The following is a 72,089-nucleotide window of genomic DNA, read 5'->3' as shown; positions in this document are numbered from 1 at the left end:
TCTTCTAGAAGTATCGGTTTTCTGAAAGAATTGTCATGTTATCAGCCACAAAGAGAAAGTGTAAAGAAAAGCACCAAAATTGTCACATTTGGCAATGATAGCTTGCAAACAAAAAGAAATTGCAAATATATAGAACCTTTGAAACTAATCAAAATATGGCTATTTCCTCTTACTAGTGGTGGGAATCGGGTGCTTCCACCTCGCCCGGCATCGCCAAAGCGGCACCGGTAAGCCAAATATATGGCTATTTTGTACTGATGGATAAAAATACCAACAATTTTCTATATGTGAAAGGATGCATTACAGCTTATTGAGCTTCGCAATCATCAAAAAATAATTGATCGCAATAGGTTTCAATTAGTGTTTTTGAACGCAATTCAGTAATTCCAATTGCCTATTGAACGCCAAAAAGTGCATAAGTTAATTAGAATAAGTTTTTTGATTGAATACAGGGCATATATCTTCAGTTTACTTAGGGTATTAGAAGAGACAATTTTGGGCCCGGAAACCTTTTACAACTTTGATCTCAATTTCGGTAACTTTGAGGAAGACGTATCAAGGTATGGCGTCCATTGCCTTTTTGGCTGTCAAAGAGTACAAACGGATGACTCATTATAACTATTTTAACTGTGTTCAACGGTTGCTTTTAGTATCTTTCTTGCATTTCTTATGTATTTGATGACAATATTGTTATAGCTAATATGTAAACATTTACAAGGCAAGTTTTATATATCCTCCTCTTCCCCCCCCCCAGTGGTACCATTGGGGGGGGGGTTGTGTCCCCATACTGTATTCTCAAAGATAGTTCTCTTGGGGGTATTTTCATTATAAAATGCCTTTTTGGAATATTAAAAACTATAAATATTCCCCTCTTAGATGTTTTAAACTATGTCCCCTCCCTTTTTTGCAAATCGATGTCATTGATCCCACACACCCTACTAATTGCATTTATAATAAGATTTGGTGATTCAAATTTCTTCAGATACTTTAGCCTAGTATGTTTATTTCAGAAACGAAGCTTAAGGTGGGCTCTCCTCATTTTTTATTTTGTTATTTAGCAGCGCATAGATTACAAAAATTAGTCCGTGTTATTTTTGGCAGATGGTGATGAATCTTTTATTTAGTGTTTTGTTCTCTTTTTTTCAAGCCTTATAAGCAGATTAGATTTTGTATTAAATAAGTTTCTTAATAATTTCTGTTTTCGTTTAGAGTTTGATTTGGGTCAAGTACAGTGGTGTCATGGAGGGTGTGGCAGATTGAAAATGGGAAGGGGTTGTAACTCCCCATATCCATTCGTTGGAAAGAGTCCTTGACCCCCCCCCGGGTTTTTTCCGTGAATTGGCACTTCTGGGAGTATCATAACCAAACATGAATTTAGGTCATGAAATGTTACCCGACTGCAATGATTGCTTTACTTTATCCGTTAAGTTTGTATACCACTTCCGAAAATTTAAAGTTGAAAAGAATCAGACATGCCTATTCAAAATCGGTGCCCTGGTAAGGAAGAAGTGGTGAATTTATGAACTTCTAAAAACCTATCTGTGTGTGTGTGTATTTGTGCGTGCATCTGTGGTTGAGTGTTTATGTGACAAACACAGTGTTTGTCAAAAATACACACACACACACACACTAAAAACCTTATATGCCCCCTGGATATAATTTAAAACCCCTGCCCTGAGGGCTGTGGGGGGATTGTCATCCTCAAAGACCTAATTTCCCCAACTTTAAACTACGTTGAACAAAATGACTATCTCAAAATTTTTATTGGATGCGTTTGGGGGAATGATGGGCGTGGGGGTGGGCTAGTTCCCCTTCAATCACTTTCGACTATTAAAAAGGGTACTAGCCCTTCGAATTTCCAACCAAATGAGCTTTTTTTGAAGTTTCTATGAAAACGCCTTCTATAAAAAACCTTATATACCCCCAGGGCATAACTTAAAACCCTTGGCCTGAGGGTTATGGGTAGTGTCCTCCCCAAAAACATATTTTCTATCTGGAAATCAACTACACTGAACAAAATGGTTATCTCAAAATTTTGATTGGATTTGTTTTGGGGAATGATAGACTTGGGGGGGGGGCGGGGGCTAGTTACCTTCCAATCACTTTCGACTATTGAAAAGGGCACTAGAACTCTCAATTTCCAATCGAATGAGCCCGTTTTGAAGTTTCTACGACGACCCCTTCCATTTGAAGTGCCCTGCTCTAAAGAGAAAAAAAAATAGTAAATTGTGCCAACATCATTCTATTATACCCTCAGGGCATAACTTAAAACCCTTGCCCCGAGGGTTGTGAGGGTGTGTCCTCCTCAAAAATATTTTTTCTGTCTGGAAATTAACTACGCTGAAAAAATTGGCTATCTCAAATTTTGATTGGATGTGTTTGGGGGGGGGCTAGATGCCCTCCAATCACTTTCGACTATTAAAAAGGGCACTAGCCACTCCAATTTCCAATCGAATGAGCCCTTTTCGAAGTTTCTACTACAACTCCTTCGATACGAAGTGCCTGGGCATGGAGAAAAAAAAACACAGTGTGCCCACGTCGTTCTTTACTTAGGCAGAGCTAGCGCGCTGCCTATGATATATTGGCTTGAAAATCAAGAAAAATGGCTGAAGCCACGATATTCTGCATATATGGCATCTTTTTGTTCTTCTTCTCTTTCTCCTCGGATAGCTTGGGACAGGAACATTGCAGAGAGCTGTCTAATGGCTCATTTTAAAGGAAGTTGATGTGATTAAAAACCTTTTGTAATTAGAAAAATTAATTTTAAAATAGAATCAATTTTTTTTTACGAAAAACTGTATTTTGTTCAACACAGTAGTAGAAAATTATCTTGGATACGAAGATCAAACTTGGATTTTTAACATGTAAAAGTATACTATAAATATAGTATATAGTATATAAAAATATACTATAAAAAGCATGTAGATATACTTGTATAAAATTTAGTAATTTTTCCTAGGTTTTAACAAAAAATTAGTAAAGAACGATCCTCCTATAGTGAAAAGAATATAAAAACATGGTACTACTTGTGATGTGTGCAGTGAAAAGTAGATGTCTCGATTTACTCTACCGAAATTAATTGTCAAACAGTTCGTGGTAACGAACTGTAAATAAGGAGCAACCCGGCTCAATAGTAAACAGACTCTAAAAAACGGGATTTTGATACTAATAGATACATCAAAAGAATGAAATTTTAATTCTGATTCCAAATGTTTAAGTCTCATCAAGTTTAGTCCTACCCATCAAAAGTTAAGGGCCTGAGAAAATTTGGCTTATATTTGAAAAAAGGGGGAAAGACCCCCTTAAAGCTATAGAGCCTTAATAAAAATCACACCATCAGATTCAGCGTATCAGAGAATCCTACTGTAAAGGTTTCAAGCTCTTATCTGCAAAAATGAGGGATTTTGTATTTTTAGCCAGAAGAAAGATCACGGATGCGTGTTTATTTGTTTGTTTTGTTTTTTTCCAGGGGTGGTCATATCGACCCAGTTGTCCTAGAATATCGTGGGAGGGCTCTTTGAAACGAAAATTAAAGTTCTATTGCCCTTTTTAAGTGACCAAAAATGGAGGGCACCTAGGCCCCCTCCCAAGCTTATTTTTTCCCAAAGTCACCCGATCAAAATTTTGAGATATCCATTTTGTTCAGCATGGTCGAAAATATGATAACTATTTCTTTTAGAATGACTTAATCCCCAAAAGTCACCGGGGGGAGGGCTGAAAGTTATGAACTTTACCCAATATTAACATATAAGGCCCGTTTTTCGCACTAAGATTTTACATCTAAAATCTTACATCTTTCTCCAAAGATCTCCGTTCTTTTAACTCCTCTTTGTTCTAAGATCTTACAGCGCACTGATGTTAGCAAAAAGTGTGAAAGATGCCATCTTTCTGCCCTATAGAACATTGATGAGAGAACTTTGATGATATAGTCATCATTGTTGCCAGAGCGCTGATCAGAGCAGAATGATGAAAGACGTTTGCAAAAGAACGCCATAAGATCTAAGATCTTAGTGCTAAGATTTCATTTTTAAGCGTTTTTTGTCAAAAGATGTAAGATCTTAGCACAAAGATGAGTAAAAGAACGACCCTACAGTATTGGTTATTGGGAAGAAGACAGACCTTTTCAGGGGGATTTTTTCTGGTAGTGGGGGGGGGGGGGGGGAGGGGTATGTGGCAGGATCTTTACATGGAAGAAGTTTTCATGTGGGACAGGACATTGCTAAGAAAAGGGTGCCGGATTTCCAAGCATTATTAAAAAAAAAAATATTAGATTAAACAAACAAAAAACAAGTTTTTCAACTGCAAGTAAGGAGCAACATCAAAACTTAAAAGAAACAGGAAGTATTACGTATGTAATTGGATTCGCCCCCTAGTCATTACCTCGCTCTTTAAGCCAAAGATTTTTTAGTACTTTCATAAGAACTATTTATTCCAATTAACGGCCCTTGTGATTAAAGTTTTATTTTTAAAGAATTGGAACAAAATTCTAACTTTAGCGTAAAGAGCGAGGTATTGACTAGGGGGTGAGCTCCCTAATATATGTATTAAAAATAAATAAATATAGAAATTTGTTGCGAAAGTTAATTCGTAAGTTAAATGTTCGTAAATAAAATTAAACAATGTTCGAGGAAGCCATTTGACCAAATAAAAGTAAAATTAATATGTGACTTTGGTGTTGATTATTCATGTACGGTGAGCCAAAATCAAAACTTGCATTTTTTTAAAAACGTTCAAAAATTAAATAAATAAAAAAACAAGTTTGTTTTAGCTGAAAGTAAGGAGCAACGTTAAAACTTAAAATGAACAGAAATTATTCCGTATATGAAAGCGGCTGTCCCCTCCTCAACGGCCTGCTCTTTACGCACAATTTGACTTTCCCACAACTCTATATTTTTAAACAATAAAAAACTTTAGCGTAAAGACCAAGGCGTTGCGGAGGGGACAGCCCCTTTCGTATACGGAATAATTTCTGCTCGTTTTAAGTTTTAACGTTACTCCTTACTTTCAGTAAAACATTCTTGTTTTTTTTATTTAATTAATTATTATGGTCATTCTAATCATGGTTACTTTTGTATAGATTATCCCAATTAAGTAGCTTACGCTGTAAAAGTAACTGTTATCTGCGTTTATTTGTATATTGCATGAACAAATCATATATAAAAAAGATATTCCTAGATAGTTCTTCAGATTAACTTATTACCTCAAAAACATTTCATTGCCTTGCAGCAGCGCAGGGGATAAGAATAAGCTCCCCGATATGAGGTTTGTAGGTTCAAACCCACCTGCCGCAAGAAAAACAAGGCTCATCTCCTATAGTATCGTCCAATCGAACTTCTTAACAAAAGTTAAGCAGACTTAGTATTAGTAAAGAACAAATGGGCTCAAATTACTGTTGGAGCAAACTCTTTAAACTACTACTACTGCTAACAACTCACTGCAGCACCAAGCCGCCTGAGGCCAAAACAGCTGCGCACGCTCCTCCTCCGCCCCAATCTATTCAAAGCCTCCCTTTTTAGACCCCTCACGAAGTTCTCATTTCCTTTAAATCTTTCTTTATGACGTCCTCCCACCCCAGACGGGGACGACCTGCTTTCCGTTTAGCCCTAGATGGTTAGCCGAAAAAAAACAATTTTTGGCAGTCTGTCATCCTTCATCCGCACAACGTGCCCTACACAACGTGCAAACCTTTCTTTCATTATAGCCCTAGAGAGTGGTATCGAACCAAATTTTTCGTATAGCCTATTGTTTGAAATACGGTCAGTCAGCCGGGTACCCAGAAACATCTAGCAAATCTTCATCCGCTTTTCGGAGCGTCCATGCTTCTGAGCCATATTTGACCACTGTCATCACTGCAGCTTCTAATATTCTAATTTTGGTTTGCAGACTTTTCTTCCAAACTTTTTTTAACTTTGAAAAAACACCCTGAGCCTTGGCTATTCTATTTTTAACATCTTCACTGCTCCTACTATCTTTACTAATAATACTACCAAGGTAAGTGAAGCTGCCCACCTGATCAATATTCTCATTACCCAACGTCACCTTTTCATCTTCACTTATTCCTAGCCCTAGTTACTTAGTCTTTTTAACATTAATTTTCAAACCTATTCTAGCACCCTGAACTCGCAAAACCTCTAAGACTTAATTCATTTTGCTCACGCTTTCATTTAGGATGCTTAAATCATCAGCATAATCCAAGTCCAGGAGACTTTTTCTTCCCCATTTGATTCCGTCGTCTGCCATTGCCTTTCCTGTGCTCCTTAAAGCAAAGTCCATCAAAATAATCCATATAAAGGGGGATTGAACACAACCCTGCTTAACTCCTGATTTTGTACAAAACCAGCTGCTAACCTCATTTCCTACCTTAACTGCAGCAGTGTTATTCTCGTACATAGCACTAACCACTTAAATGTATTTGTCTGGTATACCATACAAGGATAAAACCTTTACTAAAGCTCTTCTATCAACAGAATCAAACGCTTGCTCATAATCTATAAAACTGAGGACCAAAGGTGTTTGAAAACTCGGGCGCTTCTCAATTATTAGCCTAAGAGTGAAAATTTGGTCAACACATCCTCTACCTTTTCTAAAATCGCACTGTTCTTCTCTTATAACTTTGTCTACAGCATCTCTCAGTCTAAAAAGTATCATATTACTAAGTAGTTTTCTACCTACAGAGACCAGACTAATGCCTCGATAATTACAACACTCACTGTTATCACCTTTCTTATAAAGTGGCTTAATTAAGGGTTTCCTAAAATCGTTAGGTACTTCCCCTTTTTCAAAAATCAGATTCACAATCTTCAGTAACTTATTTCTAACCTCAGAGCCACTAATTTCTACTAATTTCTTGCAATTTAAATTTTTTGCTTTTTAAATACAAGTTTGACGCTAAAATCAAGGAAATTGATATGTCATTCATCAGATTTGGCTTTTCTTTATCGATAGGTGTGACTATGATGTGGCACAGGCATTAAAATCGGCGCTGATTTGCAAATCAGTTCCAGGGTTACCCAGTGACACTTTAGTGTCACTTTTAACGCTTTTTTTTAAATGGCACTTTATTGGACACCTGACACTATTAGGAAACTTTTTAGCAAAAGTGGGACTTTTTTGCTAAGTAGCACCATTTTACAAAAAAAAAATTCAGACAAAAAACCGGAAGAAAAACTGTCATTGTAGATATGCATCGATATCCTTTTTCTGTCAGTTAAGATTCTTATCTTAACTCCGCACGCGGCAATCATTGGATGCAAGAATCTTTCTGTGCGGTGAAAAATGTAAACGTGTTTTTTCTCTATCTGTGTGTGAGAAATTTTTATAATCTTATCACTGATAAGCGAAGATTACCCAGTGATCTTCGGTACAAAATACTTGGCAATGAAGAGGACAGAGCCAGATATTTAACTGCAATGGGGTGGAGAAGCCGCCAATTGTTTACAGTTGTTTAGTTCAGCTATGTTGTGTTGTCGCAATAATTTGTAAGCTCGTGGACGATAAGTCAGTCAAGCAGTTTGCAATTCTGGAGTGGGTCCAAATTCAAATTTTCATGTTTTATTAGTTGAGGGTTGACTATAATTCAAAGAAGAAAAGAGCAAGAAAAGCTAAGAGTGTATTTTTGCGCCACTATGCTAATAACTGTTGCTATATTAACCAGTCACTGGGCCAGTGACTGCTTAACCTTACGCGTCTTTTCATCGATTTCCGTGACTGGAGCTCTTGAAGCCCGGTGACTAAAAAGTCCCCTCACACAACGACTCAGCAACGCAAAAACATCCACTGAGCTCACTAGTGTCCCACAAGAATATCTAGTGACCTCTGGGGCCAGTGACGCAAAAATGCGCCCTAACATTTCCGTTCATATTTTTTCTTTGGACTCTTGGCAATGGACAAATGAATATTCACGCATAACCATCATACTAAAAACAAAATTCAGACATAAACTTCCATTATCTTCAATCCTATCCAATCACTAGCAAAATCATAACCTAATTTTCCTTTTTTTTTTCTTTCTTAAATTTATGTTAAATCATTACATAAATTGAATTTGGACACACTTCCTCATTTTAGTTATTTCATTCCCTCTAATTTTTTATTGAAAATATGCTTTCACGCTGATACTCTAAATGCTTGTTCCTTATTATAAAGCTGCTTTCATATTGATACTTAAAATGCTAGTTGACTGTTTCTATGCCCTAGTCCCTGGAGACATCGTAACAGAAAAATTTACTAGGAGTGGCGAGAGTTCTCGTGAAACTTATTCTATTCAGGTTGTGATAAACAGATAAGATGATATAACTGTCTTATTGTTCTTCCACTAGTTTTTGCAAATAAAATATTTGAAAGTGTTAGTATCTGAACTACTAAAGCCCTGTCTTAATTGGTGTATTGGCCTGTCTTAATTGGCAGATAGTGGTAATAAGGATCTGTTATATTTGAGCAATAGCGTGTAAAAGCAGAATTGCGCTAATAAGAGTAATAAGACTAAAATAGAACACGTTTCTATTTTTCTTATTCATCTGTATTGAATAATCAGAGAAATTTAAAAAATGGCACGGAATGGAAAATCATTTTCTTACTGGGAAATGTTCATTGATTTAGTACATTCAAACAGGCATTTGTATGTAAAATCAGAGCCATTATACTGCAATAGAGAGGTTGTGAAGAGAACCTGGTGTCATGTGGGATCAGCAATGGCTCAAGCTAATCATGGCAGTATGACAGGTAAGCCCTCAAAGTTTATTCCATCATCCTAGTCAACCTACATAAATCTATTTTTAAATTTTCTATACCTAGAACTAATCTAAATGTGTATACTTATAGTATGCTCCTGGCTATTTGTTTTGATAAGGCTCACTGAATTTTCCCAAAACAGGATTTGAAATATAGCCTAGGCTATTAGCCTAGTGAAGCAATGCACTAGGATAAATAATTTGTTTTTGAGCAATGATTTCTTTATTAGCTATTCAAACTGATGGATGGTCAAAGAAAAATAATAAGGCTAGGAAACAAAATGTAGATATCCCTCAGTACCATAGGGCTTTTATCTGCTGTAGGCATAAAGTTCTAGTTGAGGGACTTCTAGCCATCTTGGAAAGCAGCTAAGATATGTGAACAAAACATTCAGAAAAGTTTCCAAGGCTTAAAATATACCTGGTAATGCTGTATAAAGCTGCTGTATTGGTAAATATCTACCAAATCATATGATTGACTTACATAGAAAGTGAATATACCACTCACTGCCTTTTTTTATGCTTATTACGAATATAATAAACATTTATTTCGTAAATTAATTACAGCCCCCCCCCTAAATATACCCATTAAGAGTCTGATTTTCCACCCTAGGGGGGGTGGAAGGCTAATTAGGTTCTGATGTTAGTTGGAGGCCCTCTTAAACTTTACCCCACCCCCCCTATGTTATGAAAATATACACGTAAATGTCCTATATAGGAGGGGGCGGGGGGCTGAAATTCATCTAAGATAGAAATTATTATTATATTTGTAATAAGCATAAAAAAAGGCATCAAGTGGTAGATTAAATTTATGCATAAGTCAATAATATGATTTGGTAGATATTTACTGCTGTCTCTACCCTTCCCTTAATTTTAGGGCTATCTAAACTTTGAAAAAAATTTTGTATATCAATTTTAGTTTACAGTCTCATTTTTATTGTCTGTAATGTTTGAAAATGTAATTTCTCTTTTTATTGCAGTTTATTTTAAGCAAGGGCAAATCTCCAGCATTTTTATTTGGGGGGGGGGGCAAGAGAGGTCCATATCCAGATAGTCAAGGGGCATAAAATATATATTTTTTCAACATTAGGGGGGCTGTCTCCCCTGCCCCCCTAAATGATGCACCTGATTTTAAGCCATATTAGGATCTTTTCCTAAATTTAAGAAATGCATAATTTTCAATTCTTTACAACCTTAAAAATCAAGATATAACTTAGATATGAGGTTCAAAACACTATCCTTGTGCCTCAATTGAGCTGTAAGTCTATTTCTAAAGGTTTATCTTTTTTAACACAAAAAGATCTTTAATATATTTCCCATATCAGCTATTTCACACCAACACAACACGAAGCTATTCTGAAATAAATTTGATCGATTCAGCGAGATTTATCCTTGGAAGTTTCCTCTGACTGGTAGAACAGCTTTCAAAATTTAAACTAGAATTTTAGAAGCAAACTCAGGTGACAAGCAAGCCATTGAATTTGCCTTTGAAAGTGCAAACAAGATCTTTACCACTTTGGATTACCCTGCAAGGCTGACAGGCTTATTTTCCTGGGAGTTTTCTCCCAGGAAATTGTTATATTTAATAGAGGTAGTAGAGTAATAGAGGTTTCTTGTGAATTTATATCACTGTTATCATCATCACTGTCTATTAAATGGATTTTGTCCTACTTGTGTTTTATTTACCACCCTCTATAACCCCTGGGCAAATTCACTTTTACCAATTGCATTCATTCCTCCCCCTACAATCTCTCTTCCCTTCTTTTACTTGTACAAAAATATTGTTTTCACACAAGCAAAATTTCTACAGAAAGATATAGAAGACTTTTCCCCTACATAATTGAAACATTAAATGAGTGAATTTTTCCTCTTCAAATCCCCATTCACTTTTTAAACTCATTATGTAAACTTTTCTAGTGATTTTGAATATTCTTTTTAGCTCTTTTTTTCTAAATTCTGTTTTTTTGTAACAAAGACTATATAATATTTTATTATTATTAACCTGTTTAATCTTTGCTAGTTTTTGAAAAAAGGTGACAGGCAAGCCCCTGAATTGGTCTATTGTTGTACTGCAAAGTTTATACATGATCTTGCAACTTTGATTTACCCTACAAGGCTGTTATGACTCAATCTTCCTGGGAATTCTATCCAAGGAATCATTAGCCTGAATAGAGGCAGTCCAAAAAAGATGCCTGTGAATTAACTTCTCAAAAAGTATATAGCCTCTTATATCTCCCTTCTTCAGAGAGCCATTATGGCTACTCTCAAGGAAAGGAGATGAAAGATTTGTTTTTCCAACACTGTCCTGTAAAACCCCTGAGTGAATTAAATTTTACTTAGTGAATTGGCTTGCCATTCTACAATCTCTCCTCCCTGGTTCTACAATCTGTCCTCCCTTATTATACAAAACTTATATTTTCATATCAATACAATTTTCATAGGATACAGAAGACCTATTCCCCTACATAATTAATATGCTAAAAAAGTAAATACCTCTTTTTCCCACACGACAGTCTTTTTACAGCTTGTTGAATAAAGAATTGTACTAATTTTGAATTTTATTTTCAGCCTTTTATTTTTACTAAATTGTGATTCTCTGTTACAAAGACTATATTATCTTTTTATTATTATTAACCTGTTTAATTTTTGCCAGTTTCAATTGATTTACATGTTGACCTTCTCTTGAAAGAAGGTCAACTGGGCTGTTTGAAAGAAGTTTTCCAAGGAAATTGTTTCTCCACTCATTAAAATTATCCTTTGCTAATGCTGTCTATCTCTTACTAAAGCATATCCCAATAATGTGTTATAATTTAAAAAGTAACAGAGAAGGTTTAACACCAATTTCAAAGTGTGGGAACTTAGGGTAAGAAAAGCATTCAGAAACAGATCTTAGCACTTTGATTATGTAAAAACAAAAATCTGATCAAAATCAAGTAAGATTGTAGCAGTAAAAATGTGCCTGTTGATTAACAATAATATTATTAAAGATATAGTAAGTTCCATAGTTTTTGGACCAAAATAAAACCTTTCTTTTTCAGGCAAAGAAGCAAAAAGAGTATGGGAATCCCTAAAATGAAAATTTGGGGAAGAGAGGAGAAGCCTAAAAGGGAAAAGGTGGTGATGGAAGTTGCAGCAAAGAAAATAAGTGGTGCCTCTTCAAACTTATGGAGTTTGTTTCAGACTATATGGCAGAAAGAAACAGAACAGAAAAGAATTTTTACTGCATTACCTAGTTTTCTAGATTTTTGAGACTGACTTCTCTGTTGTTGACAACAGCTATGAAGCTGGAAGTGTTGAAGAAACCATGTATACCAGCTATGATGCTGGAAGTGCTAGTGAAACTGTTAGTACAAGTGCTGATTTTGATGAAGACACAATTGGCAGCACTTTAGAGTCAATTTTGTCAGGTAGAACAAAGAAGCAAAATGAAGAAAATAATCAAAAGAGAAAATACATACCCTATAAAAAAACATCAGCAAGAGTTGAAAAGAGAAAAAAGCCAATTGATGCTAACCATAAAACCCCAATAACAAATTTGAACAGAAATCAAGAGCAAAAAAGAAAGATCAGTGGGGAGACTTCAGCTATTGATGAGCAAAGGCCCGAGATAACATTTAAAGCTATGCCTCATATTGGTGCTGCTTCAGCTGCTATGCAGATCATGGAAAGGGCAGAGAGTCTCTTAAAGGGAAGTGAGGAGAAGAGAGACAGGGCATTTTTCTTGGGCCAATCGGTTACAGCAAAATTGAGACAGTTCAATGAAAAGTCTCAGATCTAAATTGAAAAAAATATAAATGACCTTATTTTTGAAGAAGAAATGAAAGCTTTAGAGCAAGAATGAAATTATTGCAACATTATTTGCAAAATGTGATTCTATTTGACGATTTTAACTGCTTCATGTATTAAATTTGATATCATATTTTTCTATATAGTATTACAATTTCTTTTCCCTACTTCTGACAAAGATAAAAAGCAAATCTGAAGTAGTAACAGTTCAAATGCTTTGCGTTTTATGTTTTAACTAGGATCATGAAAATAGTATAGTAAATTGTTTTCTTTGATCATTTTGCCCTGTTGTAGACTTTACATACCCTACACAGGAGAATTTGGTTAATAGAACTTATTTTTATTTTCATACCGTCATAATCTATGAACTCATAAATAATAAAACAAACACAGCTAAACTAAGGTAAATTTTTAAAGGTTATAATAATCTGTGTTTATTTTTAAAATGAACCTTGTTGAATGTGTTTGTATTGCCAGGAAACACTTCCTGCAGATGAGCTAAAGTTTTTACATAAATAGTCGCAAATCCTTATTGCATTTTCACTAGGGTGATTCAAAGCCAATCCGCTGTTTATATTTGTAAAATTTGCTAAGTTAGATGTATCACTCCTCCAGCTCCCATTAGACACATCTCCAGAATCAACTGAGTCTGAAGTTACATAAGCAGGCATTCCTGTGCTACTATCACACTGTATTAGATAGTTGTGGAGACAGCATGCTGCTTTAATTACTATGGTTACTGTTGAGGGTTTAAGGTTTATGGGCTGGCGAAATACCCTCCACTTTGAGACAAAAATTCCAAAGGTGTTTTCAATAACCCTTCGAGCCCAAGATAATCTATAATTGAAAATGCGTCGCTCTACATTGAGGGTTCTTCCACCATAAGGCCTTGCCAAATATGGCTTAAGGGGAAAGGCTTCATCGCCAACAAATTGAAAAGGGTATTTGAAAGCACTTTCTCTTAGATTTGGTAATGGCTCTGGCTCAGGCAAATCAATCATACCTTCATTTAGGGCAGCTCCTATATGAGAAGATGAATACATTCCAGAGTCACTATCACTGCCATAACCTCCAATCTCAACATAAGTAAATTTATAATTGGCATCACATATGGCAAATAGTACAACAGAGAAATAATTTTTATAATTGTAGTATTCAGACCCACTATTTTTAGGTGCCTGTATCCTGACATGCTTCCCATCCATAGCTCCAACACAATTAGGGAAGTTCTATTTCTCGTAAAATTCATTGCTTATAGTCCTGAATTCATCCTTAGTTGGAAACTTCAGATGCTCAAGGTTCCAATATTTCTACTAGAGCCTGGCAAGTATCTCTTATGATGGTACTGCAGGTTGATTTTCCAACTCTGAAGGAAGCACTAAGTGTCCCAAAACTGCAACCCTCTGCTAAGTATCTGAAAATAAATGTAAATAATTAACTTTTCTATTCATAATGTAACAAAACTAAGCAGGTCAGGTTATTTCAACCACCTGACAGGAAATAAGAATGCAGCTAAAGATGAGAAGCAAGAAAAAAGTTAGTGTTATATCTCTCCTTATAATTCATTTCAAACTTCTGTTTTTCTTATATTTTCATGGAATTCAGTAATAGTGAACATCACATTTCTTATGAAATAGTTTCAGTGAGATTCGAGTTTTTCTAGTAAGAAATGATTAACTTGAGCTCTATGGGATTGTTTCTTACTTTACACAATTTAATAGACTAATTTGAAGCAGGTTAACATTTTTTCGTAGACCAAAAATGATTTCAAAAGTCTATAACAAACTGTGTCCAAAAGACTTGTAGTTGAGTGGACAACTGAGATTGTTCTAATTATATGGGTTTTGCCAACCAAAAAAGCTGACTAGAATCACAATGGGTCAAGTGGGTCACAAAAGCCCAGCAGAATTACAGCTAAGATTGTTATGTTGACTAAAGACCTTAAAATCAAAGTTAAACATGTGTCAAAGTAGAAAAGACAAACAAATCTGAAATATTTAGGCAGTGTCTTTTAAATATGTCACTTACATAAAGCAATTACTTGCCACATATACAAAAGCACAAGCTAAAGAGTAAATCATTCCTTTGTACCTTTAATGCATTGTCAGCACAAATCCCCTGCTGACATTAAATTGAAAACGTATAATCCATTTTCTACCCAATCTTTATTCGTCCATGCACAGATTCTCAATTATTACTTTTTTTTTTGGATTATATAGTTCCAGAATTGCTGAGAACAATTCAAGCATAGAAAGGTGCAAACCTAAAGTTTCCTTATTTTCATGTAAGGTGGTACAGCAACCCTCAAAACAAAGTGAACTACAGACAATATTTATATTTTCTGACTTTTGCTCAAATTTTGATTTGATCAAAAGTATCTATATTTTTGATATTGCTGATTTTCTTTATAAGTAGGAATATAATATAGGCATTTTCTACCATCCAAGTACAGCAGCCTATTTCTAATGGGAAGCAACTGTGCATTAGTGCTTCTAGAGTCAAACTCTAGGGCTAGAACCCCGTTATAGTTTTACTTTTATGCTGAACATAAAAAAAACCTATGGGAGTGAAGGCTTGCCTTAGTTGAGGTTATGCTATTTTTCCTGTGGCACCTTTGTCAGAATTTCATATTTGAGGGATAAAATTTAGGCTAAATCACAATTGAAAGTACGGAGAGTCAGTGATGTAAAAGTAGGTAATACAAGAGCTACAAGTCTGTATTATAATATGGATGGATTTAGCTTTATAAACTTGAGAAAATCACTAAATATTGGAAGTATTTACCTCAAAACCAATGCCAGCCTTTTCCCAGGAGAAATTGGTCTTGAAATTTGAATTCTTTTTTTTTCATAAGGGAATGATCAGCAATTTTGGCAAACAGCTCCTCAAATTTCTCCTTTTACATTTAAGCTCACTAATTATAAGGTTCATGGTCTGCATGAACCTCAGCAAACCAGTTGAAATACTGACTATGGTTTGACCTTTGGTTGTACCCAAAGACTAATTTTCTTTTGCGGGTTCGGGGACGCTCTTCAGTTTGCGTCCTTTGGCCCTCCTCGTGCAAAAGCAATAACGCAGCTGCAGAAGTAAGAGCTGCAAAAGTCAAAGAAACTTCTGCTAGCCCACATTTTTTATTTTTGAATTTCTCGCTGTTACACTCTTAATCGTCTTACACTGTAATTAAGACAAGGCGAAATCTACCCTCCATAATCTGTGAATAAGCTTCCTAAGCCATAAAATCCTTAACACCCTTGTTACATCAATTAAGACTGGGCTTAATAGTTGTGTTTATCATAGGGTTATCAATAGCGACGATCTATGTTCCTGGCATTCTCTTCAGCATTTTCGGAGAAAAGAAAAGCTTCAAGCACCTAAATGTACTGTAATAATCCAAATAGTCCATTTTATGGAAAAACTGGATGAAAAACTTTCAATATAGACAAGCAATGCTGTCCTTTTTTTTGTTTTCTCAAAAGAAAATAACTAAATGTTTTTCCTCCTTTCTTTTTCTGTTCCTTTTTCACGCTATGAACAAAGACCGCTCAGAAAATAAGAGAAGAAAGTATTCTGTGGGACGAGTTCCTATTTTATACAGTAAGCACCATTTGTGTTTTATCGAGTTTTTAGGAGGGGCCTGGAAAGTTGACAATAGTCAAAGTGCGCAAAGCCGGAAATCAGAACTGACTAAGTAAAATCAAATTTTTTTTTATAGTTGATAAATGGCAATTGATCCGAAATTTCATGTTGGAGAATTTAAAGATGCAGGAAACCACGCGGGGCTGATACCAAGCGGATTGGCCAATATTTTCAATTTAAAAAGCTTGTCAATATAAGCGCGAGTGACGCGAAGCTTCGCGAGCGGCAAATTTTTGGAAAATGACACTTTTTATACAAAATTAACACTATATCGCCACCCAAAGTGGTACCAAAAAACCCAGCTGACCCTTCGTTCCCACATGCTGCGGATTGCGGAAAAACGAAATGCGATATCCGCATTCTCTTTGCGGAAAAATCGCAGAATATTTTCCGGAAAAACGCATTTTGAATGCGGAAAAATCGCATGCGGAATAAGTCCAAGCTAAACAAGTTATTTTTAGATTCTTTGTAGAATGATTCTATCTCCAACTGCAGCTGCTACTGCCCTTGTTTTGCTTCGCAGAAGAAGAAGAAGGGTAACATATTTCACTATTTTGATTAACTTTCTCCCAAGACTGTCTATGCCCATAAGAAAACAGTCTATCTTGCATAAAGGCCTTTTGAAATCGAGGTCCCTGGGTCCTTCCTCTCCCTTTTTAGAAATTGTTTTGTGGATGACATAGACCGTAGTGCTCAGACGACACTAAAACATGGAACACTAAGTTTTTCTTATATGGATGACAGTGCATCCCCAGTAGTAATTCTCTTTAATTTATAATAATTATTTTGTAATGTATACCAACAAATATTGCAGTTATGGTTTATTAAGCAAAATTACCAAATGGTTTTCAACCATTATTGCATATAGAATTGTATAAAAAAAACAAGCTTTTTCAACTGAAAGTAAGGAGCAATATTAAATCTTAAAACGAACAGAAAGTACTTCGCAAATGAGGCGGGTCGCATATTAAAAAGAAAAACATAGAAAAACAAAATTTTCTGTGTATGGATTATACTGCATCAACAACTAGCAATTCTCTTTATTTTTTAGGATTTCTTAATATTACAGCTAAATGGTAAAAGTATATATACAAAATCATTAAACAAACCAAAAAACAGCCATTATTTTTCACCATAATTCTATTAAGAATTAAATTTAAAAATGAGTTTTTTTTCAACTAAAAGTAGGGAGAAACATCAAATCTTAAAACGAAAAGGATTATTGGGGAGGGCAACCCTCTTCTATTAAGGAAGGGGTTCCAGCCCTCTGATATGCTTCTATTTTTATGCTAAAGTTTGACTTTTTGTTCAAATCACTTAAAAACGACTCCTGAAATACTTCGATCCTTCCTTACAATTCGTTACCATGAATTGTTTGATAAAACAAACAAATATTCGTCAAAAAGCTGGGACAGAATAGTCCCCTTCACAGTAGATACAGTAACTACAATTTTAGACGAGAAAAAACAAAGTAAAAAAAAATTTGTGTCAGGCGATTATTTTTGTCTAAAAAGATGGAATGGGCAGCACCTAAGCCCCAATTAAATGACCAATAAACGTTTGTACTATTTATTTTCAAATATTTAATTCAACCACCCCCCCTTTTTTTTAGCTAAGAGAGTCAAAGCCAGAACGTCAATGGTGGTTGAGACCTGTCCTTCATAAAAGAGAGAATTCTGGGGCATGTGTTATTCTTATTGAGAATCTAAGAAAACAGGATTCTCAGTGGTATTTTGATTATATGCGAATGATGCCAAATCAGTTTCAGTATATATTCCAGCTTGTTAGAGATAAAATATAAAAAAAGGACACAAGATGGAGAAGAAGTATTGGTGGAGAGGAAAGATTAACTCTCACACTTAGATATTTAGCCACTGGAGATAGCAAACGTTCGCTATCTTTTCAGTATTTTATTGGTAGGTCCACTGTATCTAAAATAATAGCTGAAATTGTTAAAGCTATATGAGAAACCTTGCAATCCATTGTGATGAAGGCCCCTACTATTGAAGACTTTGAACAAATTTCAAGAGCTTTTGAAGGAAGGTGGAACTTTCCGAACTGCATGGGTTCCATAGATGGCAAACATATAATAATTAAATGTCCAACAAACTCAGGCTCAGTGTTCTATAACTATAAAAGTTTCTTCAGTATTGTTCTTCTAGCTGTTGCTGATGCAACATACAAGTTCATAGTTGTGGATATCGGTGCAGAAGGAAGTGCTAGTGATTCTGGGTTGTTCTCAAACAGTTCATTTGGAAAAAAACATTCTAGAAAGCACAATAGAATTACCCCCACAAAAAGTCATTGGAACCCATAGTTTATCACCTGTATTTGTTGGGGATCAGGCTTTTCCATTAAGAAATAATTTAATGAGACCTTTCCGAGGAAATTAACACGATTTATCACGCTCTAAGAGAATTTTTAATTACAGATTATTGAGGGCTAGAATGAGCGTTGAGAATGCATTTGGAGTGTTAGCTGCTCGCTGGAGAATATTTTACAGGCAATAGATAGTAGATTAGAGACGGTTAAGATCATAACCATGGCATGTGTATGCCTTCATAACTATCTAGTAGCCGAGAGCTCCGATTACTGTAATTCAAGCCTTACTGGCACTATTCAAGGAAACAGAGAAATTATACCGGGCCAGTGGAGGGTATTCAGAGCCTTCTTTATGGAGCAGCCATTTGAACCAGCAAGTGTCCAATAATCACACGCTCCTGGCTAATGAGACTCGAATAAAATTTCAAGAATATTTCAATTCCCATGATGGACAGCTATTTTGGCAAAGTGACCATTTCTTGGGAAGTTCCAGATAAAAAAATCACAAGAGAAATAACAGTACTTATAACCATATTTTCATCAATTTGTGAAAAATTAAACAGACTTATACTGTTTTTGGTCTTCTCTGAGAATAGTTTTCCAAGTGAATGTTCTACTGACTCTACCTTTCGTCAAACAAGAAAAGAAAATTAAAAACTTGTCTCTTTGTTAAATCATAGTAAAAAACATAAAAAAAAAACAAAATCAGGTCTGCACCATGTCCGTTGTTGCCAAGTCATATAACACCTGTTGAATTTTCAATTTTGCCAGGGAGTTTTTTTCTGTCGAGTTGCTTCAGTTCATTACTGACATACATGTCAAATGCATAATTTGGATTTTGGGTATTCTTTGTTTGCTCCGACATCAGTTTTTCTAACGGATCTTCCAAAACCTCCATTTTTTCTTCTTATAACTCGGTTTCTTTGGTTCCGCATATGCTGAAGAACTTGAACCACTGTAACAAAGATTGCTTGAATTTACTATAGTGAGGTAATTTGTACAGGTCAATGAAAAAAAAACAATCATGATTATCATCATTAAACAACCTCAAGACCAAAACATAATTTGAAGTTAACAGAAAGGTTGGGGTAGATTAAATGTTTTCAATTGTTGAACTTCAAAAAATTAAAAATTATTAAGACTTTAAGGAGAAAATATCACTATATATATATATATATATATATATATATATATATATATATATATATATATATATATATATATTTAACTGTCAATACCCATTCAGTGGGGATTGAAAAAAGAAATCAGAATTATCATCATTAAATAACCGTAAGACCATAACATAATTTGAAGTTAACTGAAAGGTTGGGGTAGATTAAATGTTTTCAATTGTTGAACTTAAACAAATTAAAAATTTAATGTTTAGCATGTTGCATTTGAAGTTGTTGAATTAAGCCTGAAGTACAAAATTAGTACGGCTCTCTATTAGAATGAACCACTCTATAGTGGGGGTAAATGAGTAATGTCAACTATTTAATAACTAAAAGGTAAGCTTTTATAAAAGTACAAAGTTTGGGTGTTGAGACATGTTGGAATCTCAAAATGAATCATAGCTGAAAGAATGACTAACTTCACTGAAGTGAATGAATTAATATATTGAAAAACTCTTAAGCTACACAACATAGACAGAAAAAAATAAATAAAAAGAGAAAATAGACTCAATGAATTCAACCATCAAAGGAAAATAAAAATATGTAATATTTTGCCAGTGAATATGAATTTTAACTTTGAAATCTAATAATGCTTTAGTTCAGGTATTGTAACTCCTAGAGCAGGATTGAATTAGTGCATACTTGCATTAGGAGAATGCTAGCAACTTTTAAAAATTAATTCATTATGGCAAATAGTGAAAGCAAGTTCCAAACTTCATTAAGGGATATATTATCTACTATTATATACTTGTTTAGCATGATGAAAACGGTAAAGATGTTGATTAGCTACCACCAAAAAGAAAACTTATTTACTGTGTATTATCCAATCAATTGGGCTTTCAACCATCAAAGGAAAATAAAATATATAATATTTTGCCAGTGAATATGAATTCTAACTGTGAAATCTAATAATGCTTCAGTTCAGGTTTTGTAACTCCTGGAGCAGGATTGAATCAGTGCATACTTGCATTAGGAGAATGCTAGCAACTTTTCAAAAATTAATTCATTGAGGCAAATACTGAAAGCAAGTTCCAAACACCATTAAGGGATATATTATGCACTATTATATGCTTGTTTAGCATGATGAAAAGGGTAAGGATGTAGATTAGCTACCACCAAAAAGAAAACTTATTTACTGTGTATTATCCAATCAATTGGGCTGTAAGATGCATAGATTCTGTCCAGTAGGAGCAGGATATATTGTAGGCTAAATTGTGGTTCTAATGGCAGGGGTTTCTGCACACTACACAACAGGGATAGCTAGCCTAATCTGCACCTTTAACAAAGAAGAAGCAAAAAAACAAAAAGTGCAAATATTGAATAAATAACTAAAGAAAAAGAAATAAAAACATCTAGGATGTGTGAAAAAAGCTGGCATAAGCCTTTTTCAAAAAAGTATAAAAATGATGTCATTTCACTAGTTGATAGATAATATACCATCCATCCATCCTAGGACAGAATAAGGTAGATAGGCGTGGAATAATGGTAATTCAAATGGTCTCTGAGTTCTAGCCAAGAGTTACTGCACAGATACTGTCTAGTAGGACCAGGATATATTGTAGGCTACATGCTGCTTCCGTTGGCAGGGACTCTGCACCCTCCACTGAAGGGATAGCTAGCCTTATCTCCACCTTTAGCAAAAAAAGAAGCAAACAAATCAAAAATTAAAACTATCAAATAAAAAGTTAAAGCAATGAATATGTCCAAGCTGTGTTTACTGTTTAGCCTACCTGATAGTTCAGTCTCCCTGGAAGCTTGCTCCCACGACTTGACCATCTGAATCTTGTTATGGTGGTCTTTGTGACTTTTATTGAAGAGCAATTCTTGAAATCGAATTGATATTATCAATTTTTCAACAGTTCTATTTTTATAAATATCAATTATTCTTCAGTTGCTAATCCGCATGGATTTTTCCGTAAGTATTGAAAAATTTCAACGCATGCGGATTTGCGTTTTTCCGCAATATCGCAAAAAAATCTTTGCGGAATCTGCAAATCCGCAACGATTTTCCGCAATCCGCAGCATGTGGGAACGAAGGGTGAGTGGTGACTTTAATAGTTCCCGAAATCAGGTACGTGTACAGAGACCTTTAGCAGGATGCCATTTTTAATCCGTCTTTTAAATAGTTTTTATTAAACTCCTTTTTTCTGATAAAAGAAAGATTTTTTTTCTAATGGAAAGTCATATAATATCTGAAATACTGTTTGGCATGCACCCAAAAGGAATTATTTCAGGCTGACCAATTGTAATTAATCTTCTTCTTTTCCTCTCATATATATTTGTACTTTGTACATGGGATATTTTTTAATTCAGCTAACTTCTGAAGGACTTGTTTGTATAAATGGAAGACGCAAATTTACATGAACCTGTTAAAGCCATTGAGGTGACATTTAAATAAACAGTAATTAGTTCTAAGTTAGCCTTGCTGCAAGATTTTCCAGTAAGCTGAGGTTCTAGATGAGTTTTTTTTTTGCTAGGCCTATTTTGGAAAGGGGTAGCATTAGTGGAATGAAGTCATAGCCTAAATTGTAACCTAGAAAGATGCTATCTACTGATATCTGCTTCTTCTCTATTTCAGTAGCCTACTTGTTTAGTGGTTAGCCTCTGACAAAATCATATTTGCATTTTACAGGGGTTTGTGTCAAAATGTGTCACCTTAATTTACCTTAATTTCCAGTTATCAGTTTCTTTTCTCTGGCTTTAGTTCTGAAAATGCAATTCCTATTATCTGAGCAGAATTTTAAGCCATATCAATGTTTTTTGTTTCAAAATTTAGGAAATGCATTTGCATATCTTTAAAACATTATAAATTAGGATTGAGCAATGTTGTGAAGCTGGAAACAATTTTGTTGTACTTGATTTAAGCAGAAGATCTATTTTGCAAGGCTTCACTTTTATAACACAAAGATTTTTAAAGGTCATCAAAGGTCAAGACTTTCTAGATGGGGAAAAGGTGGAGGTAGGTACTTCCAAATACCTGCTTTGGACATACTTTTAGCCTGTAGAGCCTTCCCTGAAAGTTTTTTTTTTCTAACCTAACCTATTTCCAAGAGAGCCAAAAGTAGCACAAGCAGGATTTTACCAAAGTATGTCCCAGGGAGGTATTTTGAAGTACTTATCTCCACTCCTTCACCCTCTAGAGAGTCTTGACATTTGATGACCTTTAAAAATTCGTGTTTTAAAAATAAAACCTTTTAAAATAAATCTTATGCTTAAATGAAGTACAACAAAATCGTTTTCAGCTCCATAACTTTGCCCAATCTCAATTTTTAAGACATTAAATATATGCAAATACATTTCCTAAATTTTGAAAAAAACATTGGTATTACTTGAAATTCTACTCAAATAACTGGAATTGCATTTTCAGAACTAAAGCCCAAGAAAAAGGAACTGATAGCTGAAAATTAAGGAAAAATATTGTTTTGTCAAAATTTCAATAGTCATAGACCTGTCAAGTAGGCAAATTTCTAAGGCTTAGAAATCAGAAAAGAGTTACCACAGAAGCTTGGCAATACCTGCCTAGAGTATTTTTTTTTTGCCCTGGATTCATTACTGAAATATCATTTTTCTAACTTTTTCTACAATTAACCAGGTCTTGATGCCTGCAAAATACTTGATTTCAATTCAAAGTCTTCTTTCTAAAAGTTATTCTAAATTAATCTGTATATAATTCACTCTCAAAGTCATCTAACACCTCCGCCTGCCTACACAATGCTCACCACCCCTTCTTTGTAATAGCTTTGGCGCACTTGTAAATCACAGCATATAATCTTACAGAATATGAAGTAAACCAGTTTAGTTAAATGAATATTCAAAATAAATGTCACAAATATTATTGTGCAATAAAAAGAGAGGTATAATACCGTCTAAATAAAGAGATATGAATAATTAATTCCTACCTCTTCCCCACACACACAAACACTTCTTTCCATATTTATTTGAAACCTCATTGAGAGCTAGAGAACTATGGCATTCAAATGGGATCTTTCAGGCACGTGTAACCCCTCCCCCTGCCAACACAATGACACGCCACTCCTTCACAATGTCACCCATTACTATCAGTACAGCAGACCTGGAAAATATCTTAAAAACCTGAAATCAAATAAAGCATTTGGTCCAGATGGCATACACCCTCAACTTCTAAAAGAGGGACATGTTGAGCTGTCTCTTCCATTTACCTGGCTTTTCCAGAAGTCTCAGTATTCGAAGTGTATACCCATGGATTGGAAAATAGTATATATCACACCAGTACACAAAGGTGGCAAAAGAGATCAGATGTCAACTAGCAGCCCATCAGTATTACCTCTGCTGTTGGAAAAATACTTGAAATTAGCCTACAGTTAACTCTGCAGTCATTCAGCATCTGATTTAAGGTAACCTGTTGTCCCTGTGCCAGCATAGTTTCTGTTCCACTTCAGTTGATACCAAATAATCTTGTTGATGCATATGAATATGTCACTAAAGTTACAAACAAGGGTTTCCCAGTACACATTATTTTTCTGGACTTTACAAAAGCTTTTGATGAGGTGTTCCACAGAAGACTGGGTATAAGACTAAAAGCTATTGTAATTAGCACAAAAACTACTGACTGGTTGATGTCTTGTGTCTGAGCAATAGGAAACAACTAGCAAAGGTGTTTAGGAAAAACAGGAAAACATTTATTTTGAATGCTGTGGAAGTAAGAAGTGGAGTGCCTCAAGGCAAAATCCTGTCCTTGACTCTATTCAATATCTTCATTAATGATGTACCTTCAAACATCAAAACTAAAATAAGCCTTAATCCAGGCAATTCAAAAGTAACTGGCTCAGTCAACTGAAAGTAATTAGTTCTATTGGAGTCCAGATAAGACAAGCCATACAAGCACACTTGGACTTACTTGCTGGTTTGGTGGAGACCTGGGAGCTGGAGTGCAATATCCAGAAATGCAAAGCAATCCACTTTGGTAAAAAAAAGACAACAACACCCATTGGAGTCAATGCATGGAATTAGCCAGCCCATTGTTGGTAGCTAAGCAACACAAGACTTGGGTACATTAGTTGACAAAGAGTTAAAATTTAATTTACATACTGAGACTGCTGCTGCAAAGGCTAGTCAGACTCTTGGTATAGTTGAGAGAACTTTCAGTAGATATTACCCCTCAGATGTTTCCAAGCTTTTTCAAAGGTTTAATTTGACCCAAGCTAGAGTTTGGTACCTGCATTGCCAACCGAATTAATAAATCAGACCAGAAACTCTACAATCACTTCAGGTGTACAACTAAATGCATCAGAGGACTCAATGACATCCCTTACCCCTCACATTTAGAAAAATTAAATTTACCCACACTGGCTTATTGCCACTAAGGCTGCTCAACCATGAAAAACTTATTCCAAACATTTTTCAACTGGATAATTCTTCAAGAACAAGAAGACACAATCAAAAACTTTTCAAGAAGCATGGTTGCATAGCAAATTCTTTTCTAATTGGCAGCAAATTCTAATTGGCACAAGCAAATTCTTTCCTTGTGTTTCAAGAACACAAGGTTGCATAGCAAATTCTTTTCTAATTGGGTGATGAGTCTATGGAACTTGTTAGACCAGGATCTGGTCTCTTCTACCTGATCAATTCAGTCATACCCTTATTTGACAAGGAGTAGTGCAGCAAGCCATTGCAGGTGGTTTGGGATTCATCTGATCAGTTGGCACACCAACCATCTTGATGGACTGGCAACTACTCATCCTACTGATGGCAAGTATGATTTAAGGTAATAATACCTGATGCACAATTATAGATCACTATACACAATTTCATAGCAAATCAAAAATTAAAAAACACATCTTTTTATGCTCTTTCTAAATATGATAGTTATTTTCCTTGAGAATACAATCAACCCCATAATGATCCCATATATAGTCCTAGGATACAAGTTTGTATATTAAAAAAAAGAAAAAAAGCTAAACAACAAAATCCTTACTTTATGACATGCAGCAACATGTTTTTACTAATCACACCATCATGTTTACTATCAATCTTGTCGTTATTTATAGAATTTTTATTAATTAACATTGAATAACCAACAGATCAGATATAGAATTAACAGTTTTGATGTGTCAAGGAACCTGTTCACAAAAAAAAGAAGCAAAAAAAACACAAAACAACAGAAATATTTTAATTAGGGCTACAGTTTATAAAGAACATCAGAAGGGATGGGATGCATTTGCTAGGAAAATTATTATTATATTTAGAAAGAGCATAAAAAATTAGCCAATACATACAAGATTTTATAACAGACATAGAGATAATGTGATAACACTGCTCAATTCCTTCTTTATGCTCTTTACAAATATAATGATCAATTCACTTGTCAGCACCCCCCCCCCACTCTTAATGGTACCACTTATAGCCCTAATAATGTATTTTTTGGTTACACCAATGCTGTCATACATTATAGCTCCTACATTAAACCTGATATCTTTCCAGTCTGTGATTTATCTTGTGTGTGATTGAGCATACAGTTCACCAACATATGATTTGAAACAATCTTAAAAGTATAATATAATAGAAGGTAACCTCATAATGTGATTAATAAAAACATCCTTTAATTGTAAAGCAAGGATTTCATTGTTTTAGTGTTTTTTTTTCAGTTTTTAGATATATGGGACCATCAGGATAGGGGTGCATTTCTGAGTAAATTGATTATCATATTTGGAATGGGCTTAAAAAGGCATCAAGTAGTGTTGTCTCTATATCATTTATAGAACCTTGTATATACAGACAAAAAAGGAACAGTAAATTTGGATATATTTTCATTACTGAGCTATAAATTAGATGAACATGACTTGATTATTCAGAATATAATAATCATTTTCCTTGGGAATTCAATTTCAAGCCTTTTATGGGCCCTTAAAGATGTTAAATTTTCCTGTCATTTTTGGCTATACAAAAGGGTTAAAAACAATAATTCTTACATCATAATATGCAGAATAATTGTATAATTCTTACTTCATAATATGCAGAATAATTGTAGTTAACACATTTTGACTGTAACATTGATATGGCTTAAAATTCTGCTCAGATAATAGGAATTGCATTTTCAGAACTAAAGCCAGAGAAAAGAAACTGATAACTGGAAATTAAGGTAACTTAAGGTGACACATTTTGACACAAACCCCTGTAAAATGCAAATATGATTTTGTCAGAGTCAATTCAATTTATGGGTGTACACTAAATGGGTTTAAACAAGAGTGACACTAATAGCTTAAACTAAATGCTTAAACAGGAAATTAAGGTAAAATGTTGTTTTGTCAAAGTTCCATAGGTGTAGACATGTCATGTAGGCAATTTTCAGGGTCCTCTAGAGAGAGGAGTAGAGGTGGGTACTTCAAAATATCTTCCCAGGACATTTTAGCCTGCAGACCCATCCCTGAAAGTCTCATTTTCCTAACCTAACCCATTTCCAAGATAGTGAAAAGTAGCTAAACTAGAATTTTACTAACAAGCTACTTTTTGCTTTCTTAGAAAGTGGTTAGGTTTGGAAAATGAAACTTTCAGGAAAGGATTAATTGACTAAAATATGTCATGGAAAGGTATTTTGATGTATATACATCCACCCAATCTTTCCCTAGATGGTGCTGACCTTTGGTGACCTTTAAATTTTTTTGTTTACAAAAGTGAAACCTTGCAAAATAGATCTTCTGCTTATGTGAAGTACAAGAAAAGTATTTTCAGCACTACGACTTTGCTCAATCCCAATTTATGAGGTTTCAAAGATAAACAGATACATTTTTTTCATTAAGCAATAGGTTTGTCTCAATAGAAATAAACAATAACCCAGAATTGGACACCTGGGTATTGATTAGCACCATAATATCAAAGAAACTCCTTGGACTGAACACATTACAAAAATAAGCAAGCACACAAAGAGACAAATTCATAAAACACATCTTAGGGGTGCTGATTAAAACTGATCATTGAAAAGAACCCTGTCCAACCTTTCTTAAAACTCCTTTCTGATACAATTTTAATGAGTTCTGTCATGCGGGGGAATAATGTTTAAACTGAAAGAAATCACTAACAGATAAATTATCAACACCTTTAAGGTGAATGTCGCTAAATTCATTGCAATGTTAATTTTCCTATGCTATGAAAAGAGATGTTGTTCTCTGACCCAGCATACCAGCACAATGAAATTTTGCACAAGTGATCTTTGGACAAGGATCTAAAATTTGGCCTTGTTTTTTTTTTATTTAATTCCTAGGAAATAGAAAAAAAAAATCTAATGTGAAACCTGGTAGCTTTTTTTAAAAAAGGTCTGGAGCCTAAGAAATGGAAAATTTGAAGCAATCGAAAGTACTATAAATTCAAAAAAAAAAATTGAAATTAATTGGCCGGATTGAAAATTCTAGATTCTTTTAATTTATTCCTCCACAATCGTTTTTATGTTTTTATATTTTGGACTCTTGCACGGCATGGATAAAAGCGAAAAAGTCAAAATTAACTTCAAACTTTATCTCTTTTTTTATTTACTTTAATCCAAACTTTTCAGCTTTCCAGTTCAATTAATTAATTATATATATATTTATAAATTAAATTTAATTTTTACTCTGTTTCTACTGTATTACATTACCCCACCTTACACCCGCTGAATGGAAACACCTCAGGCTAGACGGGTAATGCTTGCGTTTAACTGTCAACTTGTCTTTAATTGGAGTTTGTCAGCTAAGAGAACTACATAAAAATGACCAGAAGAAAAAAGATGAACAAAGGATGGCTTAATCTAAAACAAATTGGTAAGTACATAAATTATAAAACTATCAACACAGTTTTTTCGTAGTTTGAAAAAGATCTTGAAGGAGGGGGTCCGGGGCTCATGACAGATTTGGAGACTAATTTGACAGAAGCAACGAAATACATTAAAAATCGAAAAAGATTATATCCAAATATCGTATATGGAATAAGAAAAATCGTGTAAAAACTACAATAGACAAAGGCATACGCGTCGTAATTTGCTGGGCGGGGCTCAAAATCTCTCTGGCTCTCTTCTCTCTCTCTCTCTCTTTCTCTCTTTCGCTCTCTCTCTTTCTCTCTCTCTCTCTTTCTCTGTCTCTCTCTCTCTCTCTCTCTCTCTCTCTCTCTCTCTCTCTCTCTCTCTTGCTTTCCCTCTCTCTTCATTCTTTGGTAACAGTTCGTTATTTCATTTGTAAAAAAAAACAACCTTGTCAGTTGATCCAGCCTCAGTCACATCTATTGTTTTTGTTTTTAATTATAAGTTATTCTGAAATTGATCAACATAGTTTTTGATATGTCCATTACTGAATTTATTTAGATTATATCTGAATCTTTTAGATATATTATTTAGATTACGTCTAAAAGAGCACATTGCATGTCGTGTATGTGGAACACTCTAGCCTATATATAATAGAACACTGTATATCACTAATTATATATACAATGATATGGAACAAGAAAAATTGTGTAAAAGCGATAATAGACAAAGGCATACACGTTGTAAGTGGACTGGGGGGGTGGTGGTGGAGGTCTTTAATCTATTTTGCTGGTTAGCAAACTCTGAATTGAATTGCTATCATTACTAAATTAAATTAGATGGATTATGTAGTCTGAAAAAGTAAGAGCATGGGCAGACTGACACCACAAAGAAGGCGCTAAGTTTGAACTGTGGAGGGTACCAAAAAGGGGGGCGGTCTAAAATTTATAGAATCTGAGAGTCAGGAGGCCCCCCCCCCCAATAAAAAACTGCAAAATTTATCATCCTATTTTATAGGGTATGTCAAAATAACAAAGCTTTGTCGAATCTCAGTATTTTTCATAGTTGAAAAACCCAGTAACTATGTTTTTGAGGATAACACCACCCCCCACAGCCACTGGGGGAAAAGTTGCAAGAAAATAAATTTGTCCATTATTTACCAATAGTATTTCTTATTGGGAAGTAGACAGACATTTTTCGGGGAGGAGGGGAATTTTCTACGGGGATGATTTTCCGTGAAGGAAAGTTCCCGAGGGATGAAATGTCCAAGACAAATTGTGTACTAGGAGAATTTGGTCTCCAGAGAGAACTTCCTGCGGGAGCACCTTTCTACTAGGGGGTGGGGTGTTTTCGGAAGAATTTTCCACAGAGGGTATTTTTTGGTGTGATTTTGAAAACAATCGGAAATGAAAGTCTTTTTCAAACGAAAGTGGACTAAGAAAAATTTTTCAGTCGGAATCGATCGCAAGAAGTTTTGCAGGGGTAATTTCCAGCTACAGTGGAATTGTCTGGAGGGAATTTTCCTGGTGGGGGGTATTTTATGTGGGAAAAACTACATAGGGAGGGATTTCCCGTGAGGGGAAGGAATTTCCCATGGAGGGTGAAGCTGGATTCCCCGGCATCATTTAAAAAAGATCAGACATTAAATAAAAAAAAAAACGGTTCTTCAACTGAAAGTGAGGAACAACATCAAAACCTAAGGCCAATCTCCTTCCCAACGTACCAATGGTATTTTTCCATAAAAGGAAAAATCGACAGAACTCGGAAACGGGAGTGAATTCATGGATGAGAAATTTACTGTAGCCTCCTTAGACATTTATCCAAAAAATGGCCGTTGCAATTTTTCCATTTTTATTCTCTGAAATATCGGAAATAGTGTCCCCTATTTGTTTCGTTTTTCTTTTGATTTACGGACGAGGAATTGATTTTTATCTGATCTAAGTAAGAAATGCCTTAGAAAGAAGTAGAAAGCAACAAGATGTTGTAAATAACATTGTCACAAATACAAGTTAGACAAAGCCTTATTTTGCTGAAGAAGACCAGCGGAAACATTTTCAGTGTCCTTTATAATCCTAAATTTTTCGGGTCGTTGTTTTCTGCTATAAGCTCGTTGAGAGAGATCCTGGCGCCATAGTAACCGAAAAGTAAATTTATGTAATTTTCAAAAAAGTAAAAATAAAAATTCATTTTTTATCCTAACTCAAGAATAGTAACCTAGTAATAGGAAATTCCTATAATGGGAAAGCACCAAAATTGGTGGACTTATACTTTAAAACCTGCTCTTTAATTTATTATTACTCTATTATTTATTATTAGTATTATACTATATTTATTATTATTCGCAAGTTTGGTGCAACAGACATACTGGTGTCGTATGAAAAGCTACATTCTAAGCTGAAAGAAGAAGCTTACGTACGATTAGGTCCATTTCATCCTCTAGTGCAATTATTTTGATTTGCATTTGTTTTCTTTATTTTTAGTTCTGTAGTAAGAAAAGTTTTGTTTTGTATGTGTTTTTATCTTTCTGTTTTGTTACTCCACTTCTCGTTATTTAGTGGGTTAAAAATAAATTATTATTATTATTGTTTGGTCCAAGGACATTGGCAAGATCTTTCCTCTGAGCACCGCTAGCGGCTCATGACGGTGTAAAAAATAGAAAACCTGTATTTTAGTAGAAAAGCACAGAGTTGGAATCATCCAGGGGGGTTTACAGACTCATTAATTCTGAAATAACCCATTTGACTGTTTTGAGCCACCATCTTGAGCTGGTGGCTGAACTGGCAGCATAAAAAGCTTGCAACTTCAGTTTGTTCCTGTTATACAAGCAAATTGATTGTTTCTTTGTTAGAAAAAGAGCTTGCATCAGAAAGCACACTAAAATAGGCCTACTGCCGCAGCTACTTTGAAATCGGGTTTGGTACTGGCAGCTCATATACACGTAGATGATGTAAAATTATGGTGACTGATGATTGAGTCTCATAACATGATTATTTTTTTTTTTCAGGAAGAAAACACAAGGGAAGGACAACGGAAAAGGAACCAGTAAATCATATTCGACTTCTTCAGTAACAGAAGACTCCAGAGGAGAAGAGAATCTGGCACGTCTAAGGCCATGTGGTGCAGAACCATCCGCTAATGACATCAATATTTCAATAGTCCCAGATGTGAACTGCGTCGTAAACTTACGTCATTTCCTTCACGAACTGACGGTAGTGACTATGCATAAGACGAACTGCAAGAACGGGCAGACTAAACTTAAAGTGAATACAGTGAAGAATGTTGGACTCAAAACAGAGTTGACCATTGAATGCCTTTCATGTTGCTGTAAAAAACGAATAAAAAGTGAGCCAGATTCCCCTATTACCACGGTGAAGGAATACCTAAGTAGCTTCGGTGCAAGCAAGTTGAGCACCGTAAATGAACGGTATCAAAAGTTATGTTGTGACGTGAATTTGAAAGTTGTCTGCGATGTACTGGGCACTAGTGGAGGATATGCTTCACTTAGCGAAATATTAGGCGTGATAAGATTGAAAATTATGTCACCAGAAATGTTTATGCATATTGAAAGGCGATTAGACACCGCATGGATGAATGCCCTAACTGATATCTTGATAGAAAATGGACATGAATCATTGCAATTAGCCATACGTCAAGACAGATACATGAACGACTCTTACTGGACAAAAGTGGTTTGTGATGGAGGGTGGAACAAACGCAGTAAAGGCCACGACTACACTGCGAAAGGCTGCGTGGCAGTGATCATCGACGCATATACACATAAATTGCTATATGTAGGTGTAAAAGATAAGCATTGCTACGTTTTCTACAGTTCAAAGAAGGCTAAAAAGAGTCCCAAGAACCACCTCTGTCTTATGAACTATAAGGGGCCTTCAAAAAGCATGGAAACTGAAATTCTTGTCAAAGGTTTCCATGCGAGCTAAGACATGCATAACCTACAGTACTTGCGCTACATCGGAGATGGGAACTCTTGCGTATATTTCAAACTGAAGCAGAGTGTTTCATATGGATTTCTCATACAGAAAGAAGAATGTGCAAATCACGTAACAAAAAATTACACTTCGTACCTTCATAACTTGGCCAAGGGGAACAGGGGTTTACACGCAAAATTCTTAACAACTAATGTCATTCAGAAAGTTACCAACAACTTACATGACAGCATAAAGAAAAACTCAGAGGATAACGGGGCTGCTAGGAAGCTTAAACAGTTGTTACGGAGAGGCCCTGACCATATGTTTTGAAATCACACACATTGTGGACGCGGGCTGTGCCAAAAAGAAATCAATTACCAGAAGGGAGTATGGTAGAGGAATGCTGGAACATTTTCCTGAAAAAAGTTATAGAAGACGTCAGAGCAGGTGTCGAGAATGTATGTCATAAGGCGGATTTACTAAAGGATGACTCTACAACCAACCTGGCAGAGAATTACATGCCAGTTGCAGCAACGTTCATAGGTGGAAACAGATAAGTCGTTCAAAACGTTGGTCGTACCACGCACGAATTCACAGAGCGAGCCTATCCTATTCATTAGGTCCTAAGTGGCATTTTATGACATGGAAAAAAATGTTTGGTTTTAGCTTTCTAAGACGACAAAAGATTACTGCACAAAGACTGCCAAGCTCCGGGCCCGGTTGAGAGTCAATTTGAAGAGGCATTTCACTTCTATGGGAGGAAGGTATCAGGTGAAAAAGAAAAGTAACAGAAGTTATTCTAATGGTGACCAAGACTACGGGTTGAATTGCAACAATCCTGGTATGAAACTGAATCTGAAATGAATCTGAGCTTCATCAGCTTCATGAAAAGACCAAAGGACAGTCAAGGAACGATAATTGGGTTTATGAGAGAACGAATCGCATTACAAACACTTACTTCCATAGAATCGCATCCCAAAAAAGCAGCACAAAAACCGCCCCAATTGTGAAAGCTATTTGGAATGGTGGGTGCGGTTTTCAAACTGTGGCTATGCTTAGACGTCTACAATTGGATCCTGTTGCTCTTGCGGTATACGAGAGCAAATTAGGCATGCCGATTTTAAAAGGTGAAGAAATGGGCCTTCTGATACACTCCAATTTTCAATATCTTTCTGCTTCTCTCGATGACCGCTTGCTTGATGGCACACCAGTTAAAGTAAAAACTGTAAACAATATCCCACAGGGGAAGACAATCAGAGAAGCAGCTAATGAAAAAGGCTTAGTAAAGAATTTCTTCTTGGTGCCTTTACATTCGGGGTTGCAGTTGAAGAAAAACCACAAGTATTATGGATAAATACAAGGACAGCTCAAGACCGCAAATCGAGACGAATGCCATTTAGTCATGTTCCTCAACGAGCACGACTGGGAAGTGGTGGTTGTTCTGCGATCGAGGGAATACTGGTCTAGGATATTGCCTAAACTTGATCAGTTTTGGAATGAATCCTTGCTACCAGAAATCCTAGATTCAAGAATTTTAAGAAGCATGTCAATTAGAGAACCTCCATCAGTTCTAGCTGCTTTAAAAAGTAAGTAGCGGGCCTGCAGACCGTCTAGGTTTGAAGCATAAAGAGAACATGGAGCCAGTTATTGCAAAGAAGATGCGCGTTCTCAAGCCAAAGAGGAAGAATATGGAAGCAGAACACTGGAGCAATTCTGATAGGCTATACTGTGGTGTTTCTCCTCCCCAAAGTATAGTGCAGATGGTTTGATATCATTGTATTATCCCTTATTGTTTTAGTTTAAAGCTTTTTCCAATAGGCAATGCTTAGAAGTCCTCCAAAAAAAAGTCCCCCCAGATCCCACCCCAAATACCAGTGAAACTGATACCCATTTTGGCTGGTCAAGCTCACTATCTCAAAGTTCAAATGATAGCTCCAATTCTGAGAATAGGACAATGATCAGTGTAGGGGCTAATGTCACTATAAATGATGATAATGGGTTTCAAGAGGTCCTTTCTAGAAGCTCTAAAAAAAGGAAAAAAATCTCCCCAATCAAAATCATTTCCCCCCTTCCTGCCCAAGATCCTCCCTCCCAAAACTTAGGAATTTACCTTAAAATTACTCCTACTACCCCCTTTGAAATAAAAAAGATTACTGCAATAAGATTTGCAATTTTCAAATTTATAAAATCAATGTTTTCTCTTAATATTCACCGTGATGAATCTCTGCTAATATCTGTCCAAGATCAGAAATCAGCAGACACAATAAGTAACCTAAAATCCCTTCTGAATAACCCAATTAATGCATCTAAATGGAACCCAAAACAATCACCAACAAAAATAGTAGTTTATAATGTTCCCCCAGAAATATCCATTCAGGAGTTAAAAGAAGGGCTCTCAGATAGAGCTGGCAACACAATACCAGTTGAAGATGTTACCCAACTTGGTAAACCTAACTTTAATGGCCTAAAAACAAATAGATCCTTCGTATTGACACTGAAATAAAAAATTAATATCCAAGAAAGGTTGTTCCTATTTGGGCAAATCAAACCACACAAGGAATACAAACCTAAGCCTATCCAGTTTCAGAAATGTCTCAAACTGTGACACACAACAAACAAATGCAATGAAATTCTCCTAGAGTGCAGTAATTGTAAAGCAGACAATCCTAAAGAGTTGACAACTTGCAACAACACTCAGCCTACATGCATCAATTGCGAAGGCCCACATGAATCTACAAATAAATCACTCTGTCCTGCATATAAGAAAAGAGCTCTAACACTCCAAAAAGTAATAGAGAAGGCCATCCCATACCGCTTTGCAGCAATGGAAGCAAATGCTGCCCAACAATACCAAATAAATCCCATAATGAAACCAACCAAAACCCCCAAGTCAAACACCCCCAATGCATCAAGTACCCCGTATAAAAAAACATCTTCTAAGCCCTCTAGCTCACATCCCTATCAGAAGGAATCACCAAGTCAGCAAGCCTCCTTCTCTGGTGAGATGAGGTCAGCCTGGCCCCCCTCCCAAGAAGAAACAAACCAGGAATTAATCCCTTAACTGACAAACAGGATGCACAACCAAAAATGCAATCCCCAAATATATGCTTATTCATTCTAAACTGTAATGCAGTTCAGGCCATGAACATACATCAACTACAGAAAACAAAAATCATTGCAGAATTGGCAAAAATCAACATCCCTGATGATATGCTCATTCAAGCAAAAAAAGATCTTGCTTCACTGTAAACAAAGCTGAACATTGATACACTGTCATATGAAAAATAAATCAACAACACAACACATCAATACTCCAGTGGAACATAAGATCACTTACAGAAAATAAGCTAAATGAACTAATATCTTTTATGAATAATAATCCCATTAATATTGGTTGCCTCCAGGAAACTCATTTAACCCAAAATCAACAAATTAAGTCTCTGGGATATACTATCCTGAGAAAGGATAGATCATCAGAGAGAAAAGGAGGTGGAGTAGCTCTATTAGTTAAAAATAATATAAAATTCTGTGGCATCAATTTTCCATATGTTACAAATGATGTAGATGCAATTAGTATTAGTGTTTGGCTGAATAATATAAAAACCTATATAATAAGCTTTTATAACCCTAATGGCCAAACTACAGATGCCATGGATTTCTTTAATTATATAAATAATTCTAATATGTTAAAAAATATCATTATTTGTGGAGATTTCAATGCCCACAGCCTTTTGTGGGGGAATAAACCAGCAAACAAAGCTGGTAAATTGATTGAGTATATGACTTCAAATAATAATGAATTAGCTGTTGCTATCCCACCAAACCTGAATACTTATTTAAACCCCAAAAGTGGCAGATTCTCCACAATTGACCTACAAATTGTGTCATTAAATATTTTGAATAACATTTACGCAAATAACATTGATAGTCTGTGAACTAACCTCTTTTCTATAGTTTGCTCCCTATAAGAGCGAGCTAAAATTATTTTATACCTCCAAATATATCAAGACACAAGCAAATTGGTCCATGTTCCAAAATAAGCTAAATCATAAAATCACAAGTTTCACCGAAAATTCATACATTTCAAAAACAACAGTTGACACACATGCTGAAGTATTGACATCTTTACTAATAAATACAGCTAATCATGCTATCCCCAGGACAACATCTAAGAAAACCTACCCTATACACATTCCTAAAGCATGGTGGACAAATGAGTGCCAAAATAAATGGAGAATAAAAAAGGCAGCTAGGACAGAATTCATAAAAAAACCATCACCTACTACATATTTTAAAAAAATACAAGCAGAATCTAATCTAAAAAGGACTATAATAGATGCTAAATATAATTACTGGAATAATTTTGCAAATAATCTCTCCAGAGAAACACATGAGCCAATTATACATAAAGTCATAAGCAACATCTGTGTGAAAAAGATTTCCTCCAACCCACTCCTGTATGAGCTTATAAATAATACTACCCATTATGACAATGATAATGAAAAAGCTAAGCTATTTGCAGCTCTTTTTGTTAATAAGCTAACATCAAATAATCGAAGAAAAATGTCCCCAATTCCTGTGAACACGCCCAGGATCCGAGTATATAAGTAGTCCATTTTCAATCCAGGAAATGAATAATGCAATACATCATATTAGGACCAAAACTAGCGGCAGCTATGACAATATACACCCTACATGGATAAAGAATCTCACCCCTTCATAAAAACAAGAACTGCTAAATTGTTATAATCACGCTTGGACATTTTCTATGTTCCCCAATATATGGAAATGTTCGTCCCTCCTACCAAACCTAAAGAAAAATAAACCAAAAGAGAACCCTGAGTCCTTTAGGCCCATAATGATTACTTCTGTGATGAGGAAAATAATGGAGAACATGATTTATCACCGACTCCTCTGGTTTGTTGAAAAAAAAATATGATCCCTCACACTCAGACTGGATTCAGGAAACACCACTCCTCAACAGATGCTTTCATTTTGCTAACAAATGCAATAAATGAATCATTCTAAAAAAATAATGTCCTAGTTGCAGCTTTACTAGATTTTGAAGGGGGCATATGACAATGTGAACCACCAAATCCTTTTAAACAAACTTGCAAACCTTGGACAACCCCCCCCCAAGCTAGTATCTTTTATAAAAATCCTTCATAGAAGTGCGAAGTTACATTGTTTGTGTTGGTTCAGCCTCTTCACCCCAAAAGACAACAAACAAAGGCCTACCTCAGTTGCCTCCTGTTTGCCCTGTATCTCTAGGACATGAACCTACCCCACACGAATCTACAATATGCTGACGATCTGGTGCTATGGTCATCTGGCAACACCTTTGAGATAGCACAGTCAAATCTGTAAAAGTCACTTTTCTAATTTGAAAAATTCTCTCAACAGTCAGATTTACCCATTGCACCTACTAAGTCAAAAATAATCCAATTTCACCGGAAGTGAAACCATGTTAGTGCGAAACTAACTCTAAATACAACAAATATTCCTGAAGATAATGATATCAATTACGTAGGTTTCGTGCGTCACCCAAAACTTAATTTCCACCTCCACGTTTCAAACACAATAAGATAATCCTATAGAAAAACAAATATACTAAAAAGACTTCTTTCCACACCCTTGGGATGTAAGGAGAAAACCTTACTCCAGTTTTATACATCACATTTAAAACCCCATATTGACTATGGGCTCATCGTATATGGTGCATGTGCAAAGACCCAGATGCAAAAAATTGAAACAACACAAAATGATATAATACGTCTCATATTTGGTCTTAGGAAACCCACCAGCACCAAATTTCTGCTTATGGAGAGTGGATTAACATCAATAAGGGAGAGACGTAGCTTTCTCTTGACAAAACATCTTACAAAAATTGAATCAAATAGCTCACACACCCTACATAATTGATTAAGAAATCCAGTCATGTATTGAGGCATTGCAGATGAGTATGCCAACATTCAGAAGAAGTTCCCCGTACCAGCAAAGTCTATTGCACCCACTTTCCCCCAATCCCCTCCATGGAATTGGTCAAGTCCCATAATAAATACTGATTTCTCAAAGTGGACTAAAGATTTAACCCCCATCGCTTTTGTCCAGAAAAAAATTGCTGAACTTAATACAATTGCCTATAAAAATCACTTCCAAATATTTGTTGATGGGTCAAAAATGAATGAGAAGGTAGCAAGTGGTGCTTTCCTTCCTCACCTGAAAATTGCAATGGGCGAGAGATTATATAATAATTTATCTATAATGTCTGCTGAGTTAAATGCCATAGTCATGGCATTAGAACACATTAAGGAAAACCAACCTTTGATTGCAAATACAAATAAAATCATTGTATATTCCGACTCTTTATCCAGCCTTGAGTTGCTGGCATCAGCTCCTCAGTATAAGTTGGACATTGACACTTATCATTGTCTCAGTATTATAGATAATCTTGCTTCAAGTGGCATAAAAACTTATTTTCAGTACATTCCTAGCCACTCTGGCATAAGTGGTAATCATCAGGTTGATGAAATAGCAAAAAATGCAATAAATATTGGCCAGCCAAGTGGGAGACCAATCCCGAGCAGAGATGTTTACCGATGGAGGCTATCAGATATTAATTTTAGTAAGTTTAATCCTATCCTTTCCCCCTTTCCCAATAAGTATCTTTCTAAAATTTATCATAGAATTCGTTCTGGAACAAATGGACTAAATTTTCTTGCATTCTCGTATAAGTTTTTTTCTAATTTAAGTGGTTCAACTCCTCTCTCCCCTCTTTGCAGGCATTGTAATATGAATAATGAAACAATTGACCATTGCCTATTTGAATGTAATATGCTGACGTCTGCACAACATACCCTGCTTTGCAAACTGTTAAAATGCTTCAAACACCATAAAATCTCACTATCAGCCAAGAGCCTAGCCAACTATACCTGCACACAGAGCATAGAAATCGACATCTGTCAACTCATAATTGAACTCCTAGAGTCGAAAGATCTATTGAAAGATATCTGAACATATCTAATAATCATGAGGCAATCAAGCCAGTAGCTCTGTAGCCCACAGAGGGAAGCAAAAGGAAAAGGGCTAAATAGTATCGCTGAAAAGCACGCCTGCTGTTAATTAGAAGAAGAAGATAGTTTAGACATGAGTGAAATCGACTGGTCAACAGCAACCTTATAAGAAAATCGAAATATATTTTCTTGTGATTATTATCGCTTCTAATCAGCAGTTGTACCAAACCTATCCGGCTCAAGTAATCCTCAGGGCTATACTGTGGTGTTTATCCTCCCCATATTATTGTGCAAACGGTTTTATATCATATATTTTCCCTTATTGTTTTTGTGTTATATTTGTGTTTAAAGCTTTTTCCAATAGGCAATGTTTAGAAGTCCTCCAAAAAAAAACGTCCCCCCAGATCCCAAATCAAATTCAATAGTGCAAGATACCCATCCTGGCTGGTCAAGCACATTATCTGAAAGTTCTAATGATAGCTCCAATTCGGAGAATAGGACATTGATAGCTGTAGATCCTAATGCAAACATAAATGATGATAATGGGTTTCAAGAGGTCCCTTTTAGAAGCTCTAAAAAAAGTAAAAAAATCCCCAATTAAAAGCATTTCCCCTCTCCCTGCCCAAGATCCCCCCTCCAAAAACTTAAGAATTTACCTTAAAATTACTCCCACTACCCCCTTTTAAATAAAAATGATCACTGCAATAAGAGTTGCAATTTTTAAATTGCTAAAATCAATGTTCTCTCTTAACATTAACCGTGATGGATCTCTGCTAATAGCTGTAGAAGATCAGAAATCAGCAGATACAATAATTAACCTTAAATCCCTTCTGAATATCCCAATTATTGCATCTAATTGGAACCCAAAACAATCACCAACAAAAATTGTAGTTTATAATGTTCCCCCAGAGATATCTACTCAGGAGTTAAAAGAAGGCCTCTCAGATAGGGCTGGTAACACAATCCCAGTTTAGGATGTTACCCAACTTGGAAAACCTAACTCTACTGGCCGAAAAACTAGTAGATCCTTCTTATTCACACTAAAGGATAAAATTGATATCCCAGTAAAACTATTCCTATTTGGGCAAATCAAACCACACAAGGAATACAAACCTAAGCCTATTCAGTGTCAGAAGTGTTTCAAACTGGGACACACGACAAACAAATGCAATGAAATTCTCCAAGAGTGTAGTACTTGTAAATCTTTCCATCCTAAAGAGCTGACAACTTGCAACAACACCCAGCCTACATGCATCAATTGCAAAGGCCCACATGAATCTACAAATAAATCATTATGCCCTGCATACAAGAAAAGAGCTCTAACACTCCAAATATCAACAGAGAAGGCCATCCCATACCCCTTTGCAGCAATGGAAGCAAATGCTGCCCAACAATACCAGATAAAGACTGTAATGAAACCAACCAAAACCCCCATGTCAAATGCCCCAAATGCATCTAGCACCCCATATGAAACAATATCTTCTAAGCCCCCCAGCTCAAATCCCTATCAGAAGGAATAACCAAGCCAGCAAGTCTCGTTTTCCGGTGAGATCAGGGAAGCCTGGCCCTTCCTCCCTAGAAGAAACAAACCAGAAACACTACCAGGAATAATTTCCATAATCAACAAACAGGATGCACTACCTAAAATGCAATCCCCAAATATATGCTTATTCATTCTAAACTTTAATGCAGTTCAGGCCATGAACATGCATCAACTACAGAAAACATAAATTATTTCAGAATTGGCAAAAATCTACATCCCAGATGATATGATCATTCAATCAAAAATAGATCTTGCTTTAATTTTAAAAAATCTGAACATTTATACACAGTCATATGAAGAATAAATAAACAACACAACATTTATCAATACTCCAATGGAATGTAAGATCACTCACAGAAAATAACCTAAGTGAACTAATATTATGTATGAATAATAATTCCATTAATATTTCTTGCCTCCAGGAAACTCATTTAACACAAAATCAACAAATTAAGCCTCTGAGATATACTATCCTGAGAAAGGATAGATCTTCAGAGAGAAAAGGAGGTGGTGTAGATTTATTAGTTAATAATAATATAAAATTTTGTGGCATCAATTTTCCAGATTTTGAAAATGATGTTGATGTAATTGGTATAAGTGTTTGGCTGAATAATTTAAAAACCTACATAATAAGCTTTTATAACCCTAATGGCCAAACTACAGATGCCAAGGATTTATTTAACTATATAAATAATTCTAATATGTTAAAAAAATATCGTTATTTGTGGTGAATTCAATGCCCACAGCCTTTTGTGGGGGAATAAACCAGCAAATAAAGCTGGTAAATTTATTGAGCATATGACTTCAAATAATAATGAATTAGCTGTTGCTACCCCTCCAAACCTGAATACATATTTTAACCCCAAAAGTGGCAAATTCTCCACAATTGACCTACAAATTGTGTCTTTAAATTTTTTGAACAAAATTTACATAAATAAAATTGATAGTCTATGTACAGACCACTTTGCTATAGTTTGCTCCCTTAATGAACCTACTGAAACTTCATCTCATACCTCCAAATATTTCAACACTAAAGCAAATTGGTCTATGTTCCAAAATAAGCTAAATGATGAAATTACAAGTTTCACCCAAAGTGCATGCATTTCTAACACAACAGTTGACACACTTGCTGAAGCCTTGACATCTTTACTAATAAATACAGCTAATCATGCTATACCCAGGACAACACCTAAGAAAAAATTCCCTAAACAAATTCCTAAAGCATGGTGGACAAATGACTGCCTAAATAAATGGAGGGTAAAAAAGGCAGCCAGGACAGAATTCATAAAAAAACCATCACCTACTACATATTTAAAAAAATTACAAGCAGAATCTAAACTAAAAAGGACTATAATAGATGCTAAATATAAATACTGGAATAATTTTGCAAATAATCTCTCCAGAGAAACACATGAGCCAATTATACATAAAGTCATAACCACATATGTGGGAAAAAGACTTCTCCCAACCCACTCCTGTATGAGCTTATACATAATAATACCCATTATGACAATGATATTGAAAACGCTAACCTATTTGCAACTCTTTTTGTTAATAAACTAACATCAAATAATCACAGCAAACTGTCCACAATTTCTATGAACCCTAGATACCAACCACGCCCAGGATCCGAGTACATAACTAATCCATTTTCAATCCAGGAATTGAATAATGCAATACATCATATTAGGTCCAAAACTAGCGGCAGCTATGACAATATACACCCTACGTGGATAAAGAATCTCACACCTTCATACAAACAAGAACTGCTAAATTGTTATAATCACAATTGGGCATCTTCTAGGTTCCCCAATATATGGAAATGTTCGTCCCTCCTACCAATCCTAAAGAAAAATAAACCAAAAGATAACCCTGAGTCTTATAGGCCCATAATGATTACTCCTGTGATGGGGAAAATAATGGAGAAAATGATTTATCAAAGACTCCTCTGGTTTGTTGAGAACAATAAAATGATCCCACACACTCAAACTGGATTCAGGAAATACCACTCCTCAACAGATGCTTTCATTTTGCTAACAAATGCCATAAATGAATCTTTCTAAAAAAATAATATCCTAGTGGCAGCTTTCCTAGATTTTGAAGGAGCATATGACAATGTGAACCGCCAAATCCTATTAATTAAACTTGCAAACCTTGGCGTATCTCCTAAGCTAGTATCCTCTATTAAATCCTTCATAGAAGTGCGAAGTTGCATTGTTTGTGTTGGTTCAGCCTCTTCACCCCAAAAGACAATATCCAAAGGCCTACCTCAGGGAGCAGTCCTCAGTTGCCTCCTATTTGCCCTATATCTCTGGGACATGAACCTACCCCACACGAATCTACAATATGCGGATGATCTGGTGCTATGGTCATCTGGCAACACCTTTCAGATAGCACAGTCAAATCTGCAAAAGTCACTTTTCCAGTTTGAAAAATTCTCTCAACATTCAGATTTACCCATTGCACCCACCAAGTCAAAAATAATCCAATTTCACCGGAAGCGAAACCGTGTTAATGCAAAACAAACTCTAAATAAAACAACTATTCCAGAAGATAATCATATTAATTACCTAGGTCTAATGCTTGACCAAAAACTTAAATTTCCACCTCCACATTTCAAACACAATAAAAAAATGCTATAGAAAAGCAAATATACTAAAAGACTTCTTTCCACACCCTGGTGTTGTAAGGAGAAAACCTTACTCCAGTTTTATAAATTACATATAAGACCCCATATTGACTATAGGCTCATTGTCTATGGTGCTTGTGCAAAGACCCAGATGCAAAAAATTGAAACAACACAAAATGATATAATACGTCTCATATTTGGTCTTAGGAAACCCACAAGCACCAAGTTTCTGCTTATGGAGAGTGGATTAACAACAATAAGGGAGAGACTTAGCTTTCTCTTGATAAAACATCTTACAAAAATTGAATCAAATAGCTCACACACATTACATAATTGGTTAAGGAATCCAGCCATGTATAGAGGTATTGCAGATGAGTATGCCAATATTCAGAAGAAGTTCCTTGTACCAGCAAAGTCTATTGCCCCTATTTTCCTCCAATCCCCTCCATGGAATTGATCAATCTCCGTAATAAATACTGATTTCTCAAAGTGGAATAAACATTTAACCACAATTACTTTTTTCTAGAAAAAATTTGCTGAACTTAATACAATTACTTCTAAAAATCATTTCCAAATATTTGTTGATGGGTCAAAAATGAAAGAGAAGGTTGCAATGGGTGTTTTCCTTCCTCACCTGAAAATTGCAATGGGCGAGAGATTATTTAACAATTTATCTATAATGTCTGCTGAGTTTAATGCCATAATCATGGCATTAGAACACCTTAAGCAAAACCAATCTTTGATTGAAAATTCGAATAATAGTATCATCTATTCTGACTCTTTATCAAGCCTTGAGTTGCTGGCCTCAGCTCCTCAATGTAAGTTGGACATTGACACTTATCATTGTCTCAGTATTATTGATAATCTTGCTTCAAATGGCATAAAAACTTACTTTCAGTACATTCCTAGCCACTCTGGCATAAGTGGTAGTCATAGGGTTAATGAAATAGACAAAAAATGCTATAAATATTGACCAGCCAAGTGTGAGACCAATCCCAACTAAATATATTTACCGATGGAGGCTATCAGATATTAATTTTAATAAGATTAATCCTATCCTTTCCCCCTTTCCCAATAAGTATCTTTCTAAAATTTATCATAGAGTTCGTTCTGGAAGAAATGGACTAAATTTCCTTGCATTCTCACATAAGCTTTCTAATTCAAGTGGTTCAATTCCCCTGTCCCCTCTTTGCAGGCATTGTAATATGAATAATGAAACAATTGACCATTGCCTATCTGAATGTAATATGCTGACGTCTGCACAACGTACCTTGCTTTCTAAACTGTTACAATACTTCAAACACCACAAAATCCCACTATCAGCCAAGAACCTAGCCAACTATACCTGCACACAGAGCATAGAAATCGACATCTATCATCTTATATTTGAACTCCTAGGGTTGAAAGATCTGCTGAAAGATATCTGAATATATGTAATAAATATGAGGCAATCAAGCCAGTAGCTCTGTAGCCCACAGAGTGAAGCAAAAGGAAAAGGGCTAAATAGTTTTACTGAAAAGCCCGCTCGCTGTTAAATAGAAGAAGACTGGTGTGAATTAGAAGAAGAAGACTGGTCTGACGATGAAAGTGAATGACAAGTGGCGACTTCGTAAACGCGACTGGCTATTTCGTGTTATATTATCATATAGTCGAATTGGATTGGTTCTTGGAAGTATAAATATAACCAATATATAACGTTTGCTTAGTGCCTTTTTTATAGGCTCTATATTTTTGTGTAGGCTCTATATTTTAGTTTGCCTTTTGATGTTTTTCTTATTGTATTTCATCATTTTTTTTATCTAGTCATTGGTTTTGCCGATAAATAGCTTAGAAAAGTCGTATTTTAAAAGTCGAAATTTATTCGCAGGTGGAAATTATTTTCATAATTTTTTTGAAAATTTGAATAAAGTCTTAAAAAATTGAAAAAATTCATATTTAAAAGAGGCCCGAATGTTAGACCTATCTTTGGGAAATTACAGTGATGCATATAAACTACGAAACGAGGTTAGATTGACTAGACCTGTCTGTAGAGACAAAGAATCCCTATTTCTGATTTTGTTTTCTGATGTCACTCTTTTTTACCCAAAATCACTCTTTTTTACCCAAAATCACTCTTTTTTCGGGTTTCTTCCCTCTCTGGAACCTTAGAATTTAAAGGACCTCCCTTTTTTATCCAAATGTGTTAAGTCTAGACAAAGAGAATAATTTGTAAACTTTAGAAGAAAGTATTCTGAATTGAATGTTGAAAGCTGATGCAGTCATGCATGACTAGAAGGATTCTGTGTTTTCCTACTCAGTGTATCCTCCCTAAAATTACAGTTACAAATATGTTGGGAGGGATTGGTGCAACAAGGCTCCCTCCTTGCCTTTTTCTGAGATTGCATAGTGGCAAAACATGATGTGAGACTGAAGATCAAATATCACAAGCTACAAAAGGCCGAATCTACGTTTCAAGTTAAAAAAACAAAAACAAATAGCAACAGATAATCTTAAATGAATCAATGAATGTTTATATATGTCTACTCCAGAAGACTTACCGGCTCCTTCTTCGATACTGTCAGAGAACCTATGCATGCTCTATTGACTTCCAGGGGCTATAGCCTTCAGTGTTCAAATGCGTTCAGCGTTCAGATTTGTTTGTGAGCCTCATCAGGACCCAGGGCACCTCTTTATCCTCAAAATTGGGAGAACCTTGAAATTCAGAAGCGAAAAAATAGCTTAAATATTTCGCCTGCAATCGGAAAGCCCAACAACGAAAACAGTAATACAGTGTGGACTTTGAAACGGCAAATCTAGGAGTTTAAAGAACTAAAAGAAACTGTAACATAGAAGCAGAGCCAAGGTCGAGATCAAAATACAATTGGGTTATTCGTTTCTAAATCCGGAACGTAGCTAAATTCACGTATAAACTTAACTGAAAGGACAACCAACTAGCTACGTCAATTTGGTAATATTTCTCTAATTTGGATTTATTGCACCTTTACAATTCCTGTGGGTTTTGATCGAGGGAGGAAGTCACAAGGAAGGATTGAAGGAAATGGGAACTTCATGGGTGGGGTAAAAAAGAAGCTTTTAATAATTTGAGGTGAAGGAGGAGTGCATGCAGCTGTGTTGGCCTTGAGTAGTTTGACGCTGCAGTGAGCTCTTGGTAGCAGTAGTAGTAGTAGGAGTTAGCATAGGTGACAGGGGGCCAGAGAAATGAGGTGTCCAAGGAACATTTATTGACTATAATTTGTTTGGTCGTAACGTAGCTAATTTTTTCTTACCACCAAGTAGTACCAGGTTTAACCTCGGTGATAACAGACAGCAAAAAGTCAGTCTCGAATAATTTTTTACTGGTGGGAAAGGGTAAGATTTTAGACTAGAAAGTCCATATTCATTGCATCTGGTGATTTTGCGATTGCCAGAGGACCTCCTCTCCCCGAGGTTTATGCTAATTTGACCTGGGACAAAAGGCCAAACATGCATCTCTCCCATCCATTCTAAGCGTGCTGGTAGTTCATTACGGTTTTGTGACATTTTATCACAAGAATAGTTGAAAGTATAAATAGAGAGTGTCATAGTTCTTATCTGTCATCGGACACATGTCATTGTTAAAAGTGTTGCTGTCTTTTTTTTCTAGTTTTTTTCTTTTTTTGTGTAATTGGAAGAGGATTATTCAATTTTACATGTCATTGCAAAATCTATGCTTTTTACATATTTTTGAATGTATAAATAAAAGTTATAAGTTAAGTAGAATAGTACGTCGTACAGTGTCTGTCAAGTGTCTCCTTTATGGGTGCAATTATTTTCTGCTGTCAAGTGTCTCGCTTGATGCAATCTTTGTAAATGTATTTGGATACATAAAGCCTTAAATATTTTGTTTACTGTTGCAATAAGTAGAGCCTTAAGAATGGGCTTAAAAAAATGGTACTGCTACTACTACTACTAATAACTCACCGCAGCACCAAGCCGCCTGAGGCCAACACAGCTACGCATGCACCTCCTCCATCCTAATCTAGTCAAAGCATACCTCTTTACACCCTCCCAGGAAGTTCTATTTATCTTAGTTCTTTCTTTATGACATTCTCCCACCCCAACTGTGGACGACCTACTTTCCTTTTAGCCCTATATGGTTCGCCGAAAAGGACAATCTTTGGCAATCTGTCATCCTTATAACTTTCCCTAGCCATCTCAACCTTTCTCTCATTATAGCCCTAGAAAGCGGGATTGAACCCCACTTTTTATACAGCCTACTATTTGAAATACGGTCAGTTAGCCAGATACCCCAAAAAATCCGTAGGCAATTTCTCTGGAAAACATCTAGCAAATGACGCATTGAGACAATGACACATTTTGAAATGACTTTGTCTCTGTTGACAGAAAAATGATTACATTTTTCTATAAAAAATAAAACAACGACGCTCTGTCCCGTGGCAGTAAAAACAATGACATTTCTTTGTCACACTTATGATGGTGATTGAAAAATATATAGCACAAAAAACTATGATGAGATATTTCCAAGCTAACCACCTTGACATCTTTCGGCCCTGATTAGCCATAACAATTTTAAGAATCAACCAACCAAGAAAATCACTTCATGCCAGAAATACGGTTTGAAATGGCATTGATTTTACTGTGTGACAAAAAAATGTGTTTCCCGTTCTCTTACAGAAGACAAAAGTACGTATATACGATTTATTTGAAAAAGAAACCTTATCAGTTTGTTGTAGCTTATATTTAGGAAAATCAAGTAGCTTCAAACCTACACTGAAGCCTTTCAACTTTTGAACTTATCTTATATTGAAATTGAAGAAAGTCAAAATGAACTCAATTATAAAAATACATCATTATATATATATATATATATATATATATATATATATATATATATATATATATATATATATATATATATATATATATATATATATATATATATATATATATATATATATATATATATATATATATATATTTATATATATATATATATATATATACGAATCATAAATAAAATAAATTGATTTTAATATGACACGGTAAGAAAGGCACAACAGGGCATAGAGGGTAGTACAAAAATGCTGACTTTTAAGGAATCAAGCGATAAAATATTCTGTCCAAAATAATTGGACATATCTAAAACTTTTGTGCAAATGAATTAAAAAGTAAGAAATAATCATCGAGTAGGTTTTTACCCACTGTCGCATTGGAAGAGATATATTTACTGAATTGGAGATAAGAGGAACTAGCCGTCATGTGGACACAAGTGTGCGTTGAGCTGAGACACTACAAAATACTATGTCCCGTGCAATATACTAAAATGAAGCCACATTGTACAGCTATACTCCATAACCTAAATGTTTTTTTCGCAATTAGATCAATCCTCAAACAAAAGTCTTGCACAGAAAACTTCATTTTCTTTCTCCTATATATTATGATCGTTTTGATTGTGTTGTTTACTGATCATAAACCAAGATCAGACATTTCTTTCTACACTTATTTTGCCAATTACGCTAGTTTGCCTTATTATTACACCGAAAAAATGCCAAGAAACGCCAAATGCTAGATGTTGACGTTGCTGCCAGTTTCAACTCTTGTAAGTTAGTCGAACTCTTTTCTTGCACCCTTTGTTTGGGGACAGCATCGTTCTCTAAAAATGCCAATTAAAAACATTTAAAGTATAAATAAAAAGTATGTTTTATTCTAATTTTGTGCATTAGAAGCCCGGCTCCCCTACGTATACCTCTGATTTCAAATGTATAAATAAGAGCTGTTGACGGTGCTTCGAATTTTTATAACTAGTATTACTTATCAGCAGTGGCTTAATTTCAACAAAATCCTGGGGGGGGGGGGAGGGGGCAAAATTGGATTAAATTTTCCAAATTAAGTTAAAATGACGGTAATAACTAAAAAATAAGCCATTTCGTATCATAAAGGTACTATTTAGTAGTATAAAAGTACTATAAAGGTACTTTATAGTACTATAAAGATTAATATAAAACTAAAAAATTGATCTGTTTCTGTTGATGCTTGACTTAAATGAAGACTTTTAAATCTACATCCTAATCTATTCAAAGCCTCCCTCTGCACACATCCCGAAAAGTTTGACCACCCCCCCCCCCAAAAAAAAGGAAAAAAATTGCAAATCTTCTTCCGAATCGTAAAAAACTAACAAAAATGCATAAAACTACATTTTCGATGCATTTTGTAAAGTTTTTTTTGTATCCCCCCCCCCTCCCGAAAACAAGATCCTTGATAAACCCTTGCCGTATGCCGTGGTTAGTTTTTTACTTGGTTGCAGCTATAGCTACAACCAAGATATTAATCCTAGGTTGTTCCAGGCTTTTGGAAGCTAATTCTACACCAATTTTGCTGTAAATCAGAATGGTGCCTTTTTTTCCTTTTGTTTTTTTCCCTGGGAGAGAGGGGGGTGTTAGATAGAGATTATTGGTGCTGTTTGGTTACTTCAAAGGATTTTCGGCTGCTATGAAATGCTTAAGAAATGAAGAAAAATGCTTAGAAAATGACCCTCAGATTTTGGATGCTGATAATGACGAAATTTTTAATTTTTGAAAGACTAACAAAAATTAAATAAAAAAAAACAAGTTCTCTCACGTGAAAATAAAGAGCTAAATTAAAACTAAAAATGAACAGATATTATTCCATATATGAGGGGACTAGCCCTTCCTCAACCCTGACTTTTTATGCTAAAGTTTAAATTTTCGTCCTAACTCTTTAAGAACGACTACTCAAGGTCATGGGCTGGCGAATTGTAATGAGAATTATTTCTAAAGCAAAATAAAACCTTAGCGTATAAAGAGTGGGGGGGAGGAGGAGAGGGCAGCATCCCTCAAATATGAAATAATTTCTTATAGATTTAAGTTTTAAGATCGCTCTTTACTTTCATCTGAGAAAACTTCTTTCTTCTTTATTTCGTTATGATACAAAGTTGAATTGAAGTGTAAAGAGTAGGTATTTTGTGAGGGCATAGTCCCTGGTATAGGCCTTAATTTTCGTTCATTTTATGTTTAATTTTGTCACTCATTGTAATTTCTGTTTGTTTTAAGTTTGACGGTTATTGTGTGACCTTTTTTCTGATCGATTTAGATTTTAATATCGCTCTTTACTTTCCTTCGACAACTTTTGTCTTAAATTTTTTTTAAATTAATTTTGTTCATCTTCAGCGGATGTAGTTTTATTATTTTGTAATTGCAAAAAATTTTGATAATGTGTAGGAATGTAAGTTTTTAAGCTTTTCTGCGTTTCCAACTAAAATTTTGGATTGTAACTAAAACTTAAGCCAACATTTGAAAATCCAATCAAAATTTTAGGTTCCCCCTAGCCCAGGGACTTGAGGCTATTGTTTTGAAGTCGCTCGAGAAAATGTCGAACCTTTTCTGGCCCCAATTTGAGCAAACCTATATTTTTTTTTTACCTTTTCGTGGACTGGGGCTCCTTCAGCTCAGATACCAATGAGGCTATGTCAGCATTGGGGTTCCCTCGGCTCAAGTTCTCAGTAACCTGGGGAAAATTTTATGCTTTTTTAGGCCCCATTTTGGGGGCCCCGTTGTTTTTCATGCTTTCCTTTTGTATTGGGGTCCTCTTGACCTGAAAACTTATGAACATAAGTGTCTGCCAATTGAAAAGAAACATTTTTCAACCCTTTTGGTCGACAAGAAATATGTGGGTCTTGTTTTGAGAGGTCCGTGGCCCAGTCTTATTTTGTTTTGCATATTAAAATCTCCTTTTCCTAGGGGCCTACGGTTAGAGTTTCAAACCGATCTGAGTTCATAATATTTGGGCCCATTCTCGGGCCCCTAGTATCGCCCTCCCATCAAACTTTGAGGCTCCCTTTGCCAATTCCAACGATCTCTTAAAGTTTCAAGCTTATCGGAAAGCTCCGTTTTCTGGCCTTTTTTTTACCCTTTTTCTTTTCTTTTCTTTTTTTTGGGGGGGGGGCCAAAATATTTTTTAGTACTTTAGGGCTCCTTGTGCTCAAGGATTTGCCCTTGTAAATTTCAAGCCGTTCAAAAAAAAAGTCTCGAGGCCCATTTCCAGCGAATAATTTTTTTTTAATTATTTTTGTTTTGTTTTGGGGTCTGAGTCATATGTTCAAATCCATTAAATGATGTTTTGCCCCTTTTTGATAGGGGGGGGTGTGCCCTCAATCTTGTTTTTGTGCATTAAAGTCCCAATTGTTCAGGAACTTACAGGTGTGAGTTTCAAGTCGTCTGAAAAAAAACGTTTCGTGCCCTTTTTCAGGCTCTCTTTCGGGCACCCGTGCTACTAAACTATTTTTGTATATTAGGGTTTCCCTTACCATAAGGACTTTTTGTCGTAAGTTTCAAGCCAATCGAAAGAAAAATTTTGTCATTTTGGGCCCCCTTTCTGAAAGTCCTTGCCTTAAACCTAAACTTGTTGTTCGTATGAGAATCTCATTGAATCTCATCCCAACTTACGGGTGTAAGTTCCAAAAAAAAATTTCGGCCGTTTTGGGCCCAATATTGGAGGCTGGTGTCCGAAATTAAATCTTTTTTAACATTAGCCTACCCTTGGCACAGGGACTTGCGGCTGTATGTCATAAACTTATCAGGTATATACAGTTTTTCCGTTTTTGCAATCCCCGAGACCCCCTCCTCCCTCGCACTCATACACACACACACAAATATGTGATGCTATAGGCCCCTGTGACGCTATATCTCTGGAAGTTTCTGGCTAACAAGACGGCCAAGATCAAACATGCCCGCCTTTTTATCAAACAGTTCGTGGTAACGAACTGTATACTGAGTGCGTCTCATCTCAATAGTAACTAAAACTCTAAAAAACGGAATTTTGATACCAATAGATACATCAAAAGAATCGGTTTTTATGATGATTTCAAATATGTCGTGGGGGAGTGTCCTCCTCTAAAACATATTTTCTATCTGGAATCAACTACGCTGAACAAAATGGCTATCTCAAAATTTTTATTGGATGTGTTTGGTCGAATGATGGGCGGGGGGGGGGAGGGGGCTAGTTGCCCTCCAATCCCTTTAAACTATTAAAAAGAGTACTAGCCCTTCGAATTTTCAATCGAATGAGTCTGTTTTGAAGTTTCTATGATAATGCCTTCTATAAAAACCTTATATGTACCCAGGGCACAACTTAAAACCTTTGCCCTGAGGGTTGTGGGGGAGTGTCCTCCTCAAAAACATATTTTGCTGAACAAAATGGTTATCTCAAAATTTTAATTGGATATGTTTGGGGGAATGATGGGCGTGGGGGGGGGGTAGTTGCCCTTCAATCACTCGACTATTTAAAAGGGCACTACAACTCTCAATTTCAATCAAATGAGCCCCTTTTGAAGTTTCTAGGATGAACCCTTTCCTTATGAAGTGCTCAGCTCTAGAGGAAAAAAAAACAAATAGTACATTGTGCCAATATTGTTCTTATATGCCCTCAGGGTATAACTTAAAACCCTTGCCCCAAGGGTTGTGTCCTCCTCAAAAACATATTTTCTATCTGGAAATCAACTATGTTGAACAAAATGGCTATCTCAAAATTTTGATTGGATGTGTTTGGGGGAATGATGGGCATGGGGGGAGGGCTAGTTGCCCTCCACTCACTTTTGACTATTAAAAAGGGCACGAGCCCTTTGAATTTCCAATCGAATGAGACTTTTTCGAAGTTTCTACAACAACTCGTTTGATAGGAAGTGCCCAGCTGAAAAAAAATGTGCCCACAATGTTCTTTACTTAGGCAGCGTGCTAGAAAACCTCTTGTCCATGCAATCTTTTAAGTCCTTGAAATAAGGAAAGGAGTTAGAGTTTTTGTGTTATGGTTCTGTTATGCTTCCCAGCAAGATAAAACCTCTTACAGACAACTTGCTTTTTGAGTGGCTTCATTATATTTGGGTGGCACCCCAGTTCAAATTAGGTTCAGCTTCCTTTCTATCTTTATAAATACCTGCCTTGAATGAGTTGAAGGTTCTTGCCTGGATATTCATTAGACCACTGTTCAATGATGGTTCAAAGTCTAATTTTAAAAAACATACACCAATTTCAAGAACATGCATTTCTTCGTGCATAATGGAGAAAGTTCTGGCAAGCAGAATCCAGGCCCACTTTGAAGAAAATGATTTATGGCACAGCTCAGCATAGGTCCAGTAAATGGTATTCATGCAATATGCAGATTCTGGAGGTAATTAGTGATTTTTACTCAATGGCTGATAATGGAGTTTCATTTGATTGTATTTATATTGATTTTTCCCAAGCATTTGACAAAAGTTCCATCCAACTTCTGATCAAGAAATGTCATTTATATGTTATCTGCCTATAGGTTAAAGCTTGGATTGCATATGAGCTTACAAATAGAGCCAAAGAAGTCGCAGTAGGAGATGCTTTGTCATCCCATATGCTGATGACAATTCGAATCCTGCAAGGCTGTTGTCTTAGGGTAGTACTCTTCTGTTTTATTTTGTCAATGATTTCACACATAGTGAAATTTTAACTATAAAACCGCTTTCAAATGACCTGAAGGTATACAGGTTGGCTACCCGTATACCTTCCATGATTTTTCTGCCCTGTGTAGGTGATCTATTAAAAACTCTATGTTTAAGGCTTATGTTCTATCTGTGGTTTTTAGTATGGTATTTTTCTGCTCTCCTATGGTTTTCATATGCCCATAAAAACATCAATTTTGATGTCATTTCATATCTGACATTCAACTTCATCCATCTGCTGAATTACATTTTTAGAATTACATGGACATGATTCTTTAGACTGAAAATACTTTGAAATTTTTGAAAAAAGGACATTTTCCTATTTCATAAGCAAGATTAAAGTCTTCCCCAAGAAAAATTCTAAATACTATCATAATTCTGGCTTGGTTACTGGATAGATCTAAGACTAATGTATCCAATGATATAAGTTAATCCTTATTTGTATGCAAGGTACAACTGCAGGATTGTCATAAAGATGCATGTTTCAGAGGGATACATTAAGTATCTCAATTCACTTTAAATGTGGTAGGCAGGTACCTACAGCCAAGGTCTTGTCATTGTAGATCATTTACTTTTACAGGCCAGGACCTAAAATGATTCAAGACCTCATTATTTTGGGATTTCTTATCTGTTGCTGAGAGTTGCTTATGAGAAAGAATCACATATCATCTTTACCTTCAGGTGCGAGGGTTATATGCTTGTGCTGATTAATTAAACAGCTATTCAGTTCCAAAACATTTTAAGAGAGGAAATATGCCTTTGTTGAAGTCGTTAATCAGCAATTATAAGTGATAGTACAACACAATTACAAAGTTTCACATTTATTAGTACATTGTTTCTATGGTAATCACTTGGTGATTGACAAAGGAATTTTGTAAGGAGCCAAATTAGGCTGCTGTTGCCTTAGTTTGTATATTTTGCTTTTCAGGAATAACAACCAAGATTTATATAAGTTTTATGTTTTTAGTCAGAGTTGCACAGCATTAGCTTGTTTGCATGGTATATTATAAAAATTTGATTCAGTTATAAAATAGAGAATAAAGTTTGTTTCAAGTAGAAAGAGCCTTTTTCAAGACTGTCTATGGGATCTGGTATCACTTTTATTTTAAAGAACTAAAACGTTTATACCATTTAAAAGATTCAATTATTGACAACAAAAGTGGGGCTTTCACAACACCTTTGTCAGCAAGGATGACCAAAGATTACTGCATCATGTTGTCTAAGCAATGTAATCCTACTTTCTTTTTTAGGATAAATGGAAGCTAGTGAATGCCTTTGTTGAAACAAAGGGAATATTTGTAAACCATATATCTTCATTTAATCAGTTTGTTAATGAAGAAATGAAAAATATTGTGGCTGCCAATTCCACTGTCTATTCCCAGAGCAATGCAAATTGGCAATGCAATTTAAAATTTGTGGATGTTCGGGTTATGAATCCCAAACATGCTCGGGATACATGTTTTAATGACATTGGAGTATCAGTTGAAATGTACCCTCAACAAGCAAGATTAAGAAACCTTACCTATGCAGGGGACATTGTTGCGGACATTGAATACACTAAGGGACAAGGGAATTCTTTAAAGGCAAGTATTGTTTTTGATAGATTATTCAAATTGTTAACTATGTACATTATTTAACTTTATATATTATTATTAACTTTGAATAGATTACTCAAAGTTGCTTAATTCACTTGAATCTATTGCTTTAGATTCAAGTGTTTTTTGTATTTTAGTATTTTGTAATTGAGAAAACAAAATTTTGAAGTTTTTGGAAGCCCAATCGCCATTGTCGAAAACCATTGACCATTTTCTTTACAGCCCCGCCCCCATCTTAAAAAACAAAGAATGTCGCTTTTCTTTCTTCTTATCTTTTTCTTTTGCAGTAGTGGTGTCTCTTTTTTTTATGCCAGTGCTAACCAGTACTGGAGGAAAGACTTTTAATGATTCATTTAAAAGCTATTGCTCTTACCTGTGTGATTTTATAAGTTTGTCTTATAGCACCAGAGTAGAATGTCATATTGTATCAAAAATGGCAAATTTTGGTGGTATTTTCAAAGTAGAGAAGGCTAGGAAATATTAAAGGCATGTCTGGAAATCACAATAGGAAACATTGAAATCACAATTAATGAAAACCCAGTATCCTATGATTGCTGCAGCAGTTAAGAGTAATGCTGTAATGCTAAATATGACATTAAGAGTAAACCATGCTCCATGCTAATTGAAATTTTCAAAGCACGATTTCAAAGAAGCTATATTGAAAAAATTCTTGATTAATACTAATCTGGAAAATGTGACTATTAAATGTGTTTTACACAACAGTAATTTTTAATTATGAAGACAAATTTTCGAGAATTTAAAAAAAACCTGAAACTCCTCAAATTTTATTTAAAATAAATAATTTAATTTATAATAAAATTTAATTTAAAAGTTAAAATAAAACAAAATTGTCATTGTCAAAAGCCCTTGACTACATGCTAACTATCCCCCACCTTGAAAAACAGAGAAATTTGTATTTTGCATGAATAGTACTGGTGGATCTCCCTTTCTTTTAGTTTCCCTTGGTGCTATCAGGCTACTGGAAAATCATAGGGCTCATTCTGAAGCTTGTGTTTACATCTATGTGCTATTAATAATTAGGGTTCATATCACCAGGGCTAAGTGTTGTATAAAGTGTTGTCAGTGTGTAAAAATAGTCTGTTTTCGGGTCATCTTAGTAGAGAAGACAAGAACACTGGTTGGATTGTCTTTAGATCGTTGTTTACAAGGTAAATAGCTGTAATAGATGTAAACGTGATGGGGTACGTAGATGAGGTTCCAGATGGGAGTTTCAGAAGGAACTAACACTCGCTATTTTCGCAAAGGTGTAGTGAGACGACTTAGGGTTCATATGAAAGCTAATGTTGGCTCTTATACACTTTTGTAAACTGGCACTGACAATAGCACGTTTACTTGCCTTGTGCTGACAAAAGGTACCACGTTTGGGGGTGTTTTATGAATGGAGAGCTTTAGATACTCTTAAGAAATATGTTATTTGATGGAATTGTTAAAATTAACAGCTATATAAAATAATATTCCTGAAAATAAGTGTTGTATAGAAAGGACTCTAATAAAATTTAGTGCCAGTTGAGGCAGCACTACCTGATATTCTAGTTTATGTTACTGAGCTTGCTTAGTGTACAAGTGATACATGGATCGAAAATCTGGATCATTGCTTTTTTTTTAAACAAAAGTATGAAATCAAACGTTTGGGTTTCAGTACATATTGGTAACATTCTAGATTACAAGCTTCTCAGTAGAAAATGTCTTAATAAAATAAGAATTGTGCCATTAGATTCATTGTTTTATGCTCTCTTCAAATATCATATTTGTTTTCCTCACAATGCGCCCCATCCTCATTCCTGATGGTCCAATATATAGCCCTAGGATAATACAAAACTAAAAGAAAGCACGAAAACAGTGAAATCCTTACTTTATAATACGTAGCATGTTCCTATTAATCTGATGATCATGTTTTCTTCCATTGCTATCCACATTTCAAATAATTTCTAAGTGACGTTCAATTCAATAATTCCATTGAAATCACAGGCAAAGTGGATTTCATCAAGCCAAGACTTGAGCTATCTGTTAGGTGACATATCTCGAGATGAAAAACAATGAAGAAATATATTATTATGGAACAGACAGAGGGGGGGGGGGTAATGTTAGAAATGCGAATACGATATTCAGAATAAGGGTATAAAATAAGGAATCTAATGGTTCCACTTTTATTTTATCAAGATGTTTTCTTCTGAGGAGCCATAATCTAGAACTTTACTGTACATATCAATCGATAACAAACAAAACTTGTTTTAGGGACATAGGTTGATGTATAATTATTTTCCTTAGTAAAGGATTGGTGGTAATCATCCACAACAATTAAAGTTTAACCGTGAGCTGTAGCAAAAATAATGAAGCGTTGAAGGATTTTAAGTTTGAGTTATATAGTTGACTAATAGCTATCCGATTAATTCAGTTGAATATGATGCAAAATAGAAGAAAGAATATTGGTTTAATCGTTACATATGATCAATGTAGTATATAATATAGTCTTATTTCCTGCGTTTTGTCATTTCTCAGAGAGATTTTGCTGCTAATATGCAGCTAATACCTTGGAATTTTTGTGTATTAACCTTACATAATTCTTGTGCAAGGGTCAACTCAATATATATTCGTTGGAAAGTTTCAATGAAGTCAAAAGTAAAGCTTATGTTTAATGCTAAATTTTAGCAAAACCCCTGGTACACTATTTTGTAATATTACCTAACCGCCAGGTTTATTGTGTATTTTCCAAATAATAAAAACGAGCAAAAATTAATAAAAACTTTTTTTTCTGGTGGAGGTAAGAGTAAAATTGAAATTTGTTGTTTTTAAAATAGAAACAACAATTATTGCTTCTCAGCTTATGCAACATATATCTATAAAAATTGTGCAAATAAACTGACGAATGATGTTTCTTTATTTTGTAAGAATATTCTAAGCTAGTGCCCCATCATAGAAAAAGTGGGGTAGCAAAGTAGGAATGCTACTTAGCAGTTTTCAAAATTTGTTGGCAGGTTTTGTCTGAAAATACCATTTTTACATATAAAAACACTTTTTGCTCAAAGGAAAAAGCTGTAAAAACACAAGCTGTGCTGCTAAAGTTTTGGCAGCTTTTGGAATTCTGTCGAATTCTGCTTCTGCAAGTTTTGGAACTTCGTTCATACCTGCTACTGCTTTACTGAAAACATAAAAATATAGGATTTTGTTGCTCAATAGAAAAATAAAGCGCTTAATCTTTTTAACTTTTTTCATGTTTGTAAAAAAAAGCTTTAGGATGTTTTTTTGCATGGTCTCTAATCTCTTAATTTGGTACAAGGCTTTTTTCAGGTCATTTGCATTGCTTTTCTGACAAAGTAAAGTAAAAAAAAGATGACACTAAAATTTTATACACTCCCCCTCCCCCCTCCTCCACCTACCGGTTCACGAGACCAATATTTGTGTTATATACCTTTTCTCGGATTCCTGGATGCGTCTATGGGTTTACTGTAGCATTTATGAAGTAGAGGATTCTGCAGTTGTATTTTCCTTCGTTTTACTATAGTTTAGATTTTCTCATCTAGTTTTGCAAATTAAGTCTCTTTCCGCATGTATATTTATTCCCGTAAAACTCTTTATAGTTTCCCTCTTATTGCAGAAAGAATTTCGAAGAAATGTTGTTATTGGTCAATTGCCGATCATGTTACGAAGTGAGCGGTGCAACCTTCACCAGAAGACATTTTCTGAGCTGGCACAAAAAGGTGAATGCTATTATGATCCTGGTGGATATTTCATAGTCAATGGAAGTGAGAAGGTAGTATTGTATGCAATTGTACTCTTTTATATTTGTTTTCTTAAGATAAATATGTATTTTAAAACCATTACTGCTACTCCTACTGACAAATGACTCCAGCATCATGCCAACTGAGGGCAGCACAGCTGCACGTACTCCTCGTCCTCCGATCTGTTCAAAGATTCACTCTTTAGACCCTCTCATGAAGTTCCATTTTCCTTTAAATCTTTTCTTGTGATATCTTCCACCACCATTCGACCTTGTACAAGCTACTTTGACAAGACCTGCTTTTTGTTTGAACCCAGATGGATGGCCAAAAACTAGCCTAGCCATCTAAGCCTTTTTTTCAGATTGGCCCCTAGAAAGTAGGATCAAATTACATTTTCCATAAGTTTATTGTTTGATATACAGTCGGTCAAATGTGTACCTAAAATTAGGTACACAGTTAAGCTATATCAGCTTAACCAAAAGCGGATAAAACTTTTTGGTTAAGTTGAGATCAGGACTAAACTGGAAACTCACAGTTTCAGCTGTAGAGATAATTTGAAATCACTAGTTTAATTGAGAATCTATTTGTGAGGAAAATAAGAACTGCTAAAAAATTATCTAATCCATAATATCTAACCTATTTTCTAATCTAACATTATATTCTAATCTATATTCTATTTTCTAATCTAATCTATATTCTAATCATTTAATTGGGCATCAATTAGAGGGGAAAATAAGAACCAATTAAAAATGATTTAATCTAAATTATCTAACCTATACCTTAAATTACCTTAAATTGTAGATTGGAGAGAAATTAACGATTTTCATCCTTGTAATGCTCCGTTATGACTTCAATGGGTTTGATGTTGAGGACTAAATTTTGGTTGAGGACTCAGCAGCTTCCCAGTCGTACAGAAACTCTTGCTGTACCCATTCTTTGTCCAGATTTTTCTGGGATGTACCTGTTGAATCAACAGCCACTGCATCTTGAGAGGGTAGATTCCATCTGTTTATTACTTATTGGCTGAAAAATGGATTCTTTCTTAGACTAAGGAGCATTTCTTGAATATCTTTTGGGAAAAAACTCTAGTCACAAAACAATCTGGGGGAGGGGTAAGGAGACGAGGGAGAACATTTTTGGAAATAATTTTTTGGGTCTTTATCATGTCACCACGTTTCCTCCTGTATGCAAGAGTAGGAAGTTTCAAGTGACGGAAACGCTCTTTGTATGGCATTTGTTTGAGCCCTTCGACCATTTTGGCTGCTCTTCGTTGAACTCTTGGTGGTGTCAGGAGAGGATGTCAGGGAGGGGAGGGTGGCTATTTTTCCTCCATCACGCTTAACTCTTAAAAGGGAACTAGGACTATACATTTCCAATCAAATGAGCCTCCTCTAAAGTTCACAAGACCACCCCTTGCATAAAAACCTTACATGCCCCTGGGGCATAACTTACAACCCTTACCCTTAGAGTCTGGGGGTTGTGTCAAGCTTAAAGGTCTTTTTCTGGGATCTTTGGGCTATTTTTGAACAAATGGCTGTCTCAAAATTTCTATCGGATGCATTTGGGGAAAATATGAAGTGGATGGAGGGATAGCTGCCCTCTGATAATTTCGACTCTTAGTAAGGACACTTGTTCCTTACTAAGGAACAAGTGTCCCTATCCAGTTCCTGTTTCCAATCCAATGAGCTTCTTTTGAAGTCTATATGGCCACCCTTGGCCTGAGGGCTTGGGGGGAGGGGAATTCTCATCCTCAAAGACGTAATTTCCGGATCTTTAAACTACGTCAAGCAAAATAGCTATCTCGAAATTTTGATTGGAAGTGTGCGGAAATGATGAGTCGGAGGGGGCAGGTCGTCCTTCATTCACTTTTGGTTATTAAAGATGGCATATGCCCTTTCAATTTTCAATTGAATGAGCCCTTTTTGAAGTTTCTATAAGAACAAATGGGCTATCTCAAAATTTCTATCAGATATATTTCGGGAAAATACGAAGTGTGGGTGGGAAGGGGCTATCTACCCTCCGATAATTTTAACTCTTAAAAGGGCACTAGAATTTCAGATTAAAAACCCCGCGACCCCCCCCCCCCGAACTTTATACTAGCATACTTTCCATTTAAGCCTTATATATCCACGGGACATAACTTACAACCCGTACCCTGAGGGCTCTGGGAGGGGGGGGGGAGTGTCATCTTCAAATACACATTTACTAAACCTTCCGACGACGCTGAACAAAATGGCTCGAAAAATTTTTGGTTGATGTGTTTCTGTAAATGATGGACGTGGGTGGGGGGATAGCCACCCTTGGATAATTTTGACTCTTAAAAAGGGCACTGGAACTTCTGAGTACCAATCCGATGAGCCCCCTCCGAAACTTATACGACCTCCTTTCTATAAAAAACCTTATATGCCCCCAGGGCATAGCTTATAACTCTTGCCCTAAGGGCTGTGTTGGTGGGGGTGTCATCCTCAAAGAAATACTTTCCGGACCTTTTAACTACGCTGAACAAAATGGCTACTTCAAAATTTTGATTGGATGTTTTTGGGAAATGATTGGTATGTGAGGGGGGGGGGGATGGTTGCCCTCAAATCACTTTTGAGTATTAAAAAGACCACTAGCCCTCTCAATTTCCAATCTAATGAGCTCTTTTTGAAGTTCGTACAACTCCTTCTGTACGACACGCGCTGGCCTAAAATGTGCCCACTTTGCTCTTAACTTAGGAAGCGCTATTGCGCTGCCTATGAACGGATGCATAACGTAACTCTGCTTTGGTCAAGATTTACCAACGTTGTCCTTATTTTTAAAAGAAGGGAGCATGGAATGTTAAAAGTAGAAAGATTATTTGCAAACCTGCGACCCCACTCTCAAAGACAAGTGTGAGCTCATGACTCCCATAAAATATATTCAGTAATAGATACAGCCAGTTCATTGGTTGTCACCAATATTTGACTTATATGTGGTCCTATCTTAAAAAGCTAGTGGTCAAGGGTGGTTGGCAGCTACCTCCCTCCTGAAACATTATTTAATTTATTTGCGTTTTAAGTTTTCAAAGTCACTTTGCATCATGTGGGAAATAATTTTTTAATAATGCTAAGGGCGAAGAATGTCCTTGTGTAGTTGAATAATTTGATTTGTCTGATTAGTTTCTCATTTAACTGTTTTTTCTGCATACTTACTTAGTTTCTATTCTATTCTTTAACTTATTCTTTATTCTATTCTTTAATTTACGATATCAGTATTATTAACACGATTCTTTTCATCCAAGGTTGATGTCTATTAATTAATCGGATATTCAATTTTTTTTTTATTGTTGGCAAGAATTTATATTTTATCTTATCATTATGTTATTAATTTTCTTTAATCTATTTTGTTTGATATACATTTTTTTATTTAGATTATTTTATTTAGATTTTCATTAGATTTTTATTTTAAATTTTGAATAAAGACACTAGGAAAAAATTGTTGTCCTGATCAAACTAAGAACATTTTTAGTAGAAATTAAAAAAGAGAAATATTATGAAAAGGTACACACATTTTGATTGCTGAGGAAAAAACCAAAAATGATTGAACAAATTCGTGTATTGGTATCGCGACGAACATATATTGAATGAGGGTGTACCTTTACATGGTTACGGAGTGTTAAGGAGAATAGTCTAAAGTTTAGACTATGGTTTAGATTCTAAACCATTCAATAGCAGTGGACAGGCCGTCTGCCTTCATTGATTGAAGATTTGATAACAAGTGTTGGCTCTGTTAATCTATGGTATGTTTCCAATAATTTAATGCCAATTGTATTGTAAACTAAATTTATGGTCCTTAGTCGTTCAAAACGTGCTTTTCAAAACAAATCTCTTGTCAAAAGCGTCATGTTGGTGACCATAAGATCTGTAGAGTCCGATCACAATGCTGTTTAGGGGTTTTCCTAAACGATATTATTCAACGCTATTATTTATTTCAAAATTTGTTTCAGACTGTAATAATGCAAGAGCAACTAGTCGCTAATCGAATGCTTGTCCTGAAAGGATCGAAAGGAATTACATGTAATGTTCATACTTCTAACAGACTTTACATGTAATTCCTTTCGATCCTTTCAGGATCATACTTCTAACAGACTTCTGTTCATACTTCTAACAGACTTAAGAATATAACTGTGGCAGGCATCGAAGGCAAATATTATTTGGATATTCCACTCTTCGGAACACCTATTCCAGTGGTATGTATGCCTTAGAAATCCTTATGTTACCAACATCTTCCCAGTCGTATATTGTAACATTTTTGGATACTGGAAGGCTAGCAATAGTATTCCAGTGACATGTACTGAGATATCCTCATCCTAGCAACATCATTTCAGTGGTGAGTACTGAGAAACCCATTGAACTGCAGCAAGGCCGTACCCAGGAGTTTTTTTCGCAGGGGGGTTTACTAAAAAAAAATTCGCAGGGGGTTGTACATCTTTTTCTATCTGAGCTGTTCCTTCATTTACGATATCAGTATTATTAACACAATTCTTTTCATCCAAGGTTGATTTCTATTAATTTACCGGATATTCATTTTTTTTTTTATTGTTGGCAAAAATTTATATTTTATCTTATCATTATGTTATTAATTTTCTTTGATCTATTTTATTTGATATACATTTTTTTATTTCGATTGTTTTATTTAGATTTTTATTTTAAATTTAGAATAAAGACACTAGGAAAAAATTGCTGTCCTGATAAAATTAAAAACATTTTTAGTAGAAATTAAAAAAGAGAAATATTATGAAAAGGTACACACATTTTGATTGCTGAGGAAAAAACCAAAAATGATTGAACAAATTCGTGTATTGGTATCGCGACGAACATATATTGAATGAGGGTGTACCTTTACATGGTTACGGAGTGTTAAGGAGAATAGTCTAAAGTTTAGACTATGTTTTAGATTCTAAACCATTCAATAGCAGAGGGCAGGCCGTCTGCCTTCATTGATTGAAGATTTGATAACAAGTGTTGGCTCTGTTAATCTATGGTATGTTTCCAATGGTTTAAAGCCAATTGTATTGTAAACTAAATTTATTGTCCTTAGTCGTTCAAAACGTGCTTTTCAAAACAAATCTCTTGTCAAAAGCGTCATGTTGGTGACCATAAGATCTGTAGAGTCCAATCACAATACTGTTTAGGGGTTTTCCTAAACGCTATTATTTATTTCAAAATTTGTTTCAGACTGTAATAATGCAAGAGCAACTAGTCGCTAATCGAATGCTTGTCCTGAAAGGACCGAAAGGAATTATATGTAATGTTCATACTTCTAACAGACTTTACATGTAATTCCTTTCGATCCTTTCAGGATCATACTTCTAACAGACTTCTGTTCATACTTCTAACAGACTTAAGAATATAACTGTGGCATGCATCGAAGGCAAATATTATTTGGATATTCCACTCTTCGGAACACCTATTCCAGTGGTATGTATGCCTTAGAAATCCTTATGTTACCAACATCTTCCCAGTCGTATATTGTAACATTTTTGGATACTGGAAGGCTAGCAATAGTATTCCAGTGACATGTACTGAGATATCCTCATCCTAGCAACATCATTTCAGTGGTGAGTACTGAGAAACCCATTGAACTGCAGCAAGGCCGTACCCAGGAGTTTTTTTCGCAGGGGGGTTTACTAAAAAAAAAATTCGCAGGGGGTTTTACATCTTTTTCTATCTGAGCTGTTCCTTCATCTACGATATCAGTATTATTAACACAATTCTTTTCATCCTAGGTTGATTTCTATTAATTTATCGGATATTCAATTTTTTTTTATTGTTGGCAAAAATTTATATTTTATCTTATCATTTGTTATTAATTTTCTTTGATCTATTTTATTTGATATACATTTTTTTATTTCGATTGTTTTATTTAGATTTTTATTTTAAATTTAGAATAAAGACACTAGGAAAAAATTGCTGTCCTGATAAAATTAAAAACATTTTTAGTAGAAATTAAAAAAGAGAAATATTATGAAAAGGTACACACATTTTGATTGCTGAGGAAAAAACCAAAAATGATTGAACAAATTCGTGTATTGGTATCGCGACGAACATATATTGAATGAGGGTGTACCTTTACATGGTTACGGAGTGTTAAGGAGAATAGTCTAAAGTTTAGACTATGTTTTAGATTCTAAACCATTCAATAGCAGTGGACAGGCCGTCTGCCTTCATTGATTGAAGATTTGGTAACAAGTGTTGGGTCTATTAATCTATGGTATGTTCCCAATAATTTAAAGCCAATTGTATTATAAACTAAATTTATGGTCCTTAGTCGTTCAAAACGTGCTCTTCAAAACAAATCTCTTGTCAAAAGCGTCATGTTGATGACCATAAGATCTGTAGAGTCCGATCACAATGCTGTCTAGGGGTTTTCCTAAATCCCTTTTTGTCATTTCGAAACCACGTTGATCATTTAAGGATAAAACCTTACAACTTATATACTGATCGTTACCACAAACCTTATAGCACAACAAGTTAAAAAACTTTATAATATTCTGTGCATTCCGAGAGAGGTCATAATCTATTAGTTTATCCATTACCTTTTTTTGGAGTGGATAATTGGTTGAGTGTTAATCATTATAGAAGATCTGGTGCCATGATCAGGGACTGAAGATCTCAGATTTTGATTGTGAAATATCAAAATAAGAAAGATTTGTGCCATGTTGTAGCCTAAAAATAAACAAAACATTCTATTTATACTGTTTCTTAATCCAGAAGCGGTCAGCGTCCTTACTTACTCTTTGGCATTCCGTACCGAATTTTAGGGTTGTAGATCAACTGAACAGCATTGTTTTGTAGAATCCGTACATGTGATAGAATGGAAGAAAATGCATCGAGGCAGACGCTACTATAGTACTGTGTATATGATTGGATTAGGGGGAAATAAAGAAGGCCTAACAAATAGAGGGGACAATGATTTAAGTTTTCTCATTGTACTCACGTCATGTGACAAAATTTTACAAACAGATTGTGCATGGTACTTGAATGATAAATTTCATCAATATAAACCCCCGGATTTTAGTCGAAGACGTGCGATGTAGAATTTAAAATCCCTCACAGATTGTTACTATTTTGAATCCAAGGATAAAAAGAGGATAATGACAAAATTGGACTTACCCAAATATAACCTTCAGCGTATGATAATGTCTTTGTTGTATTAAGTGGATTAAATAAAGCAGTTTGAACAGTTGAAGGCCGGTCATGATTAAGGATTAGCACCACATATGGTTTTGATTCTTTGAATGCTTTTTCAGCGTGTATAACTGTTTGGTTATCTTTCCTTCAGAACAAGCAAGAAATGACAGGAAAATATGAAAAAAAACATTGAGATTTCATGAGGGGCTGTAGGTAATCCGAAGGCTCCCCTTCTGCGTACTCGCATTCTCCTGAACCTTTTGTATATGTATTTTTTTTCTTTTACGAGGCTTCCGCTGTGCTTTTCTTTAAAGAAAAATTGGGCATAGTTTTTTCTACAGTATCACATCTCTTTGTTGAGCTATAATATATGTTTTAGGCCATATTATTTAAAGCGTATGGCTTCGAAGAAAAAGAAAAAATTAAATTTGCTGTCGGAACCGACCATGATTGTTTGAAGATGTCTGGAGATAGTCAGGTGATGTTCCATGGTGCTCGTTTGGATGATTATTTGGATTTATTGGATGCCAGAGGAACCACTCGTATCGGTTCTCAAAAGGAAGCCCGTCAGTAAGTAAAAAAGAAAACATGTTTTTGTTATTTTTTGCTCTCTCTTTCTCTCTCTCTCTCTCTCTCTCTGTCTATCTCTCTCTCTCTCTCTCTCTCTCTGTCTCTCTCTCTCTCTCTCTCTCTCTCTCTCTCTCTCTCTCTCTCTCTCTCTCTCTCTCTCTCTCTCTTTCTTTCTTTCTTTTCTTTTTTATGTTTTTAATTCAGGTTTTGTCAAAATGATTGAAATTTTCGATAGCCCCTTCGAAAATACCTTATAGTGAAATTATCGCGAACACAGGGGGCATTCATGACTCTCCTGCGGAGATTGGAGAGATTGCTGAGGTTAGAGCACATTTTGTTGAAACCTTGTTGGATTCGCCTTCTGTTAATAATCCAAATTAAAAAAAAAAAAATAGTAAAAATGCATAGTTAGTCTTACGCGCACTACATAAAGATCATTCCAGGATTATTACTATGAAAGACGATAAAGGCAATAATGTTGTTGTATTAGATTCAGATGATTACGACAGAAAAGTCAGAGAAATTTTAAATGATTCTAACACATGAACAATTAGCTACTGATCCCACAGAAAAATTTGTCCAGGGAATCAAGCTAGCCTAATTTTGCATGACAAAGGTATTGTTCAGTACTACAGAGAAGCTGTTGAAATTTATAAATGTCAACATTTCGGTCTAGCTTTGAATAGGGATTCAGGATATTTAAGAATAAATGAGTCGTATTTTGGTTTTCTCAAAAGAGAAGCCGATACTTTAATAGTCTCAGATATAAACCTTGTAACACTTTCCCAATCACTTAATCAGAAGCGTCAACAACCCCTTAAGTCTCAAAGAGTGTCTGCGAGGAACGCAACTATTAAAATCAGGAGTCAGATGACATAGCTCTCCAACTCATTCAATGCTGCTTTGCTTTGGTTTGAGTGAATGAATGTTTTTCTTTTATTTCTCAGTTATTTGCTAGTATCCGTCAATGTCGGTTCAATTTTGAATTTCTTTGCAAATCACGGATATTGGGGAATGGCTCACTTTTATTGTTGTTAGGTATTGGAATTCAACTTACAATTTTTGGCTTTCATTGATTTTTATTCATCTTTTAATTTTTTTCATTGTTTTTTTTTCACATTCACTCGAATTGATTATAATTTTTCGTTTCGCGTTGAAGAAGATAGGTGTTTGTCCCCTCGAAATATTGGCTTTGTTCTGTTTTTTCAGTTTTTTCATTTGGCCTTTAAAAACTCCATTTTTGCTCTCCTTTTTTTCTTTATGTTCTCTCTCTCTCTTTCTCTCTTTATATTTGTAATTATTTTTTTTTTTCATATATATATATATATATATATATATATATATATATATATATATATATATATATATATATATATATATATATATATATATATATTTGTTTTTTAATACTATATTTAACTCTTAAATTAAAAGGATATTATATTAGATTTTTAGGTAGAGAAATTAAAAATGTCTGGTATCCAAGAGAGGAGCAATGAAGAAAGAGGTTTGGAGGCTTGCAGGATGATCCTGTCCCACATTCCTGCTGAAAATGATAATTTTCGTGCTAGAGCGATCTACCTAGGTAATGCCTTTATGGCTTTCCTAATTCTTTTCGGTCTTTAACCCTAATTCTTTGACATCTTTGTAGGAGCAGAGCAAAAGTTTTAAAAAGAAGAGTGTCAAAGTTATGAATATCTTAAAAAAATTGTTTGATTTTTATCAAAAACCGTTGAATAGTTACAAATAATTTTCTTTACTCGTATTCACTTTTAGAAAATTTTTGTTCTACACACGTATCGTGCCAAACCACTGAATGCAGCACTGATTTTCAAACAGACAGCGTTACAGCAGTGCAATCGCAGAACGATGTAAAGAAAGAAGTAAAGAACGATGTTGGCACAATGTATTATTTATTTTTTTTTTTTTTCATACCAGGGTACTTCGTATCGAAGGATTTGTCGTAGAAACTTCGAAAGAGCTTATTCGATTGGAAATTGGATGGCTAGTGCCCTTTTCAATTGTCGAAAGCAATTGGAAGGTACCTAAAACCCCTTCCACGCCCACCATTCCCCCAAACACATCCAATCAAAATTTTGAGATAGCCATTTTGTTCAGCGTAGTTGATTTCCAGATAGAAATTATGTTTTTGAGGAGAACACTCCCCCACAGCCCTCAGGGCAAGGGCCCTGTTGTGAGGTATGCCCTGGGGACACAACTTACAACCAAGATTTTTATCGAAAGCATTGTCGCAGAAACTTCAAAAAAGGGTCATTCGATCTGAAATTCAAAGCAATAATGCCCTTTTTAATAGTCGAAAGTGATTAGAGGGCAACTAATCTTCCTCCAACGCCGCCACCCTCTCATTTGCTGTTATGTTTAAAAACTAAATGGTGCCCTAAGACTAAATCAAAATGCACTGTGTTAATACCAATTCTCAATAAGACATCTCAGCAGCATTGACTGAGGGTATTGTGTTCAAAACCTTCTTGGCTTCTTCTGCTCTTAAAATTTAACCAAATCAAAATAATGTAAGTGTATCCAAGCTATCAAAGAAAGTAAACAGATTTTTTTTTGCAAATGGTATCAAGTTTTCTATTTCAGGTCAACTAGAGGAGGCATGAAACAAAATTAAACACTACTATTTGTGTCCATGTTTTTAAAATGGTGTATGCTGTTAAAAACTGCTGAAAAAAAAAAATGAAACTTACAACCCTTGCCCAGAAGACTGTGAGAGGAGTGTCCAACTCAAAGATATAACTTCCGGACCTTTGGGGAAATAGTGGGCATGGAAGGGGTGTTAGTTGCCCTCCTATCACTTTGGCTATTAAAAAAGGCACTAGTCATTTCAATTTCCAATCGAATGAGCCCTTTTTGAAGTTTCTACGACAACGCTTTCTATAGACCCCCCCCCCCAGGGCATAACCTACAACCCTTGCCCTGAGGACTGTGGGAGGGGGGGGTGTCTTCGTCAAAGACCTAGTTTCCAGAACTTTCAACTACTTCAACAAAATGACTATCTTAAATTTCGATTGAATGCGTTTGGGGAAAAGGTGGGCGTGAAATGGGGGTTAGTTGCCCTCCAATCACTTTCGACTATTAAAAAGGCACTAGCCCTCTCCTTAAGCTCTTGAATAAATTTAACGTCACCCCATCCCATTCTTTAAGGATCTATACTTCCTTCGTCCGCCCGCATTTTGAATATGCTTGTCCAGTTTTGCATCCTGGCATCTCCCGTGATGAATCGGTAAAAAAATAATCTATTCAAAAAAGAGCCTTAAGAATATTTTTAAAGAAGCTATGGTACCATATTTACTCCTTCTAAAAAAGGCCAAGCTGGAAACTCCTGAGTACAGGAGAGGAACGCTCTGCCTCCGTTTTGCAAAAAAAAAAAAATGCAATAATAAACCCTTGCACGGAAAACATTTTCCCCAAAAGCCACTCCCCATCCAGACAGTGCCTGCCACGTACTGTTTCTGAACCCGTCCCTATCTTGTCCCCCATCCGTTGCTTAATGTCCAGGTATGAACAAACCTGTGTCCCCTTCATTACTGATCAAATAATCCACTAGTTTTTTTTGGTACTGGTACTGGTGATACCCAAGTTTGTGTCCGTTTGGTTCTTGTGTTCCCTCCACCTTGTTTATTATGTTCTCTTTTAACCTTTTTAACTCTATTTTTATCTCAATCTTTTTTTTTGGTTTTGTTTTAGTTTTTACATTTTTAACTTTCTTACATTTGACGCTTTTATTTACTGATGAATGACTTTGACTTTCTGATATTGTTGTTTTTGGCATTGTTTAGCCAGTTTTTTAGTTATTATAGTATTTTAGGATTTTTTTTATGACTCCGAAATATGAATTCAGCCATTCGGGGCTTGTGATAGTCATTTTTAAAAATAAATATCTTATCTTATCTCTTTCTTTTTCCTTTAATTATTATTACCAACCAAAAAAAGGCTCGCTTCGCTGGCGTTTTTTGCCTCACTTAGCTTGTTTGGGCCTTCGACCCTTGCACGCTTGTTATCGTCACTTTTACTTGCCATTCACTCGGTGCTTTGGACTATTTAAAAGAGAATATCTTTTCAACTTACATAAATTTTTGAAGTCGTAAAAACAAACACATCTTAATTTCTCTTGCTATAAGTAAAAAAAAATGCCTAACGTTACCTAAGTGTTTAACGAGACAAACAAATGTTGGCTTGGAGGTTTGCTCCAGGTACTCGGTGTATGATATCTCACAATTCTGAAAGTTGAAGCTAATCGAAGAGAACTAACTAACTGAAGCTATCACAATTCTGACATTTACTTTGCTAAACGAAGAGTTCGCAGGCTTTTTGCCTACTACGAAGCCGGCTTTTTGTCGTCTCCCTACTTTAGATCGCCTCTTCATACGGAGTACATGTCCTAATGTGTCTACTTTTTCTTCCTTTGAGCAGTGATGAGAGCCTGGCCCGTTCTACTGCGGATTTCAGAGCTACTGACTCTCTTGTTGCCAGCTTATATTCAAAAATATCCTCCGGCACATGTTTCGAATGCATATGTATATGCTTTGTATACTATATGTATATGTAGTATTCCATATATACTATATAATATTACTATATATATAGTATACGAAGTAAGTGTGTATAAAATATAGTACCGTATAGATAATAAACTAACACTAGTCGACTTTTTTCTGTACTTTTTTAAATAGTATCTATAAGATATTGATGTTTTGTTCTTTCACTTTTCAACAGCTAAATACACACAGTACTTTTCTTATAGGTATGATGGTGCGACGAATCATTAAAGCCCAACTAGATCCAAGTTTTATTTATGATTGTGACAGAATTGGTAATAAAAGAGTAGAGTTGGCTGGCTCGTTAATTGGACTTATTTTTGAAAACCTATTCAAGCGACTGCGCCATGAGATTGCAATACGAGCGGGAAAGTATGGTGATGGGTTTCCATACATTCCCACAGAGACAATATCTCAAGGCCTTATATTTGCTATAGAAACGGTAATCAATTTAAATAATGATAAGTGTTTTCTTAATTCTCCCTCTTTGTCTAGAGGGGATAC

General features: G+C 35.3%; 2 protein-coding genes and 1 long non-coding RNA gene across 4 annotated transcripts; 2 read left to right on the top strand and 1 right to left on the bottom strand.

The window, feature by feature from the left end:
* Positions 1–8,511: 8,511 nt before the first annotated feature.
* LOC148948420 (uncharacterized) lies at positions 8,512–12,583 on the top strand. 2 transcript variants are annotated; one of them, XM_089093922.1, is made up of 2 exons: positions 8,512–8,721; positions 11,768–12,583. In XM_089093922.1, exon 2 carries the CDS (start codon positions 12,034–12,036, stop codon positions 12,505–12,507), a length of 474 nt encoding a protein of 157 aa, XP_088950048.1. In that variant the 5' UTR covers positions 8,512–8,721; positions 11,768–12,033; the 3' UTR covers positions 12,508–12,583. Both variants share the same exon structure in this region, with proteins under 2 accessions (XP_088950048.1, XP_088950049.1).
* Positions 12,584–19,241: 6,658 nt separating this feature from the next.
* LOC148948419 (uncharacterized) lies at positions 19,242–21,465 on the bottom strand. The gene is made up of 2 exons (XR_016142245.1): positions 21,376–21,465; positions 19,242–19,428 (listed from the first exon to the last, which is right to left on the bottom strand). It is a non-coding gene; the product is annotated as an uncharacterized LOC148948419 (long non-coding RNA).
* A 482-nt stretch (positions 21,466–21,947) lies between these two features.
* Positions 21,948–71,881, top strand: LOC148948418 (uncharacterized). Its single transcript, XM_089094351.1, has 6 exons — positions 21,948–22,028; positions 55,215–55,547; positions 59,176–59,331; positions 66,833–67,023; positions 68,471–68,608; positions 71,792–71,881. The coding sequence occupies exons 1-5, from the start codon at positions 21,987–21,989 to the stop codon at positions 68,520–68,522; spliced, it is 774 nt and encodes a 257-aa protein (XP_088950477.1). The 5' UTR covers positions 21,948–21,986; the 3' UTR covers positions 68,523–68,608; positions 71,792–71,881.
* The last annotated feature ends 208 nt before the right edge of the window (positions 71,882–72,089 follow it).

The sequence above is a fragment of the Artemia sp. Qi Xiang Cuo genome, chromosome 9 (assembly GCF_049724085.1).
Source record: "Artemia sp. Qi Xiang Cuo chromosome 9, ASM4972408v1, whole genome shotgun sequence".
In the NCBI taxonomy this organism is placed as follows: Eukaryota; Metazoa; Arthropoda; class Branchiopoda; order Anostraca; family Artemiidae; genus Artemia; species Artemia sp. Qi Xiang Cuo.
Note: the sequence above shows the minus strand (reverse complement) of the source record. Positions and strands in the feature narration are given on the sequence as shown.

What these genes read in the sequence shown, in the direction of transcription:
- LOC148948418 (XM_089094351.1), top strand. Translation starts at nt 21,987, where the DNA reads ATGGAAGACGCAAATTTACATGAACCTGTTAAAGCCATTGAG. An exon ending in GACAAGGGAATTCTTTAAAG is followed by an intron (nt 55,548 to 59,175) that starts GCAAGTATTGTT and finishes CTCTTATTGCAG; the next exon opens with AAAGAATTTCGAAGAAATGT. An exon ending in TCTCAAAAGGAAGCCCGTCA is followed by an intron (nt 67,024 to 68,470) that starts GTAAGTAAAAAA and finishes ATATTATATTAG; the next exon opens with ATTTTTAGGTAGAGAAATTA.
- LOC148948420 (XM_089093922.1), top strand. Translation starts at nt 12,034, where the DNA reads ATGTATACCAGCTATGATGCTGGAAGTGCTAGTGAAACTGTTAGTACA.